Raw genomic sequence first — 72089 nt, forward strand, 5'->3', positions numbered from 1 at the left:
CTCTAAGCGTGCTAAAAGTGTATTATTCAACAAACATCGATGAACAAAACTGGGTCTTCTCTTATGTGCATCAATACTAAAAAGGAATCAAAAAGGTATAACTGGTTACTTTATTTTTTTTAAATATTTTTAACAAATAAGTTATGTTTTTCTTAACGAATTTCAGAAACATATAACACGTAAGGCTTCATTAAGACCCTACAACCACAAACTACTGGCCCTGTGGTCTCAAATTCATTAACAATGTATACCAGGACGTTGAAGAAAAAAGATGTACTTATTTGCCCATTATATGCTCAAGATCCGTCACAGTTGATGAAAAGTAAACTTTAACGTCCATCTGATCATATGTTATAACGTTTTAAATTCATTATAACAACTGTTTAAGAATACCTAATGTCACGTTTGACATAATTAAAACATTGTGGAAAGTTATGTATGTGGAGCAGAACAGATGCCATTAAGTGTTGGTAAACTATAAAAAAAGCTTCAATGCTTTGTAACAATGATTTGTTTTCTTGTCATTCAACAAAAAAATTATCATGACTTGAGCATAGCTGATATTTTTTGCTGGAAACCCCTTTAGGGGATTCGAAAATGGTTGTACGAGGATATAACAAAAAGACAACGAAGTCTGTCGAAAATGCTGTTCACAATGTGTTCTTGTTATAAATCGTGGTATAATGCAAAGTTATTAACCAGTGACTCATTAGTCTTCAGCAATAGTCGAAGGGTGTTCTTTGATTTCAGTCAAGTAAAGATTCAGTTGAAGGCATATAACATCAACTGGAAAAGAGACGCACCCAATGAATGCTAAGAATTAATTATTTATTTGCTTTGAAGATATCCTATTTAGTTGTAACGAGGGTAATTGGATATTGGAACGAGGCTGATTTAGAAATCAACCATACAAATATGCTAAAACTATGCTGTTTTACACAATTTGTATGACCAGTGAAACCAAAAAGCTTTCTGTATCGTAAGTTTTCGGAAGCTGACATAACATTCCGCTAATAATCATCTAAAATGTATTTTCTTTTTTATAAGATTATGTGTTTATTCAAGTTAATCAAATTGTTTTCCAGCCATTTAGAAAATTGTCGAAAAAGGTTATTGGACTGGGATTTCAACCCACAATAAGTAGGCTTCTACATTTTGTTATGATATCTATTACAGTTATAGACATTAACAACGATGACAAAAGTTACAAAACAATCATTTAGTATCGAATATTTATAAATAAGTATCGATTTTATACGGATTAGAGTTCCTGGTTAATAAATTCACATTATACAGAAAACAAATATCTATTTGTAACAAAGATTCCAATTCCATTTTGCGGGGACAAGCTTCTTAGATCTTCTCAAATTTTGCTGTCACAACTTCTGTTGATTTCAACAATTCTACGGTTAAAACTTGTAAATAAAAATCACGCGCTATCTTGGAAAATGACTTAATCGAAAAAATTAATTATATGGTGACCTGTCGGTTTCATATTGAATACAATATTATTTTAACGCTTAAATACGAATACTCACTCGGATCCTGGAAAAAATAAATAACCGTTTTTGCGTCCAATAAAGTTTGGTACAGCTTATAGTACAATTTTTTTACTTGTCCAAAAAGATTGGGTGCGAACGCACCCAACGCACCCCCCCCCCCTGGCTACGGGTATGACAAGTCTGTCAGGAATGATTGAATTAACGAAGAAAATCGTGTATTGATGTAAGTTTTTTGAAGAAATGTGCATAAAATATATTAAACAAGGGCTGTGTTTGTGAAACACAATGCCCCCTGCTGCGCAGCTTTGAAGCCATATATTTTACCTTTGACCTTGAAGGATGACCTTGACCTTTCACCACTCAAAATGTGCAGCTCCATGACATACACATGCATGCCGAATATGGAGTTGCTATCTTCAATATTGCAAAATTTGACCTTTGACCTTGACCTTGAAGGATGACCTTGACCTTTCACCAATCAATATGTGCAGCTCTATGAGATACGCATGCACGCCAATATTGAACAAGTTATGGCCAGTGTTAAAGTTTTCGGACAGACAGACAGACGCTTTATATTTGACATTTGACCTTGAAGTATGACCTTCACCTTCACCTTTCACAACTGAAAATGTGCAGCTCCATGAGATGCACATGTATGCCAAATATCAAGTTGCTATGTTCAATATTAAAAAAGTTATGGCCATTAAAGTTTTCGGACGGACGGACAGACTGACACACTGACTGACTGACTGACTGACTGACAGTTCAACTGATACAGGCCACCCTACCGGGGGCATAAAAAGCAATGGCGATATTTTTCTCAGCCTCATAATTGTTAATAGTTTGATATCACAAAATGAAAGTGAAAGTACAACTGTCAAAAATGACAACCTGTCAACGTGTTGTTGGCACGAGAGGGCGATTACACTCAATGTGTTCACATTTTGACCATAGCCTTTGTCAATGACCTTTATAGTATGGGTAGCTTTGATATTATTTATTGCTATCATGTAACTGCATGATTGTGTATATGTTTACAATACACAAAGCATAAATAATGATATAAATATACTGATTGAGCTTATAAAAATCTGAGAACTATAGCCAGGTCAATTAAGGACATAAAATACAATTTTGTGTCCTGATTTCATGAAGAAATGACCATGCATGTCCTAGATTTCAAATTCAAGGCCCTGGTGTGACACATTGGTAGCATTACCGTTAAACTGTTACCAGGCTTATGAAATTAGTTTTTATTGAACTATCTAACGAAATCTAAATCAGGCACTGATTTTTCTTGTTTTAATACAGTCATAGATCAGTTGTGGCCTCTGGGTAATGACCAATTTTTGCTTACTTGTAACACCCTTAAAACTTTCCACACGTCTATAATAGCAAATCTGGATTAGGTGATCTTCAATGGTACATTTAAACTTAAGCTCTGTTACAAGAGTGCTGGTAAAGTCCAGTCACATATTTAAATCTAGGCCATGTCAAAATCAAAGTGTCAAAGACAAATGATAGATGCGTTCATTAATTATTGTCCAGTTGTTTACTACTGCTATAAGTTTTTATATAATATGACTGATGAACATCATGTGAGAGAAAATTCACATTATCATTGTATATCAGGTTTAGCAGCCTTTTAGATAACAAAGTATGCTAGTTTTCAATGTCGCTTCTGGGGATCAAACCCGTAGGGCTTTTAGGAAGATTCTGAAATTTTCGATCCCTCGAGAGCAAACAAACCAAAAATTAAGTCAAATATTGCCGACTCGTTTTTTGTGAGTCGGTTCATGAGGGATAATGGAGCTTGATTGGTCATTGTCGGCTCTGGTACTACTTACATGTACCCCGGGTACTATTAAGTATACTAACATGTACCCTGGGTACTCTAAGTATACTTACATGTATCCCAGGTACGGTAAATAAACATAATTGTACTCGGTCCATATTAGACTGTACCCAATTTGAATTCGCGCCCAAAATCTGATGTCGTAAAACGCGCAACCGATTATCTTAAACACACTTCTCTTCAAAAAACACTGCATCAACATGTTTTTTGAGTATGTGTTCCGATAATATAGAGGCAATTCTACAGAAAATTGACATAAATGTGTATATATAATTATTACAAAAAAAAAGTTGACAACGACTGATTTAGGGTTAAATTTCCCGGGTACATTTTAGTATATTTACCGTACCCGGGACACATGTAAGTATACTTAAGAGTACCCGGGGTACATGTACGTAGTACCCGAGCCGACAATGGACAATCGAGTGATACTGGAAGGTGCAACATCTCTCACGCCCCCTAGCATCGCCTTTAGCAGTATTCAATTCTCAACAGGAAAGTGCTGGAGTAATTGATCCCGAGGGACAAGAAAAACAATTGATTAATGTTCGAAATAAATAATTTGATTAATGACAATTCTATTATTTGAGCCAGGTCACAGGAAAAGCGCAGTCAAATCAGTATCCAATTAAATTATTTGTTATTGTCAGACAAACGCTTTTAAGCAAGCAAACAGCTTTCAAGCGACTGCAGGCTGATCTAGATCCAAACTGGCTACAATCGCCTTAATGTCTCTTTTACTGTGACACAGTTCATTTAACTTTAAAATGATAAAAAGTACTAACACTAAGAAATAGTACAAACCAGTAAAGAGTTTGAAATCAATGTTGAATTTCAGGACAGCTTGGTGATCTGCAAATCCCCGATGAAATGTTGATATCGGGTATCATAGTCATTCAATAAGTCGCAAAATGCTCGAATACAATTTACAAAGCACAATGTGACTTATATTGATAACTAAAAATACCAGTATGCCAGTTTTGCCGTGTCAAGCTGTTACGATCCAGAAAGTCCTTCATTCACATCGAGTATATATCCTTCGAATTTCAACTATTGTTGTCATAAGCGGAGATTTAGTGAATAAATAATTCATATATCCTAAATGACAGCTTCTAAATAGCGAAACAAGCCAATTTATGCAGTAAGAAAGTTTTGAATCGAGACTCTCACGGGGGCGGCCATTGTTGAATGTTGAAACACGAACGACAAATCTGCTAGGAGAATGTTATCAATGACGAGCAATCTCCTACGCAGTGGCGAATGCAAAAGGGAAGTAACCTAAAAAATCGAGTTATCTCAATCGGACTGGCTCGGTCTTTTACATAGGTCGCCATTGTGATTTTTTTTAGGTGATTATCAAACCTTGGACGATGCTGTTCCAGCATCGTCAAAAACACGAAATGTATCGTGATATCTTCCGAGTAGCCTATTCAGTATGCATATTCTGACAAGACTGCGCGGATGCACAGGCTGCGCTGGAGCCACGCTGGCAGCATATTGCATAAGACCCATTTTCGCATTATGGGGATCTTTAAAAAAAATATTGCGTCTTGTAAATGGAACATCAAACCAACATACATTCCGATAGAAAAGTCACACTGTCTTATTTATAGCAAACTGGCCATTGTCGGTAGCTCTGGCTTTCATACGTTACACATGTGAGGCTAGATAATTAAACGATTTCCCTTTTATCATGGCACTAATATTTCGTTTTTTTTTCACAAAACAAGACACATGTCAATTACCGATAGGTTTTCACAATATAAAAGAACATGATACTACTTTTCAAAATAAAATACTAAAACAAAAACATAAACTAAAATCCTTCCAGATCTCAGCGTCGAAGCCACGCTGAGGCACGCAGAGGCAGTTGCCTCGGCTAACATTTGCAGAACAATGTTGAGATTACAAGGAAAAAAAGAAAACAAATATTTTAAAGAATAAAATCTATATAAGAAATTGATGCAATTTAATAAATTGTAGGCGCTAATATATTCACAACAGATATTATCATTAAGTATATTTGGTTCATGTTGAGGCAGATAATTATTTCAATTAAATAACTTCAATTGATGCCAAATTGGCTCAGCAAAATGATTTGGAAAATCCGTATATTAAACAAAGCGTAGAAATGTACGCTTCGATGCTAAAATCATGGTGGACATCGAAACGTACCGGGCTAGAATAGGGTGTTTTACGACAAGGTCTGTGTCTATTTGAGACTTAGACACATTTCGGGTGGTTGGCGTTTTCGGCTTTATTGGTATTCTCCTCTTTATGGCCGGCGTCGAGATAAATCCGGGACCGTTTCAGGTGGTCAGAATGTCTGTTGACATTAGAATTTTCAAATTATGATATCCCGCGTATTCAACTTTTTTTTTAAAGAAGTTCAAGTCTTTTTTTTAATAGTCAATGTAGTTGATGATAGAACTGATAGAAAATGATTATGTATTGCTAAAAAAATGTACACAAGAAAATTGAAAAAAAATGGCAAGAAACTTTACTGATTTAAGTTAAATATTTTGTACTCCTCATGATAATTAATATGTCCTTGTGACGCAATCCGTAACGCGTCCGATTCTGAATCCATTGACCACTATTATATTTTCACAGCCTTGGTTCAAACCCCAGAGGGTCCTGTTTTTGTTCAAATAACTTCCATCAATGATACTTTTTATATGTGCTTATGATTGAAAACGCTTTTGATTTAATGTATTATGTAGCGTCCATGATTCCAATAATTGAGGTATAAAATGTGGTTTAAATGACCTTAAAACGCACCAGAGACGTTCTAGGTATAAAGCAAAATCCGGGGGGGGGGGGGGGGGGCATGCCCGGACCCCCTTGAATGACCTAATATACTGCCTTGGCTAAAATTTGGGTCTGGCTACGCCACCGGAGCATCTATAGATATGGGTATTGAAATCAGAAATTTGCTTGTATATAAATGCATATAGATCTGAAAGTATCAGTATCAAAATGGGTATGACATTTCATTCTTGTGTATAAATGGGTATCAAAAATTTGCAAATAAACATATATTACGGGATATAATGGCAAATTCAATAATTATACTGTATTGATATTATAGAGATTAAATTCAAGTATGAAATGTGTCCACTTTATCAAATTCTAGAATTGAAATGGGTTTAGTTTATCAAAATTTTTGTATTGAAATGGGTCCACTTTCTCAATGGTATCGTATACAAATGTGTCTGCAATTTCAAAAATCTTGTATCAAAATGGGTCTACTTCACCAGAGTTCCGGCATAAAAATGGGTCATATTTCGGAAGTCTTAGTGGGACACCCCTACCCTAAAATTTGGGAAGTTACCCCCCCCCCCCCCCCCGGATCCGTTGTGACTTTTTGAATACTGCAGTAGCTATCTTATTTTAGATAGTTCGCCTATGTATAGATATTGACAATATCTATATACATAGTCGAACTATCTTTTTTGGTCAATATATTTATACATAGTCGAACTATCTTTTTTGGTCAATATATTAATACATAGTCGAACTATCTTTTTTTAAGAAAACGTTTTGTCGGAGGACTTTTATTGATTTAGTATGTGTATGCATTATAATAAACAGGTTTATAAAAATCACTGCTGCAGCTGCATTTTTCAAAAAGTCACAACGGATAGTCGATCACTGAGTCATTGCCATCAAGAGCTTGTGCTATGTTTGTGGGAATATCTGACAATAAACATACGGGGGAGTCAAAATTCATAAGCAGTTCATTTATTAAAATGGAATAAAAAGGTCGGATGATTTTATAACACATGTCAAAGATTAGTCTGTCCACAGACTGATAATTTATTTTATTTTCTAATTTCACAATTAATTCTTGCGATGTATTGCAATACAATATCAAAGCTCCTTTTCTCTTCTTTAAGCAGATAAGAAAACGTAACTCTGTTTAGTATAAGTACAGTACAAGAAGTAGGAGAGAGTTATCTCTATAAAAATGATAATGCAGGGCTGCAAACACTCTAGTCAAAGATCTGTAGATCTTATAATGGTTTGCGTGTGGTAAAGATAGTGGCTACTGACTACTTTGTAAATTACTCGTCGACCAGAATGAACAAACAACGTATTTGAAGAAAAAGAACAACTGCAACAACACCAGCAACTATTATGTCTAGAGAGGCCCCTCAGACTGACGTACAGGATGACACTGAATTATTAAGTCAACTGGTTGAAACAGAAGGGGGGCGTAACTTGAATTATTTGGGTACGCTGAGATCGGCCATTTTATTTCCGAAATGTCTCATTCCGTTCATATTCTTTTAGGGGCTGTCATATGAGAGAGTCTATGTGCACTCGATATAAACCCACTGCGCAGAGACGAACTTCGTAGCGGACATGTGTTTGAAGTAAAATCGCACTGACGTCACAATACAGACTATACAATTATAGATCTATGGAAACTATCAAAAATCTATAGAAAATGATGAAATCGTTATGTCGACATTGTTCAAGTATTGGGGCATAGCTTTTTCCTGGCTCTGGTTCGATTTCCCCAACGCGTAGCCAATAAAGTGTAAAACAGGAAACTTCCAAGGGTCGTCTATGCAGAGACGTAGATAACGTTATCTATGTCTCTGGTCTATGTAAGGGTTCGTCTCCCGAAACCTGCACCCTAACAAGTGATTTTAGGCGATGGCAATATTGGGTTAAACAAATTAGTTGCACGTGACAGCTAGATCAAGCCTGATCCCCTTGGTCAGCACTTTACTAGAGAACGTTGTAATTGGAATCACAGACACTATATGAAGTAAAATGTACACATATTTTTGCAGTGGACACTCATTAAAGCAGGGACATATACAAGTATAGGTCCCTGATGAAAGGTAACATGAAAAACAAGAGATGTGTTTTTCAGAAACACAATGCCCCCTAATGCGCCGCTTTTTTTTTTACCCTTGACCTTGAAGGATGACCTTGACCTTTCACCACTCAAAATGTGCAGCTCCATGAGATACGTTATAGTTTTGGTTAAAGTTTTTGAATATTTTTTTGACCTTTGACCTTGAAGGATGACCTTGACCTTTCACCACTCAAAATGTGCAGCTCCATGAGATACACATGCATGCCAAATTTCAAGTTGCTACGTTCAATATTGCAAAAGTTATGAAGATGATTAAAGTTTTGGTGTAAAGTTTTGGGACACACACACACATACAATGACAGACAGGCCAAAAACAATATACCCCAGATATTTCGATCCGGGGGCATAATACAATACAATAATTAAAATAACGACGAGTCTTTTTTTAAATTAATAATAATTTCTTGATAATTATTGAACGCACATTTGGCGCAGTATATCCTTTAACGATGACATGCCTCTCGCAGGCTTTGTTAAAATTAAGTAGCCAACGTATATGGAAAATTAAAAAGATATTGATGCAGCACACTTTGTATGTCGAAGTATTGGCTCTTGTGTGTTCACCTTAATTAGTACCGGTAATGGCACAAACAAAGCTGGCAACATTATGTATAATATGTGACTAGACGAACAACATTATACTATGTATTCCAGATTATCGATTGGTTACCGTGACAACCAAAATAACATGGTATTAAATGCAGTGGACAGGAGACTTAGTTGGTTTAAGAGCATGTCATTCCGGTGTGGACGTCGAACGCGTACATAATCTGCGAATATGATTGTTATCATGTGCTTTTAATGGTACTTAATTAGCAAGCCGGAATCAATCTGCGATATGAACGGTGAAACGGCCACTCGGGAAATCCGATTCGAAGCTTGTTCAACGTCGATGAACATATCTACAATTGAATGAGTGGATCAACATTCACCTGTGCGGATCTTTTATTTGTGAGACAAAAATTTATTGGAGATTGTATAATAGCGTTTTAAAGGTAAGAATACGGTTATAAATGTATTTTTTAAACTGGCATATCATACAAGTAGTGTATACTGAGATGTATCCATTTTACTCATAAATGAGCTGGTTCAATGAGCAATTTCTGAATAATTGGTTACGCAATAATAGTTGTATATAAAGGAGATAATTAAATAATCGTCAAATTTCAAACGAATAATGTAGTCCCTCAAAGGATTTGTCTTATATTTGATCAATCTTTATTTAATTCAGTTGCTTATCTTCAATATATTGTGAAGAGGATACGTTTTCAATACAGCGCATTTACATGCAATTTATGTGCAGATCTTGATACACTCTTTGTTTTATTCAAATCCACAAGGCATATTGATCTGTTAAAGCCGACACAGGGCCTATTAGTTATGAACGATCTCTTCAGTCTTATTGATATACATGTACACGACAACTTTTATATGTTTAATAATACAGCATACAAAATCAAGACCGATTCAAATGGAATGGCATTTTTTTAGTTCAACATTGTTTTAAATAAGGAAAAGTCAGACATTTCTTATGATATGTGTGCTTTTTTCCAACGTGCATCAGTGTTTCAGACCTTGAAATACCTGTAATCGCAATAAAGAAAAAAACACACACACTTCTGAGGTCAAATGAACGATTTTCGCCCTTTCGCCCTAATTATGGTTTAAGGTAATGATTTAAATGTTATGTTTTTTTTACACACGAGTGTGTTCATTAAAATGTAGGACAGAGCCTTTATATATTTTAAAGGGCACATTAACGGAAGAGCATTATGTTATCACTGGCAAAGTTTATCGGTCAATTGTACATTAATTAAATTTATTAAATTTCCATTACAAATAAACGAGCGTGTTAGTGTAGTGGTTTAAGTTACCTGAGCACATTTATACATAAAATAAATTAAAACTTCAAATAAGCACACGAAGAAACGAGTATTTCCCAATATAAGACAATAGTGACCACTTCGAGAGGATTTCTCAAGACGGGAAAACATGGGTTTTCCAGGCGGATTTTCCCAGAGACGGGCAAGGCGTTCCAACCCTGGCTTGAAAATGGCGCTAAATGGATCTGCTTAACTTCGAATATCTCAGAATAATGATACTTTTTTCCAAAATAAAAAATGGAATTAAAGGTTGCATTCACCGTCATTTGACCCCGGGATGTGTGGGAAAAGTTTCAAACTAACCGTTCAGACGTCTTTTAATTATATACGCTATACAAGTAATACACGTACTGTCCTAAATGTCCACGAAAAGCGTCACAAACGCTTATTTTTCCGATTGATTTTCCATATAAACGAAATTATATTATTAAGGCGTGTCTTACACTGCACAATTGCGGGAGGTCAACACCATGCAGAGATGTAGCTGTGTGTGGTGTTAATAATTAGGATATGCTAGTCAATGACCACCTCGATCATAATGACCACTCGGTATGTTTTGTTATCAGCGACGTCGTTTACCAAGGATGGCCAGAGTCGTGTACGTCACATAGACAAGAACATTCCTTCCAATGATCGCGTCATTGCCTCCGTCTCGACAATTCGGTCGTTTTGGAACAACGCGTATTTTCTATAAAAACAACAACAACATGTTATTGATATCCCTGCAAACACGTTCTTATTGAAGCGCATCATTGGCGATTTGCCGGTTTGTAGGTGTAAACGGAGCATTTACACTTCCTGGCTATATGAGCTAGCTTTTATAGCGACGCTGTGTCTGCCTTACAGACGTGAAGCATCGGGTTCAATCCTTATCGTGGTTTGAGATTTGTCTTGCTAGGTAACACGGGCGCCCAAAGTAAATACTCTATTATAAGTATATGTGTTTATTTGGCTCTACAGTGTCCCACATATGTCATGGAAGAAGGACATTTCATGGAAGAATTTCAAAACTGGAAGGGGTGTATGTAGTAGGGCGAGGTATAAGGAGCACTTATACTGCCTTGCAAAATGAGCTTACATTTTTAGCGACGCGCTAGTGTCTACCTTGGAATCGGGCATTCCATCGCGGTCTTCAATTTTTCCGGCTGCAATTCACACTTTTTTACATTTTAATTTTCGGAGTTTGTAATCTTATCGGAACTGTAATGTATCGCGCTGTAATTCTCTATTTTACCATACATTATTTTATTGCGTCTAGAGGAAAACAGATACAGTGTATATGCGCCCAGAAATCAATTTCCTAAGGAAATAGTGAACATACTCCTAATATTGTACTTGCATAAGATACGTTAGGTGTTTATTTCGATAGTTCGTACTTAAGTTTATAAGACTGATGTCGATCCGTCCGTCCGTCCTTCCGTCTCTCCGAAAGAGCACCATGTACCTATTTGCGTTTTTCAGACAATTGATTGGGAAAATGCTGAAGTGCATCATTCACCTGTCATTCACCACTTAAAGTGAAATCACACGTTTAGATTTACGCTCTAAAATTGCATTACACAATCGATTTCAGAAAGTGCAGAAATGACAGTAATACCGGTTATCGACTTTCAATAAGTCTGTAAAGCACGTTTTGTTCATAATTGGATTTTGTTGTGAGTCCATGTTACCTGACCAACGTAGATCGTATGATAATTGCAAAACAACAAATGCGTTCTGGATCAATCGATATACAAACGTCTCACCTGAGCCTCTACATGTACTTGCATATTGAAATCAATTGAGCCGCGTTCTGAGAAAACTGGGCATAATGCATGTGCGTAAAGTGTCGTCCCAGATTAGCCTGTGCAGTCCGCACAGGCTAATCAGGGACGACACTTACCGCTTTTATGGTATTTTTAGTTTCAAGGGAGTCCCTGATCCTTACCGAAAATCAAGTTTAGTCGGAAAGTGTCGTCCCTGATTAGCCTGTGCATACCAGTAACGCTGACCTGGCAGTGGGGTCACTCATTTATATAGCTTTAGCGTTATTATGCTTTCTATAGATGTATAGCATGTAGACAACATTGTAAAAGACAACAGGGAGGTAACCACATCAAATTGATACATAGTGACCAGATTTTCATCATCGAAGATTTTCATTTATAAACGAAGTTCAGATTTTGATTTGCTATAACTTACAGGACAAATCAAATTTACCATTGTTATACTCCTTATTGTTCATATCTTATACGAGAAACACGTGGAAATATTGATGTGTAAAATTGAATGCAAATTTTTATTCGGTGTATCTATTCAGATCACAGACGATCACGTCATTGCACCGTCTGTTGCTATGGTTACTGTTACGTGATGGGATGTTCGCCGTCCAAGAAAGTCGTCCGAGCAAAAAACGCCACAAAACGTAAAATAAAAAAAAAAACTAAAAAAACATTCAGACATACTTTGCAAAGGACTATTTTATTGAGTCATATTTTAAATGTTTTGAACAGACGTCAAGCTGTGTTAAGGTGGCTGATTTCTGTCAAGTCGTGTAAGCTTGATGGCGGCTTTGAAGAAGGGTCACCAACACATCAACATGTATTAACGACCTATACTTCCACTAAAACAACAGAAAGGGCGCTTATACGACAAAAATACATGTGTAGCTCTTTTTGTCGTTCTGGAGGGTATATTTGTCGTTCTTCTATGTTGGCGGCTTTTAAACCCGGCAACAAGACATAACGACAAATATACGCGCCAAAAGGAGAAAAGTGCTCCAATGTGACAATTATCATTTGTCTGTATGGCGGTTATCTTTGTCGTTCTGCCGTATTTAAAACGAGATAATTCAAATATACCCACCAGAACGACGAGAAGGCGCAATTACGACAACTATACCATGTGTCGCCCTTTTTGTCGTTCTGTAGTGTTCTCGACCTTCAAATCCATCAACAATACAGGTTGATATTGAAGAATTCAGCCATCATAGTAAATGCATCCATTTTTGAGTAAGTTTGAAAAAAAATTGATCAGTATTATGGCAAAATGGCATGATCAATATACATAATTTAAAATGGAATATATGCATAAATAAATATGTTATATAATCAATGTGCAAGGCGTTTATCAATCCATGGTGCACAAACGCTTTCAGATGAACCCTTATTTCAAGTGTATGCTTAAAATTACCAGATAAGAACAGTATTTATATAACGCATCAACATACGATAAGTACGCAAATAGCGATGGGCTTTTATTACCAATCAGACCAAATCATCGTTATACCTAGGTTTGCGTGCAGTCGTGCGTATTCAGACGTGGTACCGGCGATACCGAGCCAATCTCGAGGCCCGTCGGCGATGTACATGGAGCATCTTTCAGTCCTTGGAGTACGCCGGCGAACAGGATCAGCTTAAGGTAGTCAACAAATCGTTGTCAACAAACTACCAAGGGGAGTTTCGTTCTGGAAAACTATTCTTAATGCATGTGCAGTAAGTGTCGTCCCAGATTAACATGTGCAGTAAGTGTCGTCCCAGATTAACATGTGCAGTAAGTGTCGTCCCGGATTAACATGTGCAGTAAGTGTCGTCCCGGATTAACATGTGCAGTAAGTGTCGTCCCAGATTAACATGTGCAGTAAGTGTCGTCCCAGATTAACATGTGCAGTAAGTGTCGTCCCAGATTAACATGTGCAGTCAGTGTCGTCCCAGATTAACATGTGCAGTAAGTGTCGTCCCAGATTAACATGTGCGGTAAGTGTCGTCCCAGATTAACATGTGCAGTAAGTGTCGTCTCAGATTAACATGTGCAGTAAGTGTCGTCCCAGATAAACATGTGCAGTAAGTGTCGTCCCAGATAAACATGTGCAGTAAGTGTCGTCCCAGATTAACATATGCAGTAAGTGTCGTCCCAGATAAACATGTGCAGTAAGTGTCGTCCCAGATTAAAATGTGCAGTAAGTGTCGTCCCAGATTAACATGTGCAGGCTAATCAGGTACGACACTTTCCGATTTTATTACATTTTTTGTTTAAAGGATGTCTCTTCTAAACGAAATTTCAAGTGCAAGTGGGGAGTGTTGTTCCTGATTAGCATGTTGCGGACAGCACTTGCTAATGTGGGACGATACTTTGTGCACAGGCATTAAGTCTAGTTTGCCAGAACGAGACTTTAAAGGAATCTTTACTTACACTGAAGAGTCCAATCAAAACAGGAATATTCCGATGAGCCCTTCAGTGCAGTATTTACTAAAGTTGTTATAAAGGCGTAAAAAGTTGTTTTACCAACCCGTACAAGCCTTTATCTGTGCTCAACCCAAAACTTGTTTTTTGTAATCCAGGTTGAGTTGCCAGTCACTTTTGCTAAATTCGCCCATACTCACTAAATTTACTAATGAGTTTGCAATAATTAATGCATCATCCGATCATACTCGCTAAATTTTATTTCATTTGAAAAATTCAATACAGATAAGGAAGATTTCTGCATGTTATTTCATATGTTTATTTAAAAAAATGTAAGTGGCTATCACAAAAAATAAGGGTCGTCTGGTAAGTAGTTCCAAACAACTTTTTCCGACTTAAGAATGGTATTCCCAGTGCCCTTTGAATATTCGACAACGGACACAATGTTTCGGATATTATATGATTTAACAGTAGTGTATTACGTGTATCATGTTTAGGTATTAATCTGTTAACCATGTTTCGCTCGGCGATTGTAACGATCTGTCCGCTATCAACAATACAATTAATTGTTTGCATGCAAAAACTTAATTGGCACGTGCATAATTTTCTGAACTCGATCGTGTCTTATATAAGCCTATAGACTCGGCCATACAATAAAATATCCTGTCCACACTCAGCCAGTCTCGGATCAAGCTAATTCACGACAATCTTTTCTGTTTGTAAACCCCCTTCTGTTGGAATGGAGAAGATCGAAACATTACGTTCGTTTCGTTCTGATTGAATATGCTTATAGGGACCGTTTCACAGATTTTGGCAGATATTGAAGTTTGTCATTCAATTCTTTATATTGATAAATGTAAACATTGGATCTAAAAAGCTCCAGTAAAAAAGCAAGAACAAAATTAAAGAAAGAAAAAAAAGTAACCCTCAGCTGGGCTCGACCCACTGACCCCTGGAGTAAAAGTCTAACGCTTAAACCACTCGGCCATCCGTGCCCATACGTTCACTGACGTATTTTATACTTTATATAAGCAACCATCGTAGTGTCACAATAATAACGACAACAACAAAACTCTCCAAATTATTCTATCGTTTCGCTTTGCAACGCTTTATAATTTTCATGTTTTTAAATCGTCAAAAGATGAATATAATTGATATTTTAGAGAATGGTTAATGTTCAGTACAATTGTTCCCTCACAAATATCATAACTGTAACGAAAATTTGCGAACATTATTTTTATTTTGTCAATTAACCAAAACTTAAAAAGGTCCAGTAAAGGGAGCTTGGCTAGTATTGGTCAAAACACAACGTTCACAGTGAAAATGTTTTTTTTTTCTATAGGGAATTGCAAATTTGCTTCCATCGATTCCAAATGTAACTCCAATGTCTTGCTTCTTTATGTTAATAAATCGAATTTTGACGTCATTATAGGTGTCTTGTTCTGTTTCAGCTTCACAATTTCTTCAACAACATGCTGGATAGCCTCGTTTCGGACGGGAATAGTCCTGCACCACTCATCCGGGCTTTTAACGTGAACAAACGAGCCTCGATATACGGTAAGTCAGATGCTTTTCATCAGAAAACTTGGATCCCTACATTGCTTTCCATGTTACTCTGTCGTATTAAAACATGAAGATGCCTTTTCGTGTAAACCAATCGTGACTGATGTCATATTTCATGGTGTGGAAACGAAAATGTGCCCGTGGATTCGTAGGGATCAGGTTTGCATTATTCCATGCGACTCGAACTCGAGAAGAAAATCCATCTACGCCGAGGCGCATGCAACTTTACCCAACAATAACGGGATTACTGATAAGCCTTTTAAGCGGCTTTGTTAAATCACTCGGTAAGACACTCGTTCTGATAGCAGGATGTACCGGGTTCTAGTCCCATTTTATGGAGGTTTCATTCACAAACGGCCAACAGTTCACATGATCATGTATACAATACTTGTATGCGGTGTCTTTTACGAATGTCAAAAACTGACTCATTAACATAACCAACATGTAAAAAAGCAGTTTTCTTTTATTTGCGTAAATTTCATCATACATGGGTGAAAAAGTTTTAGCAGTTTCACTGTTTTTGCATTTATATGAAAATTCTTTATATTTCAACGTTAATGTTAATGTGCATCCCCAACAACTATACAACGCATATACAATTCACTTCATTTATCCGGTCAAACATAATTCCAATCAATCAAGTTTGAAAAACGCGGTGATGAGAAGAAAATAGCATATCGGTGCCTTTAACGTGCTTCATATTGTCGATTTTATGGCATTAATGACATCAGTATTATGGCCAAGGAAACATGGTGATCTGCGGAAGATTTGTAGCAACTATCAGTATCCAAACCATGTTTATGTATCTTGATGATTAGAGAAACCGCGTGGTTCGCTTTGAAAATACGTATTTTATTTAACAATCGCGTATGTATTAATGAAAGACATGGGCGCAGTTACGGTCTGCTGAAACACAGAATAAGCACAGAATAAAAATATATTATGTCAAAATTCCTATAAATGTCCTGCAACAAATTGCCTACAATCATCTGGCTCCTTTTGTTAAAGGTAATATAGAAACAATTGAGCAAAACATCATAATTCAAAAGTAATCTGCTCTAAACATTAAACTTATGTCTAATGTCATAACAACATAGCGTAGCTCACATCGCCGTTGTATTGGAAAGTTTAAAAAGTTGGCTTGAAATATATTAAGCGATTTCGATTGGCAACATAATTTCAAAATGTTTTTATAGTTAATTATAAGTGTTTTGAGAATTGTGTTCACGATACGCAGATTCCGCGTGACGAGAGAATTTGCTGAAAATTTTGAACGTGTATTCATTGACGAAAGCAATTGACGGTAAAACTTAACACGTTGATAGAAGGACGCACACGTGTTAAGTTAACTGCAATTTTAACATGATACTTTCAGATTTATATATATACAAAAAGCATCAACTGAATTATCCGTTGTCGTTACACGACCAAATAAACAACAAACAAATAAGTCGGTGTGTATAAAATGTATATATTTAAGTCGAAATAAATCCTAAAATCGTTTGTATGTGGCTTTATTTAAAACGAGTACGTTTAACGGCATGTTGATGAAATCAATATTAATATTAGTCATAATCGCGTTCTGTTTGTAGCACTAATTGATTTTTTTTAATTGAAAACACGCCAGCCGCAAATCATAAGTATGCACCGATTAAGTTTTTGAATAAGTGACATGGGATCTTTTCACGCTTTGGTAAATTGACAAAATTGAAAAAAGTTGTTTCAGATTCGCACATTTTCGTTTTAGTTATGATATTTGTGAGGTAACAGTAATACTGAACATTTACCATGGTGTAATATAGCCATTATATGCATCTTTTGACGATTTTAAAACCTAAAAATTATAAAGCGTTGCAACGCGAAACGATTGAATAATTTGGAGAGTTCTGTTTTTGTCGTTAAATTTTGTGAAACTACGAAGATTGCTTATATAAGGTATAAAATACGTCCAGTATGTGTACTCGGCGGAATAGCTCAGTAGGCTAAAGCGTTTTTACTTCAGGACTCTGGCAGGACTCCAGTGGCCACTGGTTCGAAACCTGCTCCGGGCAATGTTCTTTTCCTTTTTTTAATTTTATTCTTGATTTTTTACTGGAGCTTTTACGATCCAATGTTTACATTTATAAATATAAAGCATTTAATGAATAAGTTAAAAAATGACAAAATCTGTGAAAAGGCCCCTTTAATGTTACTATCCATAACACTATTCCAATGTCTCCGTTATTCTGTGATCTGTTTTATTACCATTCCTTTATGCTGATTATATTCTCTATTCTTTTTATCCTTGAACTATGAATTATAAGTTCATTGAAAGGTCCATAGACGTGTATCAGAACATCGATAATGCCACAATAAATTGATGATTGCTCGATGCGAAAAAAATGGAGCATGGGATAATATGATACCTTATTCGCTATTTTGATTTAATAATAGGGGATAGGATAGCGCAGATTAACAAATAAGTGCAGTCCGTATTAGTTGAACATTTCCGCAAAACGCATTCAACGATTTATGTATTGCCAAAAATGTACTCTTTATACAATCATATTTTCACCGACTAGGTGTCCTTGATCGTTGTCAGAAACTACCCACTACGCTTGTGGATTCTTAACGGCCATAATGTGTAGTTTTTGAGTTCTGTCATTCTGTTGGTTAGAATAACTGGAGGCATGTCCTCAGAATCTTAGGCAACAATTTCAGGCGACAAACCATAGCCCATATCATAAGCCAATTATATAAAAGCACATTAGTTTTGAATATGAATCAATAATATTTTTACTTTTTCGTGGGTGTCCGCTTGCTGTTTTTATTTGCTCTATCCCACCAACCAAATGCCAATTTTTACCATTTTAAACCACTCGGGCGACGTTTCAAAATCAGCAGCAGTGGCCGCTAAGCGCAACAGATCTGCAACAATTCTTGTAATCAACTCATATCGAGCAACTGGACGAAAAATGATTTTTTTTCGTTAAGTTTTAAACAGGACCAACAGCTTTTTTTCGGGTTGAAGTTGATTGCTGTGGTAGCCCTAACATATTGGAAAAAACAATAAAATACATACTCTTTCTATGCACAACTTTGTTGACGCCATCGTGAATTTTCCAGTTTTCAACAAAATTTGAATGGCCAACATGTATTTTCAAAAATTGCATACTCTTCTTAATACTTTGATCTATAGAAATCTATAGAAACCGTTGTAAGCTGTATTGGCACTAAGGTGTACACAAATCTTTACAATTCATTAAGCGTATACAAGATAGAATAGAAGAAACACAGCGTTTTTTCCAGACATTGGTTACTGGTAACGTACGGTAGTTTAGTTTAGTCTGTAAATAATACATTTAATTAAACGCATTCTCTTTATAAAAAGACCTATATAAGTTGCAAACAAAGGCCAAAACGGGTGTCAGTGGTCATTTCATTAGTTTCAATAAGACCAGAACTCTCTAATTGGCTTTACTAATGTCTAGAAAAAAATATAACAAAGCGCTGTGATGACTATTTTCTGTAGCGTTTGCGAACGTTTGTGCGTAGGTGAATGCATGATTATAGAATATTACGGAAGGACCACGACCTATGAAGCACCTATAATTAACAGTTTGAACACGTTTGGGTTCACAGTTTGCATGAGAATAGAATAATGGGCATGTCATTTATAGCTATTATGACGCACACAGTACGAGTCAAAGTTCTAACAAAGTAAAGTTAAGGCATTTTCACCTGCTTGCTATTTTAAATATCTGGGTAAAGCCATTCAGTTTTATCAACAATTGATAAGCTTTCGTCTATTTTTACCATTGGAATTTATTATTTTAAGAAACATTAATAGCTGACATGTTAATTAAACCTTTTAAATAAGGTTTTGCAGAAAACTCGTTCACATCGGCTGTCATTGAACCACGATTGTATGAAAATGCATCCTAATTGACCTTTTGCAACTACACAACATGACAATATTTTCGTATATACATAAACTTACAAGTTGAAAATATGTCATATACTGAGCATTTTCTGATTGAACCTATTGCATACCTTAAGATCTGCCAGCCATAACGATATTGTTAAAACCAAAGCGAATACAAGTTATAAGAAACAAGCTTTTTCATAACATAGCATGGTTATTTGGAACAGTATACCAATTGGAATAAGAATGGCATGCTCTATTTATTTTATAATCAATGATATGTCATGTTATTTTTTAATCAATGTTATGTCATGTGTGTCTGTCTAAAAGGCAAATGTGTTGTATGTATGGGTGTAAAACAATATTGTTTGAATGTTTTACTTGTTATAGACCTATATATGTTTGTTATTTTAAGAAGGCCACATTGTAAAAAAGCATTGATTTATCTACATAATATGTATAATATGTCATTATCGTTATGTGTAACATTCTGTAAATAAAGCTTTTATTATTATTTTATTATTATTATTATTATTATTATTATTATTATTATTATTATTATTATTATTATTAATAGACAGTTGCATAAATCAGCATTAGAAGGTTGAACAATAGTAGTTACTCATCATATACCGGTTGAACTCATTGTAGATACTCAGTCGATGCGCGATTCCGGGGGCGAGATGCTGCAGAATCTGCTGGAGGGGATGGAGGTGGAGCCCTCCTACAAGGGCCCTCATCTCACTTTCCCTCTTACTATGAACCAGCTTCACAAGATTGTGCAGTCTTTCAGACGAAAACTGGTACTAGTCACCCATCATGTCTTATGGGGTATACACTAAGTTTGCTTCGGGTAGTAAGAGAAACATGTATTTAGTTTGGTAGACTTATTTTTATTTCTTATATCAAATATGTTCAGTTGTGTTTCGTAAGCGTTTAGTTTCGTTATAATTCACATCAAAACCACGACATAACTTTAAAAGAGTGTACAGTTTTAAAGACGCAAGATGTCATCAAGTGGTAACATGATAGTGTTTGTATTATGTTTCATTTGGGTTGCCACAGAACAGTGAATTTGAATTGATGAATTTGTTTGGGTAATGTCTGTAATTCATGCAATTTTGTCCGAATTTTAGTGTTTTATTTATGTCTTCTTAATTTTTATTTACTTTTTCTTTAATAACAGCGTTCTTTTTTTCTTCAATATGTGGTAGTTTCGAGAGCATTTATATCAAAACATGCTGGAAGATAATATCCACAAGTTTGAAATTGTTCGGCAATCGCCATCTAATGCCATCAATACATTTTCTCGGAGTGGTGGTGATAATGATGACGATGATGCTAAGATTTATCTCCTGCAGTTACAACCGGAGTTTCACTTGGTGTACATCTGAATCTCAAACTTAAATTGATCATTTACTTACTAAGAAAACAATATAAACGTCTACATGCCTTCCATTTTTCTCTGGTCATGTCAACTGTGTACCCTAAGTATTATGTCTGTTTGTCTACACGTTTGCTATTTCGGACAAATTGCAGAGGGTCATCTGCGATACCATTCTTTAAAATCTAAGGGTGTTTTAATGTCGATAGGGTATCTGAGTTGTAAAAGCTATTTCCGACTTGTCGAACGAGATGTAATTTACTGGCGGAAATTTTAGTGTTATGTAACTATTTATTTTTATATTAATACAAACGTGTATGCACAATTTAATCTATGGATATATTATGTACGAATCGTGCCAAGTAAATACATTTTCTATACTACAGACAACGTACTTTTGCGAGCAATCACAAGCTTATTTTGTTAAACGAACTTGTAGGTGAAATAAGGTCTCAACTTTTCAATGACCAAAGCTGTTCGCTAAACGACACTTAAAACAACGGGTCAATGTGATATGTGCAATTTACCGCCAAGCATTATGAGTACTGTTACGGACTATTTTTAAATTACCAAGATGAAATCTGGCGACGACCTTTATTTCTCATTTGAAGCATAACAACATGGAAATATTGAACACGTCTATTAATATGGAATAAATCAATATGCCAGTAGGTGGAGTGAGAAGCTAATATTCCAGGGGTCATTGGCCCATAAGCACTTGTATCAATACACCGGGCTTATTTTTTCGTGTAGTTCAATTAGTTGAAGTATAAAGATGAAAATAATGTAATGACGTCACGAATTGTTTACAGTGCTAAACGACCACTTACACTAATTTTGACCAATATAATTAGGCAAAAGACACAAACACTATACATCCTTTTTTATAAATTCTCTGAAAGACGCTACACGCGAAGTACACCATTCAGCTACTGCTGGAGGTGCGTCGCATCCTAAAGACCCAAGGAAACATCCGGTACGCCAGCACGTCCCTCTCCAAGCAAGTGACTGTCTGCGGAGACATCCACGGCAAACTGTCCGATCTGTACACGATCTTCCATAAGGTGCCTTACATTTTTGCTCATAACAAACCTTACAGTTTTTGCACTTCAAAATACTTTCACTTACATTATTAACACGACATAAACTTACCTAATATTATGTCAACTACATTTTAAATTCTTTGCTCTGCAATTAACTGTAATTTATGAACGCTTTATCACTTCAATTCTTGGCGCTACTAAATAATATTCGTAAACGTATTCTATTCTTATGTTACCAATCGCGTTAATTTGATATTCGAACTTCCCTTGACACGAGGACCGTTCATGCAGAATCATCATACCCATCGATTAAAATTGTGTTTCTTACAACTTGCAGAATGGGCTACCGTCAGTCAACAATCCATACATTTTCAACGGCGATTTTGTTGACAGAGGGCAGTTCTCAACGGAGGTCGTCATTGTTTTGTTTTCGTGTTTTGTTATGAATCCGAATGAGGTTTACTTAAATCGCGGGAACCACGAAGATCACGTGATGAATCTCAGGTAGGTTACACGCAACTTTTGCGCATATACGTACGTTTTTGAACCGTGTATTGATAATATCATCCTTATAAATTATATATAATTGTCTTCACATACAGTCATACATAATGCGGTTATCAATTTTAATTTTAACTGACATTCTTTCAGGTACGGCTTTGTCAAAGAACTTCAAATGAAATACAAAGTAAGTAGACAAAAATATTGCACCTTTAATATTCTACTTAATTTCGCATAAACGTGAATAAATAATTTTATGGGCAAACAAGACATTAGTTAATACTATATTGCACAAGTAAAAGCATATCAAATGGAAAGTGATTTTTAAGTAATAATTTTATATGCGCCTTTCTCCTATGTCCACTCATTAAATAATATAAATAACATAAATATAGTAATTACATAATAAAAATCAGCAAGTTGACATCCATAAATATGAAGAAACAAATTTCAAGGCGTTATAAATATTAAGTTACGAGCATGTAACGCACAAGTATAGCTTTATTGTACAAACGGATTAATTCTGAAAACAAAACGACACTGTTAAAAGAATTGTAGGTGTAGACAATCAACAATGACTTCCCCTTGAAAAGCTACATTGATATATCAATTGCTAATAACGTCTTCTCACGGCAAGAAGGATGATTGCCAGCAAACACACAACCAATTGCGCGCACGCTATCTGGCAAATACGTCATCGCCTAATAATCACTTATATTCGTGGGTATATATTTTCGTGGTTTAAACAAAATCATGGACGCGTATATATGTGAATTTATGATTTGAAAAAAAAGGAATTTGTATTGGTCATTTTCCGTTGCGTTGGTGTTAAATTCGCTGAACAATCATTCCACAACATCAACACAAAATTGATGTCCCACGATTAATTTTCCAGTATTTATATATATATTTCGAATCAGACATGCCAGTACACGTGATCTTTATTTATGCGTATTTGTTAGAACATCGATTTTAACATCAAAACACTAACACTATTTATATTATTTCAGCAACATTCCAGAAAGGTCATTCACATGTTTAAGGACGTGTTCAGCTGGTTGCCCCTAGCAACGGTGGTTGACGACCAAATTATCGTCTGCCACGGTGGCATCTCAGACACGACAAATCTTAAAACGCTTGCTAAAATAGACCGACACAGAGTAAGTATTGTCTATAAATGGTGCTCTGTGCCATCATGAATCATTGGTTAACCGTTCATAACATGATCCTTTCAGAGCCTTTAAACATACTGAACGACCTATACTGCTTTGAATGCTTGACGTGTGCATTTTCTGCATGCTTTCGTAGTAATTGTTATTGTAGAAGTTTATCTAAAAACATATACTCTTTTTCGCATATACGTTTTAATAGTTTTGTCACGTGTTTATAACCACGTGTACATGTGATCTAACTTTTTGAACGAGGATAAACTTCATACGTTATGCACGGAGGGAGGTTCATTCACTCCTACGATTTTCTCTTTTTTCTCATTCCCTCGAGTTAGTAAACCGTTCCTACACCACAGCTTACTCGTTCCCACGAGTTAGTAAGTAGTTTCTCGAGTAAGTATGCCATGGGAACGAGATACATAAAATAAATAAATAAAAGAGGAGTGTAAATCACCTCTATACCACCGTATGTCCTTACATATCTACTCGTAATGCAACGAACGAAGCTTGCTTATTTCTTTAAAGCTAAATGTTTAGTTCTTTGCATACGCCGTATTTATATTTGGCTATGATTTATAATTGATTTATGCTGTATGAGATTCCTTGCGAAGTTTCATTTGCATTGGATGCTCTGAAAACATTTATGCTGATTTTGCTGCCTCTCTATGCCAGAACGTATATGCCGCATTAGCCGCGTAATGTAAAAAATGGTACAAAACGATTTGTGGCATGTGTAGCTCAAGGCCAGCTTAAGTAGGCGCGCAGTCTTGCCAGAAGCAACCCTGTCCGCTAACGAAACCACAAAACGTTACGTGACTTTATAACGGAAAGGGTAGCTCTTGCCTAGACTACGCGATTTCGCAGGCTGGTTATAAGACCAATCTTCGCATAATATTTTTAATATCTCCCTGGGCTCCGATAAACAGAGGCATCATGTGTTGTAAATGCGTGTAATGCAGTTAAAAAGTTTAACCTCTATATGAGAATAAAGTATTTCTTTGAAGAAACTGTTGTTAAGCTGTTTGATACCGAGCATTCAAGTTCACGGATATGGTGACCACAAACCACAAACCAAACTCACATGCACCTGAAATGGGAATCGAAACCGGGTCGCCTGAGAGAGAACAACTAAGCAGACATTTCTAACCACTTGACAAAGAGTCTTAGACAAGTTTCCATCTGGTCCATTTCAGTACATGTCGACCCTGCAGCCCCCGGGGGAATGCGAGGACATAAGCACCATGGACACCCAGGACTTGATAGAGTGGAAACAGGTCGGGCTTACTCTTTTATACCAGGACTTAATAGAGTGGAAACAGGTCGGGTGTACACTTTTATACCAGGACTTGATAGAGTGGAAAAAGGTCGGGGTTACACTTGTAAACATAGATATTGATAGTATAAAAAAGAGTTACAGAGCACCATGGACCCTAGGACTTGATCGAGTTGAAACAGAACGGGGTTACACTTTTATAAATAGACATTGATCTTGTCAAAAAGAGTTTCAAAGCACAATGGGCAAACGGGATTTGATAGAGTGGAAACATGTCAGTGACACTCTATACGCCCTACACATTGGTATGGTCAAATAGTGTTACATAGTACAATGATTGGATAGAATGGGAACGGGTTGGTAACAAAAACGTTCTCTTTGTAATAACCGACCCATATTACGGCTATATTAGCACTTCCCCTTCCACTTCCACTCCATTAAAGCCCGTCTAAAAATACATCTAGCTATCGCTTATTGATCGGACGTCATTCGAATTAGGTAAATGTAAGTTTATTATAGCAACAAAAAGTATTCCGTTGAAATTATATGTAAATAATTTGCAAATGTAATTTCCAATGTCAATCTAAGACAAAAGATTCGAAAAACGTAGACTTTCAAGAATGCAAATACCATTTTGTGTATCAGGTGTTAGACTTGCTTTGGAGCGATCCCAAGCCCATTGACGGCTGTCAACCGAACACTTTCCGGGGCGGAGGGAGCTACTTCGGGCCCGATATCACAACGAGTTTCCTGCAACAGAACAAGTTTAAGCTGCTGATCCGCTCCCACGAGTGCAAACCCGAGGGGTTCGAGTACACGCATAATGGCCAGGTATGGGGACGGACGTACCAACATTTTGATAGTTGGTGTTTTCGAGTTCACACATATTGGAAAAGTAGGAACACATACCAAAATGAATTCACGTTTCGTGGAGAAAATAGCAAGTATACATACTGATTGCCGTTCAAGTTATAACAATAGGATTACAAAAATTTGTTTGGGAATAAACATGGCCAAGTCGGCCAGTCGATCGATCAGTCCATTTGTCTGCCTTAACGTCAAAATTTAAAAATACGCTAAGCAAAACGTCAAGAATCACAGAACATGACGTTCAAACAGTTTTATTCAATCGTAAATGAGAGCCCTTGCGAATTTAGTACCTTTAACTGGCAGGTGCTCACCGTGTTCTCGGCGTCCAACTATTACGAGATGGGAAGCAATCTGGGGGCGTTTGTTCGCATACAGGGGGCGGAGCTTGAGTGCCGCGTGGTACAGTATATGTCAACTCATAGCCCCACCCACCGCAAAGTGTCGTTCACTCAGAGGTATGTGTTTCTGATCGGTATGTTGTCTTTTTCTGATGTCTGTCGTCTACATGTCCTCCCCCAACTGATTATTTTTCACGATTTTTTTTTAAATAAAACATATTATTTTGTGCAGCTTCAGATTTTACGTTCCAGAGGTATAGCGTTTTTAATATTCATATTACTTTGTCATGTCGTTTTATTATAAAGACCGAAAGAATTTCACATTAGATTATCGGTATAAATATTAATCTTATTATACTACTGACTCTTTAAATAAATTACCAATATAATACCAGTTCTCGTGTACGGGGGATATGAGTAAAACGTTCCGAATACTAGTATAGTCAAGCACAACTACATTCTATTTGGACGTATATCACATTTGAACTTGATTACAACCAATTTACTATTCGTCACGGCTATGGACTGTATTTCCATGAACATCTAATATTACCCACGTCTCGTATTACTATGGTTAATGGCGCGACGTGTCAAAACCGTTAACATTGTCATAATATGCGGGAATATGAAACATAATGATTTCAGTTCCTAGCACGTCCGTATTTATATGGAAATCCGCATGGTTCATAGAACTTCCGAGCAGCGCAATTTGTAATTCGATGTAGTTATATGAATATTCTCCGGGATTTTCAGGATCAATACAGTGGAAAAATCCGCAATCCAAGACCTCAAAGAGAAGATATTAGCTTCCAAGCATAAACTGCTCAGCGAGTTTAAAAAGTGCGACCTGGACAATTCTGGTACGACCACAAAATGTAAATTCATTTCTGCCTGTTCATGTGCATAGTAAACGAATATGTTGATGCGGTTACATTCTGTCGGCTGACATACATTAGTATTGGTTAAATATCAGTGAATATTATATATATATATATATATATATATATATATATATATATATATATATATATATATATATATATATATATATTGGTTGCGTGTTCACATCTCTAAACAGACCTCGACCACCTTCAAAAAATTACCATCATAATCTTTTCACCCCATCATCTCAAACAATTTGTTGCATACTATTAAACCATTCAACAACGTTAAAAATCAAACGACCTGTATATATTAATGGGTATTCTGTTATCATGAGTCAATCTAGTTCATTCGTTTCTTCTCATGTTATCGTCTTCCTTAAAATATTTACCGTTCATTATGGCGCATACATGGTCCGCATAACGTTGGGTTAAATAATGTCATAATACCCAGTAACAGCGATAATAATAACTGCCATTAGTGAGCGATACAATGCCATGTTACGATTATATGTGAACTCATTCGCGGAAACATAGACGTTTGACACTTAATCAATTTGTAAACAGCGCAACAGAAACTAAACAAAGTAAAAGTTGCACTTTGTAAAAAAAGTCACCATTTCTAGCATTTATTACAATTGGCGGTGTCGGATTACCTTTAAACGATCACTTTTTATGTCATCTTTATTACAGGCAGTATAAGTAGCAGCGACTGGTGCTGTGCTTTGGAGACCGTCTTGGAAATTGAGTTACCATGGCGAACGTTGAAATCTAAGATAGCGAAATGTGATAATAATGGCGATGTGCAGTACGAGACGACATTTGACGAGCTGGAAGTCAGGCACAGATACAGTGGGGTATGATGAAGTCTTCGCACAGTTTATAACAGTTTAACCCTTTGCATGCTGGGAAATTTGTCGTCTGTTAAAATGTCGTCTGATGAATTTCTTAAATTAGCATTTTCTTTGATTATTTTCAAAGAATACTATCAGAATAGCAAACTGTTTGGATCCTGATGATACGCCACGTTCTGTGGCGTCTCATCTGGATCTAAACTGTTTGCAAAGGCCTTCAAAATTCGGTTCCAGCGCTCAAAGGGTTAAGCAGATGCTTCTTTTAAAACGCGTGTCAATTAGTAAATGTCGTATACCGGTATTATTTTATATATTCATGTAATACACCGTTTATCACTGCAAATTCCTCTTTGAAAGATGCCCTGAAAAAAAGGGTTCGAAATCTCACGATGTATCTTTGTTTAGTTATTTTCAATCTAAGAAAATAACCATTTTATTGCTATGAATGTCACGCCATGTTCATTACATTATATCAGATGTCGATATCTACGAGCATCTGAGAACGAATATAATCGATGCTCATTTAAAGTGTCACACTCAATAAAAAAAAGTGCTCAATGGTGTTTGTATGCTGTTAGATAGATTTATGAACAGTTTTAGTGGAAATCTTTCAATAAGCTTTTCAAAGCTTAAACACAATAAGACGGCGAAATTCTTAAATTTACGAGTTGGAGAAAAATTGTATATATTTTCACACGAAGAAATGCTTTGGCAATATTTAAATACACATTTTCAATCGATATATAATCATTTGGATTTTTTAATGAATCTGCACTGACTGATAGTTTTTCCAGGAAACTAACGTGAAACCGTACGTAACTCTTCAGTATTTCAAAATGTACTATCTGGTAAATTATACAATACCATTATTTATACTTTATTTTTTTTTAAAGATTTTTTATAACATTTGCAAGTATAAATTTTACAAAATAATATTTTCAAGCCAATCCTGTTTATGAAATACGTTTTATTGTTTCCCGCGCATCCCGCACGCTGAATGACCCACAGGTGGTCAGCGTGTGGCTATGATATTAATTAGTAAAAACATCATTTTGTCATTAAACAGCCTTTACTTTATCAATTGTGCAGCGATTTCCATGAACTCGGTCTTATTCAACGCAAAAATGAATATTCTTTCTGGAAATGTACATATCATGTAATATTATTACTAATGATGTGTCAAATTTTAAGGAATAACACGATACACAAATCGCGTGAACTACCCGTCATCGATCAGACCCGATTCAAGCATGAACTTTTCAGGAGTAAAGACACACCTTCGCGTTGGACCAATCAAATCACTCGTGTGTTTAAAATGTCGGCCAGTTGAAATGTATGTAAACAAAGGTTTCAAACGGCGCTGGACAGTTAGTTTTTATGCATAATGTAACGGCAAGAACGGTAAGATTTTTTTTCATACGTTTTCTTGAATTTTCGTACCGAGGTCTGTAAACTTTGAAGAGAAAATGCCATGTAATCCGTGAAGATTTCAGTCTTAGATTGGGTCTGATCGATGACGAGTAGGTCACGCGAGTTGTGTATCGTGTTATTTCTTAAAATTTGACCCAGCATTTGTAAAAAGATATCAAGATATGTACATTTCCAGAAAATATATTTCGGAGTTGAATAAGACAGAGTTCATGGAAATCGCTGCACAATTGATGAAGTAATGGCTGTTCAAAGCGATGCACCCTGTTTTTCGGGTGATTTTAAGTTGAATTCCTTGACATTTATATGTTTGATAGTGATTTTATTTCAGAGAAGTTTATTTTTCGTGATAATTTGATTATTTTTCATTCAAAATGGTGTTTTTAATAATTAATATCATAGCCACGCGCTAACTACCTGTAGAATGTCGAGTGAAAAAACTATATATATAAAGTTCTTTAAGATTAAAAGTACAGATGCATGTTTTCACCTTCATTGGTTTATGTTTTAGAATGGTCCGTCCATCACAGAGACGCTGTACAGGCATAGGGAGAACTTAGAGACAATATTTCGCCTTATTGATACAGATCATTCTGGTGTGTAAGCTTTAACGTTGAAAAATAAACAGTATATTTCACATAAACATAACATCGTTTGATTTAAGGCATTTGTTTAATGAAGCGTATCAATGGACATTTCTTTATATATACAGGAGCGTAGCTGCTATTAGGCACAGCAGGCCCGGGCCTACAATTTTGTTTGAAACATGGAAAAAATTAAAATGCTTCAACTTCGAAAAACACATTAAATTGTTGACCCTGAGGGGGTGAGGTGTTAGAAATCTGCATTTCATATTGACATAATCCTCAGACAATAGATTCTGGTCTTGTTCAAAGTACATATCTTCCAATTATCAACTCTACTTCTTTCTATGTGCATAGATTGTAGCTCGCGATTTTCACGTGACTGTAACAAGTTTACATATATCTACATGTAGATCTACTTGTCTCGTTTCCAACACAATAGTAAGTTGTAATCCAGTATCGTTGGATTTTTAAGAAACATTCTGAATGATGTTTATGACCGCGGAAAATAGAGCACTTGCCCCCGTATCCCGATCCATTGACTGAATCAGGGTCGGTTCGGTCCCTTGATGCCGAACAAAAACGTGCTGTTATAGACATGCAGTCAGTATTATTGGAAATAATTCCCATGGTTTGACTAGTGAATAAGTGGAGTGTTACACTATTAAATGTTTCTTTGTTCCATATTGTTTTTAAATTTAGTTCTCTGGCATAAAGATAATACAGTCAAATTTAGTTCTCTGACATTAAGATAAAACAGTCTTATCTTATTATTTGTCTAGATATTCTTCAAATCTATATAAATCAATATATATATATATAAACAATATGTATTCTCCGTTTTTCGGTAGACGATTCGAAAAATGTTATATTGAATATTGATGAAATCATTAACCAAAAATCTATACGAAACAAAAACATTTTTTTGATCGGCCATCTGGTGATATTCGAGCTAACGCCTTCAAAAATCGCATATTAGTATGATACTTTGTCAACATCAAGCCTGTGATCGTTTAAGTGAGCGCTTGTATGTCGGTACTTCATGTTAATTTAATTAAAACGATTTACGACAACTGCGGATTTTCCCGTAGCTAAAAGTGTCTCCGGGGACAACTTTAAATTATGATAAAAATACAAGTTTTGTGCATTTATATAAAACATCTGGAAATTATAATTAAACGATTATTTTAATTTTTAAAAGTATTATACAGTATTCACCATTAAATGCCCCTGTAATTCAACTCCAACTCGGTACGAACGGGTACGAATTATTAACAAAGCACGCTTAAAAAATAAGTATGGTATATTACCCGAACACACTACGCAGACTATATCACATGGATTATCTAGTAAAACATATATGTACCCACAACGGACTTGTATTTGTAGATATGGTAAACAAGAAATTCATAAGTATATGTTGATAATATTTTAGAAAGAATTCGTCTTCGTAAATGACAAAAGATCCCAACTTACAGCGCTTTCAAATTGCCATTTTCCCTTGTTTCCGTCTTGACAAAAATATTCAGCGCTTACTAATTGCTCAACCACTTTCTCGAGTAATTTTAATGTTATACAAAGTTGAGTGCACTTCTAAGTTGGTCATACAAACTAAACCGTGTATCGTCGCGTCTAGGCTTCATCTCGATGCAAGAGTTCGAAGACGCTTTGATGCTCCTGATCAAGCAGGTCGACATCCGGATCAATGAACGCGACATCCGGGACATTGCCTACAGCCTTGATATCAACAAGGACGGCAGCATAGACTTCAACGAGTTTCTGGAAGCTTTCAGGTACATTCAGCATTTTCATTTGCTCTGAACGGTTGCCTATTAGAGAAGGGAAATTAAGTAATAATAGATTCCTATGTATACATGAGACATAGATGACATAAACAGCAGTGACCGATTTTATTACCCTTTACAGTGGGTAAAACACAGTCGCGCTCCGGGCCGTCTAAATCTTTTAAAAGGATAGAAAACGGTATCATAAACTTCCACTCACCGCGACCATGACACTCAAGACTGTATCATGATGATTGGCATTGGTGGGGGTTTGGGGTGGGGTTAGGGGGTGCGGGGGAGGGGGGAGGTGGTCTCCTTTTGATAACGTTACCAGTCCGCCTACCCACGTTTGGTCCAAGATTACTTTTAAATCAAGACCTTTGTTCACGACTTTTGTTTTTACTATATCGTTTAAGTGCACGGAGCAGCTTCCAGCTTCTAACTTCATGCGAGGGACTAAGTTACAGTTGTTAATTGAAAATTGCAATCTATTATTACTACAGGCTTTTTGTATTCTCAGTCGCCTGGAGTAGAAGAAAAACTGTGAAAGAAAAAAAGGGAATAAAAGTGCCTTTAAATACCATACTTGTATGCATATCGCTTCATTCATAAGTAACCTGCTGAATGAAATGAAACAAGTAGCATTTAATGGAATAAGAAGATAAGAATTGTCATTTACACATGTTGTTGAAAATAATACTCGATCAAATCTATAATGTAGAACATGTTATCTATACCCCTGCATTTTTCATTTATAAATCAGAAACAGTCATTTACATGAGTATATATTTTATTAAATTCAGTTCAATTGTTTTATGTTTTTGATGCAACCAAATAGTAATATTATATTTTTTATTTAAACTGTGCTATAAGCTTTTTATGGTGATAGTAGTAGTAGTAGTAGTAGAAGTAGTAGTAGTAGTAGTAGTAGTAGTAGTAGTAGTAGTAGTAGTAGAAGTAGTAGTAGTACTAGTAGTAGTAGTGGTGGTAGTAGTAGAAGTAGTAGTAGTAGTAGTAGTAGTAGTAGTAGTAGTAGTAGTAGTAGTAGTAGTAGTAGTAGTAGAAGTAATAGTAGTAGTAGTAGTAGTAGTAGTAGTAGTAGTAGCAGTAGTAGTAGTAGTAGTAGTAGTAGTAGTAGTGGTAGTAGTAGTAGTAGAAGTAGTAGCAGCAACAGTAGTAGTAATGGTAGTAGAAGTAGTGGTAGTAGTTGTTGTTGTTTTTGTTTTAGTAATGGAAGTTGGTGTGGTAGTATTGCAATACTTGTTAAAGAATTACTTGTTCCATCCAGTAGTAGTTTGTGTTGTTGCAGAAGTACTAGTAGTAGCTGTAGTAGTAGCCTTTGTTGAAGTAGAAGAAGAAAGAGAGGAGTACTGTTATAAGTTGTTATTAATGTTGTTATTGTAGACCTACTCAGTTGTTGTATGTTTATACTATTAATGTAACTCTTACTTTTACGTTTCAGAATTGTTGACAATTTCGGGAAAGATCATACAAAAAGAGTTAGCCGAGATCATTCCATTGACAGTGCGCATGTGCCTTCAATAGCCTCTGAACTAGATGAGAAGGAATGAGTAGTCTCTGAACTAGATGAGAAGGAATGAGTAGTCTCTGAACTAGATGAGAAGGAATGAGTAGTCTCTGAACTAGATGAGAAGGAATGAGTAGTCTCTGAACTAGATGAGAAGGAATGAGTAGTCTCTGAACCTGCTGAGAAAGAGAGACGACGAAACCAAACCGGCATCTTAAGTTTAGCCACTCGAGATTATTTTAACGACAAACTTGTGTTTGTCAAAACATAAGAAGTTTTAATCGATAATATTTTACATTTGTTTCTGTTACTTTTTTATTGTTTCAATATCCAGACCTCACTTAACGTACACTGAAGTTGTTTCGCATACGATTTCTATACATTTTAGTTGTACATTCTGTTATTTGATGTATTGTTAGATATCTGTTTATACAAATCGTTGTCTATCAACATGTTTATCTATCTTACTATTAGACCATCGGTATTTGTTTAAGTTTTATTTTAATTTTATACGAATGCATACGATTAAAATACTGTGGGATGAATGCGATAAGTTAATGAACGATGTGTTTAACATTACAACCACATAATTGATGTTCAGCTGCAAATAAAGAAGAGAAATACTTACATGAAGTCGATGTCTTGTATTCTATCAGATTAAAATGCTCATAACTGTTCACTACTTGTAAAGAAAGAGTCGTAAAGAACTGACTAAACAACAATTGTTGGAAACGGTAAAACATGAAGTAATAAAATCGTAACAAAATGATTTTAAATTCTTCTTACAATAAAATAAAACACGTGCAGTGGAGTAAAGCAATCAGTTCGTTATGTCGATGTTCTCATGCAAGCAACAATTCTTATATTTGTATTTTTTTGGCGTTATACATTGAAGTGTGTACTAATATGCCTAGGGCATATCAATAGCATTACATAATTTTAGAAATCATTTTTTATCAACTTTGAAAATATGTGAATTGACGTGTGCAAATTGCAATGTTCTTAATCTAGTATATGTCGTTCGTATAGTTTAAAAAGCATACATTTAAAATAGCAATTCGAAAAATACGTACATGTCAAATTGTGCCGTTTTTTTCACAAGCTTATATTGGAATTTGAATTTTTGATAGGTTATCTCCGTTCGTGTGTACTGTGTACAATTCCATAAGCAATCAAACACACTCGACTTAGCAACTGAGGTGCATATGAACGAAGTATATAGTACAGCAAACATGCATTCAGAAAACGGATGGGCGTTCGCTAGTTACCAATATTGATTATTGACTGAGGTCCATGAACTATAAATTAAAGGGTTATAAAGCTTGAAGTGGAAAACACATGTGTGCAATTACATATTCATACACATCTACTCGTACACGTAAACATTAAATATGTAACAGATTTATGCGATGTCAATTAAACTTAAAAAAGTGAATATCGTTTCAGTAGTCAGTATTAGTAACTCGTTTGAACGCTTTACTTAAAATGAGAACTATCAAATTTTAAGTTGACACAATATTTAATATCGATTGGAAAATATACTAATCAGATAAATCACTTTTTAAACATTTTTTTAAACGAAGGTAGAACGGTCAACGACCAATAAAAACGAAATTTTGACGTCTATCCTTACTTTAATCTAACAATGAATAGATTTGTACGTGTGCATAAGTTGAAAATATTAGAGCAGAAGTACTAAAAAAGCCTTGATTTGCATGTGTGCAGATGTCGATAATATTTGACCAAAAGTACTTAAAAAGCGTCACATTCCAACAGCCACGGGCGTGTTAAGCGACATTAATTTCCATTGCAGCATGATGACGAACGTTAAATGTTGAAATGCAAATTTATGCTATTTAAACGTTTATCCATGCACATAAATCAACGTAAAAAGATGCACAGCTGTCTACGGTAGTCATTTGTTTTGCTGCAGATGCGTTTAGATTGCTAAAGCATCCAGAGAAATAGTTCATAGACTACCTGAGTGTGGCGCAACGATACACATTAACTTGAAAACACAAGCGATGGTTATTACAAGAAAATGAAATATTGGAGAAGCTTGTGTTTATGTTTATGTTTGTTATGTATCGTGTATGTGTTCCTCTGGACTCGGTTTTATCGACATGCTGCCAACAGGTGTTCTTTTTTATTTAAGGCTATATTGCTTATATTTAATATTCTCCTTAAATTATATGTTGTTTCAAACATTACTAAAAAATCGTGAATTAAATCTTAATTCTTTGAAAACTTATGCGATAAACCTTAACATATTTTTTTCTGAACTTCTTGATATGCATTGCAATTAAAAAGTGTAGTTATGCATTCTGTAGCCAAATCAATACGAAATAAAAATAAATACGAGTAAATTGTAAATGAAGGAAAAAAATATTTACGTCGTACAGAGCAGTATATTTTATTTAAATCTTTTATGAGGAGGATTGTTCGTAGTGTCATAAAGGAACAGTGATGAGCTAAATATTTTTTTCGAAGACAGGCAACATATGCGCATATTCAGAAACTATTAACGATACATAAAACAACACCATAGAAATGTAAATATAATTATTGCAATTACATTTGGTTACGTTCGTGTAATTGTGAAAATAGTGCTAAGGATAGCTCTTTGACGTGTTTACCAATACCCATCATGGGAATGACCAATGCGTTCATCATCGCATGAACGCCGACAAAAACAAAATGTTATTAATAATGATTTTCAAAAGAAAACATTAAATTGAGATTTAGCTGATGATATATTTTTATGTCTCTGGGGATGCTTGAGAAATATAATATTACATCCAGGAGTTGGTGGTCTATTTGTTTTTTAATTTGTTATCGAATATCAATATTCGATTTATAAATTTAAAACCACCAGTGTGAAGAAGAGGGTCCGCGGTGATAAACCAACACTTGCCGTTGACAGGTATGGGGAAATAATGAGTGAAGAGGATGCACTGAAGTTTCCACCGACCACTAGCATAGACCTCATTTCCGATGCAACAAAATCCAGTATGGAATTAATAGGTACTACTGCATACTTATTCTGTTTCTTTCTCATATTATAATTGATCGCGCTGTTTAAAAACCGGTCATAATGCATGTGCGTAAAGTGTCGTCCGAGATTAGCCTGTGCGGACTGCAAGGCTTATCAGGGAAGACACTTTTCGCAAATACTTGATTTTCCTTAAGAGGAGACGTCTTACCAACAAACAATTATAAATTATTGATTTGTCACATGAAACTAGTAACTTGAATTGTTGATACAAATATACGGCTAACATTTTTTTCTTTACTCCGTGTAACAGCAGCATATACATACAAAGCCATTTATTTATTAATGGTATACATCTTTTAAATTAAAGTAGTTTTAACATATACAATAACATTCATTTCATGGATTGTTATTTTGAGCGTATCTGCCAGTTTGAATTTCCAACAGGTGTGTATATAGAGACTCTTAATCTTACAAATAATAAGCGCAGTCTTTTAGGAAGTAGGTCTAAACATTTTTCATATCCCAAAGAGGTTTTGAAAATTTCATTTATATCTAATGCAGAATCATGTTACCTTACCATAGTTGTATAAAGTTGTCAAGACTCTTGACTAGATCTAAAAAAAGAAAATAAAAAAGTAGAAAAAACAAGCAAAGTCTACCCATTTCTTAACAAAAGTTTACGATATTCTGGGCCATTTCCACGATCAACATGTTTGTTGCATCTACCAGATCCGTAGGCAACCATTTAGTATTAAAGGAGTCCAGCCCAAGTTCAACTAACTTAAACATCGGATTCATTTTAATTGTGAATCTCGGTGCAGGCCGTTTATTTTATGGGCTTCAATATTTTACGATCTCGAAAGTTACTGAATTTATCTTATAAGTTAGAATAGTTTGTGGATTTGTTAATTTGCAGAATAAAATATAAATGAAAACTTTATCGGACTTGTGTATGCGTTGTCATCCCATCGAATTATGTTACAGCATTATGATATTTTCATTTAAGAATTTAAAACCAATATTTTATAACTTACAATAAACCTGTTTACATACAATGAATATCTACCTAACCCACCATTAATAGCAAACTTGCATGTATTTATTATGAACCTGTAACAATTGTTTGCAAATTTTTTAATGACTGCGTTCAATATCATCTGACTTTGTGAAACCCCAATATTTCTTAAGCCTAATTTTATAGAACCAACAAAAGAGTGAAAAATTGACAAAATGTTTTTGGTTTAATGTCAAAGTCAATTCATTTAACAAATATGTATCAACACACTGTCATCTACATGTATACTCAAACCAGCGTAAATGTTATATTGTAGGTAAAGTTCAAGGTCTTCAACAAATAAATAAAACAAAATCGGCGACAGTATCTCCCCTTGCATCAGTCCAACCGAATAACTAACTAATCTGAAGATTAACACGATTTGATATTGGACTTAGCTTTTGCTTACACATCCTTTACCATAATAAGCACTTTGCTTTGTATGCAAGACAAAACATTTTCATTCACAATGCATTGCGATATATACTATCAAAACATGTTAACATATCGACTTCTTTAACATAAAACGTTTTTTTCATTTTGCCAATAGACATTAATACCTAAATAGCATCAACAGTTGATTAACCTATCCTAAATCTGAATTCGCATTCGAAATAATAGCGTTTTAATGGCAAAACGTTTCAATGCGCTTGTTAAAAATCGTGATAATCATTTTAAAAAGCAAATATCTTAAGTTATCCCTATATACTTATTAACATCGTTGACAGCACCATTTCTATTCAAAGGAATTATAAACACTTCTGTCCATTTATTGGGAAAATGTCCGATACAAAAATGCCGTTTAACAAGTCACACAAATGGGCTGATAAAATATCGATGCATTCAATTAAATATTAGCTCAAAATGCAATATTAGTTTTCAATGATACTAGTGATAAAGGCTATGGCCAAAACATGTTCAGTATTTAAAAAAGTAACTTTTGTACGGATTATTTTATTTCTTTTTTACACGTTAAAAGGACCGGCTGAGTGTTTGGTAAATTGACAACATTGAAAAAAAATCAGATTAGCAAAGTTGCGTTGTAGCTGTGCTCTTTACGAGTAAACAATAATACTGAACACTTACCGTGCTCTAAAATATCAATTATTTGCATCTTTTTATGATTTAGAGTCTTGAAAATTATCAAGCGTTACAGATGCGAAACGATTAAACAATTTGGAGAGTTTTGTTGTTATCGTTTTATTGTGTGTCCGTGCGTGGATTGGTCATATAACGTATAAAACTAATAGCGGCACGAATGGCCGAGTGTTTTGAGCGCTACACCTTTACTCCAAAGGTCGGTGGTTGAATCCAGGTGAGGATACAACTTTTTTTTCATTTCTTTAATTTTATTCTTATTTTTACTGGAGCTCCTTAGTTCCGATGTTTACTTTTACTAAATTAAAGCATTTAATGAAAAAAATTCAAAGTATGCCACACTTTGTGAACAAGTCCTTTTAAGATGAAAATCATTAAACGCTAAATATTAAGCCACATTATCCAGATTAGTTTCTACAATTATTGCAAGCAATCCATTTATTTATATAACCCGTTTCAACAGCGTTTGAGTGTGTGTGTGTGTGTGTGTGGGGGGGGGGGATTTATTAAGCACCGGTTCTAGCTTTGCGAGTGGTCGCTGGGTAACAACTTTGGTCCATGAAATAATGATAACGCGAAATTTATCTTTAAAGTAAAGTAGCTCTTTTTTGTTATTCTCAGTACATGTGTTACATATTTGTATTAATTAACCGTGGCTCATTTCAAGCATGTGAAAAACATTGGTATTAGTAAAAATAATATAAACATTGTGTCGTTTGCTACTTCGAACACACACAAGGACTACATGCCTCTCGTTTGTTTACTGAAAGCCCTGCTTAAGTTCAAGGGCACATAACTCGCTTATAAATAATTTGGCGTTCACGACAATGATGTCTTGCACTTTAACATAGTATAAACAACGCCCATATAAAGTTTATTTTTGAAAACTTGAAGACTGGTTCGCGACAAAAGGACACATGTCCGGTGATAACATTTTTCAAACACCAAATTTTCCTAAATTCAAGAGGACATAACTCTAAAAGAGATCTTGTAACATGCACAAAAATAACTGCCTGCACTCCTACGCATGAAAAACACATATATTAAGGTTAATGTTCATAGGCAGAAAACTCAGAGACTGGTTTATCGTAGTTACTTTAACAATGATGTTAGTAAGTGTCCAAAACGTTTCTTAATTCAAGGCATAACAAAAATTATTATAAAGTTTTATGTTGAAAAAAAAAACAACAGACACCTGAGAGACGAATCGACGACATAACGCACTCATATAAAATGATGTAAGTATCCACAATTAACCTTACTTCAAGGTCAAATAACTCGGCAAATAATATCACGTCGTTCACAAAAAATATGTATATGGAAAAACACCATATCTAAAAAGTTCTGCCGATAGATATAACACTGAGAGACAAGTTGTTCGCTGTCCGCTTTACATACCAGCATTTTTAGCGTGACAGACCGACATGTTCAATTTAACAGACCAACCAACCGACAGGTTTTTTTTCAGTATACCCCTACACACTTTGGTGTCTCGGGTATAATAACCAATGGTAAAAATACTTTGCAGCCGCTTCTGGAGAAACCAAAGTAGGTGATATGATTCGAGTTTGTATAACGATGTACGACCACACCGGGCACAGAAAGACAACTGGCGGAGACATCTTAAAGCTGTATATGTGTAACCAAAGTCAATGGTCAACAAGGCGTGGTACAGTGGTCGACCACAACAACGGAACATACACAGGTGAGGTCGAGGCAGCGTGGAGCGGGCAGTCAGAACTAGTCGCCAGGCTGGAATATACCCGAGAGGCTATTAGTGCGATGTATCGTGTAAGACATGAGGTAAAATATGTTTATCTAAATCAGATACACGTTGAATGTGAATATGCACGTCCTGTCCATATGTTTGTACAGTTATGCCTCTTATAAATTTTTACGTTTGTAGTGACAAGTAGTTAGTGACAAGTAGTGCACAATAAAAACAAAACAACATTGACATCATTCGTTTACTTTCAGATGGCATCCTTGGAAATATTCCATGCCGTATTTCAAGAGGGCAATGTCAGCGAAACTACAGTTTGCCATCCAGATTTGCATACTCTACGTAAATATTTCAATTACACACGGGTATGTGACATGACGTATGAAAACTCAGGGATGCATTGGTATTGTGGTAACCCAACAAACAAAAATCTTATTTGTGAAGATTGGCACTTGACGTTTTCAAGCAACAGATTACCTCTGAGAATGACAGATGTGGAACAAGAATTATTGACCAGGTAAACATTTGGGAAAACACTCTTTTCCATTTTGTGCACACCACAGGCTGTTTCGGCTATGTAAGGTTTAGTTTAATGGCCATAGCCGAGAAAAATCGGCTATGGAAGATTTAATTTTATGGCCAAATCCGAGAAAGATGTCCGAGGACTAAAAGATAGAAAGTAAATAGTAATAACATTAATTTCATTCTAAAAATACGAATGAAATGATATTCACTGTTACTGGTCTTCTATCTGCAATGATCGATGTGTAGGGTGTACTTAATAAACTACACGTTTGGTTAATACGTTTAATTCACGTCCATAATAAATATATAATCAGGCAACTTGATAGTGCGCGTGCATGTGATGAGCGCTAGCAATGGACTGAGTAGACTGAGGCATGTATGTATATACTAACCTAGTGGCACTGGGTATTATTCATGTATTCAAATAAAGGCCTATACTGTTACAATGGACTTATTATTAAAATTAAACGCTAGCATCTAGATCTAGTTTTTAATCGTTTTTCTTAAATCTTCAATAATGGTTGGCTATCAAAATGCCACCAGAAGTCGTCCATGGCCACACTTACTAGCAATTGGAGTAAGTTATTATTTCTTTCTAACTTGTCGTCCATAGCCGCATGGCTGACTATAATGAAATTATTTACATTTGATATAACACCAAAATTCATTTAAACATCTCGTCTATGGCCACCGTGATTGACCTTTAAACAAAACCAATGATCATAGAGCAAGTAACCTATGACGACAGTAATTGACTTATGCAATATCATTTATGTTCATAATTAAAAGTCATGCATGGTCATAGTAATTAACCTGTGGAATATTATCAAATTTATTCATTGTTTGTCGACTTCGGTCACAGCAATTCTCCGTTGAAATGTTACAGATGTTCTTTATTGCAAGTCGAATATGGCAACAGTAATGGACCTTTGTAATATCATCAATGTTATTCAATGCTAGTCGACTATGGCCACATTAATTAACCATTGAAATATTACCAATGTTCTTTATTGTAAAGCGACTATGGCCACAATAATTGGCCTTTGAAATATCCCCAATGTTTATCATTGTAAGTCAGCTATGGCCAAAGTCATTGACCTTTGAAATAGCATCACTGTTATTAAATGCTAGTCGACTATTGCCAGAGTAATTGACCATTGAAATATCAAAAATGTTCTTTATTGCTTGTCGACTTTGGCCCCAGTAATTGTCCTTTGAAATACAACCAATTTCGCTATTGCAAGTCGACTATTGCCACAGTAATTGACCTTTGAAATACAACCAATGTTCATCACTGCAAGTCGTCTATGTCCACTGTAATTGACCTTTGAAATACTATCAATGTTATTCATCGCTAGTCGACTATTGCCATAGGTATTGCCCTTGAAATAAACTAAATATCTTTAGTCTAAGTCGACTTTGGCCACAGTAATTGACCATTGAAATATCACCAATCTTCTTTATTGCAAGTCGACTATTGCCACATTAATTGGCCTTTGAAATATCCCCAATGTTCATCAGTGCAAGTCGTCTCTGGCCACATTAATTGACCTTTGAAATATCATCAATGTTATTCATTTGTTGTCGACTATGGCTACATTAATTTTCCTTTGAAATACAACGTATGTTTTTTTTGCAAATCGAATGTGGCGACAGTAATTGAATTTTGAAACACAACCAATGTTCATTATTGCAAGTCGTCTATGGCAACAGTAATTGACCTTTGAAATATCATCAATATAATTCATTGGTAGTCGACAATGGCCACAGTAATTGGTCTTTGAAATACAACCAATGTTCTTTATTGCAAGTCGACAATTGCACAGTAATTGACCTTTGAAAAATATCATCAAATTTATTCATTGCTTGTCGACTATGGCCACAGTAATTGTCATTTCAAATACAACCAATGTTCTTTATTGCAAGTCGACTATGGCGACAGTAATTGACTCTTAAAATACAACCAATGTTTATCACTGCAAGTCGTCTATGGAAACAGTAATTGGCCTTTGCAATATTATCAATGTCATTCATTGGTAGTCGACTATGACCACAATAATTGACCTTTGAAATTCAATCAATGTTCTTTATTGCTAGTCAACTATGGCCACAGTAATTGATCTTTGATATATCACAAATGTTCATCATTGCAAGTCGTCTATCGCCACAGTAATTAACGTTTGAAATATCATCAAAGTTATTCATTGCTAGTCGACTATGGTTTAAGTAATATCCCTTCGAAATACAACAAATGTTCGCTATTGCAAGTCGACTATGGCCATATTAATTGACCTTTGAAATACAACAAATGTGTATCATAGCAAGTCGTCTATGGTCGCAGTAATTAATCTTTAAAATGTTATCATTGTTTTTCATTGCTAGTCGACTATGGGCACAGTAACTGCCATTTGAAAAACAACAAATGTTCTTTATTGCAAGTCGATTATGGCCACAGTAATTGACCTTTGGTATATCACCTATGTTCATCATTGTAAATCACCAATATTATTAATTGCAAGTCGCCCATGGACACAGTAATATCCCTTTGAAATACAACTAACGTTTTTTTTTATTGCAAGTCGACTATGGCCACATTAATTGACCTTTCAAAAATAACCAATGTTCATCATGGCAAGTTAGTATGGTCACAGTAATTTGCCTCTGAAATATCATCAATGTAATTATTTGCTTGTCGACTATTGATTGCCATAGTGATTGAACTTTGAAATATTACAGATGTTCTTTATTTCAAGTGGACTATGGCTATAGTATTTGACCTTTAAATATCACTAACGTTCATAATTGCAAGTTGTCCATGGCCACAGTAATTGCCCTTTGAAATACAACCAACGTTCTTGAGTGAAAGTTGACTATGACCACGGTAAATCACCTTTAAAATATCATCTATGTTCATCATTGCAAGTTGTCTATGGCAACAGTAATTGACCTTTGAAATATCGTCAAATTTAGTCATTGCTTGTCGACTATGACAACATTAATTGTCCTTTGAAATACAACAAATGTTCGTAATTGCAATTCGACTAAGGCCATAGCAATTGAACTTTGAAATACAACAAATGTTCATCATTGAAAGCCGTCTATAGCCACAGTAATTAACCTTTGAAATATCCTCAATGTTATTAATTGCTAGTCGACTATGGTCACAGTAATTGCTCTTTGAAATATTAAAGATGTTCTTTACTGCAAAATGACTATGGCTATAGTGCTTGACCTTTAAAATATCATAAACCTTCATAATTGCTTGACGACTATGGCCACAGTAATTGCCCTTTAAAATGCAACCAATGTTCTTAAGTGCAAGTTGAATATGGCCACAGTAATTCACCTTTGAAATATCACCAATGTTCATCATTGCAAGTTGTCTATGGCCACAGTGATTGACCTTTGAAATATCATCAAATCTATTAATTTGTTGTCGATTATGGCCACATTAATTGTCCCTTGAAAAGCAACCAATGTTCTCTATTGCAAGACGACTACGGCCGTAGCAATTGACCTTTAAAATACAACAAATGTTTTTCATAGCAAGTCGTCGATAGTCACATTAATTAACTTTTGAAATATCATCAATGTTATTCATTGCTAGTCGACTATTGCCACAGTAATAAACCATTGAAATACAACCAATGTTAGCTATTGCAAGACGACTATGGCCACAGTAATTGACCGTAAAAATATCATCATGTTATTCAATGCTAGTCGACTATGGTCACAGTAATTGACCATCGAAATATCACCAAAGTTCTGTATTGGAAGTCTACTATGGCTATAACCATGGTCCTTTGAAATCTTACAGATGTTCTTTATTGCAAGTCGAATATTGCCACAGTAATTGACCTTTGAAAAATCATGAATGTTATTCATTGCTCGTCAACTGTGGTCACAGTAATTGCCCTTTTAAATACAACCAATGTTTGTTTTATTGCAAGTCATTATTTTAAGAGCCATTTAATGTGGCCATAGTCGACTTGCTGTAAGTAACGATGGTGTCATTTAAAGAGTCATTTACTTGGCCATAGTCGACTTGCAGAAATGAACAATGATGTCATTTTAAGAGTCATTTACTGTGGCCATAGTCGACTTGAAGTAATCAAAAATGGTGTCATTTTAAGAGTCATTTACTGTGGCCATAATCGACTAGCAGTAATAAACAATAGTGTCATTTTAAGTGTAATTTAATGTGGCAATAGTCGAGCGAATAATGGTGTCATTTTAAAGGTCATTTACTGTGGCCATAGTTGACTGTAAGTAATGAAATATGGTGTCATTTTAATAGTCATTCACTGTGGCCATAGTCGACTTGCAGTAATGAACAATGGTATCATCTTAAGAGTCATTTAATGTGGCCATAGTCGTCCTGCAGTAATGAACACTTGTGCCATTATAAGAGTCATTTACTGTGGCAATAGTCGACTTGCAGTAATGATCAATGGTGTCATTTTGTGATTCGTTTACTGTGGCCATAGTGGGTTTATCGTAATGAACAATGGTGTCATTTTCAGCCATTTACTTTGGCCATAATCGACTTGCAGTATTGAACAATGGTGTCATTTCAAGAGTCATTTACCGTGGTTATAGTTGACTTGGTGTCATTATAAGTCATTTACTGTGTGGCCTTAGTCGACTTGCCGTAATGAACGATGTTGTCATTTTAAGAGTCATTCACTGTGGCCAAATTCGACTTGCAGTAATGAAAAATGTAGTCATTTTAAGAGCCATTTACTATGGCCATAGTCAACTTGCAGTAATGAACAATGGTGTCATTTTTAAGAGTCATTTACTGTGGCCACAGTCAAACAGCAGTAATGAACAATAGTGTAATTTTTAGTGTAATTTACTGTGGCCATAATCGACTAGCCGTAATGAACGATGGTGTCATTTTAAGAGTCATTTACTTTGGCCATAGTCGACTTGCAATTATGAGCAATGGTGGAATTGTACGGGCCATTCACTGTGGCCATAGTCCACTTGCAGTAAGGAACAATGGTGTCATTCTTAAGAGTTTTGATGTCACCTTATTTCAGGGAATGATTAAATTTATCCATTTTGTACTGCGGATAGTTTATTGGTTTGTATTATACATCAAGTGGATGTACCATCTACAACATTTCCGTAAACATCACGAGCGACAATGTTTATTTTATAATATAATGGTTATAATCTCCCTTCGCGTTGAGTTATAAGATAATACGAAACAAAATCAGAATTTAACGAATATTAGATTTTAAATTTAAATTGTTTAAGCTTCCGAATATATATACTGTTTAGTAAGAAGCCTTTTATATTACATTTATCGATATAATGAATAGTATGTGTTAATGCGAATCGTGCCAAGCAAAATATAAATTTGATTTCTAATCGTAATAAACGGTCAGAATGTTTGTTTACATGTGCATTTGTTCGTCAAACAGTATAAATCTTGCTTCCCAGACAATTTTGGACACCAGTGAACAAAAAGGAAAATCCAGAGTAAATACATATGTCGCCCATTACTTTTTTAGAATAAGTTGCAGCTATATCGTGTTATTTGTTTTAAATATATAAGAATGATTTTGTATCAGTACTGTGTAAATTTTTGTTTGTTGTACAAAGATTTTCGTTTTCAATAATTACACCTAGTTTTTGTGCGATTTAAAACAATGCTGAGTAGAACTACATATTGATCACACGCCATCTTGTAAACGTGATACGTATAAAATAGTTTTGTCATACCAAGTATTGAAAAGTACGGAAGGCTGAGTCTTTATTTTATCATGTGTTTAAACGCAGTTACGATTTATTTGTTCTGCATAATAAATTAAATATAACAGCACATAGAGGGCGGGTCGTTATGACACAATGTGAAGTCAACCCTGGACGTGTTTATGTCAACCTCGGCGTCACATTTCATCCTCGGGTTCACAATACGTTGTTTCCCCATCTATGGTATGGGATCAGTATATAAAGTAAAATATAAGCCTCTCGCGTTCCTTTTGTGTGGTCGGTATTTATGGTCCATATTTTTGCAGGATTATTTTACAATATTTATATTTTGTGATATGTGTCATTTTAATTTTTGGTTGGTCGAATAATTCGCAAACGTTTTGTTTTGAGCTGTACCTGCTTTTCGCGACCAATTAATTATTATCTAGAATATGGCATAGACAACATATTATAATTTAGACAGAAACTTGTTAATAATAAAAAACGGCGCATACCACAGATGTATCCGTTAGAATACGGCGTCCAACCAACACACCAGACAAAGTTTATGCGAGTGTACGTTTTTTGTGTGCTACTTTAACAATTCTACTAAGGTAACGAAAGCTTCGTTTCACTAAAGGACCACGTAACACGTGTTTTCAAAAGGAATCTTTTCAGACGCCCGGGGCAAATGAGGTGGGGAGGACTGTCCACTCCTTATTTTTTTTACATTTTTAGATACCAATTACGTTATTTGGTTATGACTCTTGAAAACAACATGCTGCATAATTTTCGCGCACTTTCTATTAAGAAAAAGAATATACATGATAAAAATTAGTACGGTTTATTTCAAGCTAATATTTGTCAAAGTCGCGTTAATATTTTTTCATTCGGGAGTGTGTTTCGTATTACAATCGAGTTAACATTAATTGGAGATTTCAACAAAACATCAAACGCAGCTTAATGAATTCATTTAAAATTTGTTCAGCCGCTTTACAAGTCGAAACAATGTTTTGACAGTATAATGCATGCAATGCTCAATTTCCACGAGGATTAAAGCCGGTTGCCATCATCATTCTGCTAATTAACTGGCCAATATTTCTGTGGCAATTGCATGTACATACAGGTATTGCATGTCCGCAAGCGCTGTAGCTCATAAAGCGTGCGCTCTCATTGGTCAATATTGATTGTCATTGGTCAATATTGATTGTCTGACACAATGACGCTCCGCCTTTAGGTGGGCTCTATTTATGTTAAGTAATACATGTTAGTAACAGAGGATTGTAAATCGGATTTCAAAAGTTTTGGCGTTGATCTTTAGAACGGCTAGTTGCAAAAACTGCATAAAACACGATCAGAAAACTTAAAGTGCTTCGCGGACTCTGATTTCTAAATTCAAGCTCCCCGGTGAGGGACCGTTAAATGCCATGAGGAAAGCTTGTGTATATACGTATAAAAACGGCCTGCATAGATATGTAGACGTACATTGATCCATTAAAACGTAAATATATAAAAATCCTATATGCATTGAATGTTAAGCTTGTCGTGTTTTTATTAAGTGCAAATGTGAATCCAACATTAATTTGTTTTTCTTCGATTTAAACATAACAAAGATGTGTTATTATTTTGTGTAGCGGCAAAGTGAATATAACACAGCGTATTGTAATACACGTAGCACCTGATTCTTTTGGAAGAGACATCATACGGACACCCAAGCAGCCCTGCTTTCATCCGGAACGTCAAAAATCATGGAATCTTAGAAAATCATCGGGCTTTGTTTACCACAACAAATGGTCGTCATCAGTATGCAACCGTACGTTTTTCCAAAGTTGGTATTAATAAACATGAACACACAACTTGAACATACACATGCTATTGAAAATAAAGCTTTGTCAATTAGCATCAAAGGCCCAGTAATTAAATGCGAAAGAAATGTTATTGTGTTTAAATGATAATGCCATACGTATCAGTCATAACCAAATTATGTTCTAACACTGTTTAGAACACGTTTTCATTGATTTATATTTATTTTATATTTCAGTTCTTCTACTCGAACAAATCAACCAGGTCATCGCTAACAAATCCATTTATTTCATCGGTGACTCTAATGCAAGAGCAATCTACCGTTACGCAGTGTTTGCCTTAAACTGCACGGACGCTGCGGATGAAGCGCCTATTAAAAACCTGGCATGGCATAGGCCCACAAAGTGCTCGAACAGTGCCTGGAATTTCACGGCTAAATGCACGCCGGGTATGCGAATACTTCGTTTACGGATGGCACTTCACTTACAGAGAACAACAAACGCCACGCGCGAGAGGTGAGTTCTTCAGCTTTTTTGTATTTATGTTCTGTTTATTTGGTTTTTAGACACAGAATATTGTTTGGGTGATTAATGGAATAGCACCTCGTATTGCGAAGAAAGAAATTCGCGGAAAAACGGTGAATTATTTAAAAAAAACGATAAAATTTCATCGATAATCAGCATGAATTGAATGATCAGTACATATTTAAACAAAATAAACATACTTGGAAATAAATCAAGAACGTGCTTACTATTCGAAATAAAAGCTCAATATATCCAGTAATGTTACAACATGTTACATTTTAGTTTACTAATGTATTTGAGAAAATTCAAATGTTTTAAGAGTCGCATGCACATTTTTCATCTGCACTTCGTTTACCGATCATCTAAAAAACAATGGCACTTCGTTTCCTGACATCTAGACACTTTTTTTCCAGATATAACACACTCGTATTTTTTTAATCAAAAATGCAGAATTCGCTGTGGAATACTGTTAAAGTAAGCAGGCAATAAATAAAAATGTATGTACTTAGTACGCAAATAAAAAACGAATAACCGAAGCATGTTCTTATCCCTTTGAAATATGATTATGATTTGGTATAAATGTGAAAGATAAATGTCAAACAAATTGGATATGTCTAATGAGTAAAATCTATATGACCATATATTTTAAATTACGTTCTAAGCAGTTGATCTAAAGCATTTATCTTTATGTCTAAATGAAGGTACTAAGGCTATTTTCTTTTATATTAGATAGCATGTCATGAATAATCACTCTGCTTAAACTGCCTCTCAGAGATTAATATCAGCAGCGATGCAGGTTCGAAATTCTATTGGAACTTTTTGGCTCAATGCCAATAAACGAAAATAGCAATAAAAGAACGGGCGGGGTTGATTTAATCACACGATAGTGGTGTAAAAATTATGCATATCCGTCTTTTTTTTAATATAAACACAACACATGCTGCATATGAAGTTCTATCCAATATAGCACCCTAAACTTCTTTTGTGTGGGTATACTAAGTACTGACTCCATAATATGACATTTAAACATTTTATGTACGCATTTCTTTTTTTCCAGAATCAGTTGATTTTACGATTTAATTTTAACCGTGATTCTTAAAACTCAACCAATACAGTGATTTAGGGTCAGGTGAATCGCACTTCGAGCAAACGTTAGCGTTGCGTAAAGGGAAGTGCTCCCTATAAGCAGGGCTCAAAATACAGGGAGTTTTACCATTCTCTTTTTTTTTAATTTTGTTGCTACGCATAAGTATCGTCTTGATGATGCGATTCAAATAAGCACAACCGACATAGGATTTTATGAAGAACAAATGTGTATTTGCGTCATAAAGACCCCTTCACTACCGTTATCTAGAGCCCTGCTATAAGTAAAATTAAACACGATTGTGTTGATTCGCATTATCCGTACACATTTATTTAATAATAAATATTATCTTATTTGAAAATTGCAATTATAATAAACATAGTATAAATTAATAGTCATGTGATTTTTGAAAAATATATTTTAAAAATGTTTCGTATGAATAGCCATAATATAAATAAATGCATTCGAGGTAGAAGATAAAACTCAGTTATTAGAGTGCCCGCTTTGTTGAAAGTCTCCGTAATCTGAAGTGCCCTTTATCGGTAAACAAAGTGGCTGCAACTTTATGTATGCCACCTATTACAAAATGTACTATCTTTGTTTATATTTCATTGAATGCTATCAAAATTTCAGTATTTGAAGCACAGTGATTACTCTACATGCTGGAATAGCAAAAAATTTCTTGCAATAATTCTAAGTAGTTTTATTTTGTTAAAATGTTTACTGTTCATCCAGTTTATGCTGTTTTCCGATCACATTTTCTATTTTTTGGGCAAAACTGTTCCATTCTTCCGTGAAATTGTGTATTCCCAATACAAAAGGATACACCATTTATCAACTCGACCATGTGTCTTGTCTTAAAAACTAATCTTTAGGATATAACTTTAAATAAAACAGAGGAACTTACCTCTAGCGCGTGGCGTTTGTTGTTCTCTGTTAGTGAAGTGCCATCCGTAAACGAAGTATTCGCATACCCGGCGTGAAATGGTTTCCACACGCTCAACCGTTCATCACAAGTATCGTCCCAGACACGAAGGCGTACACAACGGTTTCGGTTGCTCGTCGTCTGGATAACATTAAGGATGACGAGGATGCCGTTGTAGTCATTCATATTTACATTCATTTGTTACTATATCATCACAGCATTTTTGAACGTAAGATGAGAATGATACGCACAAGTGTTGCAAGCCTGCTTCAACGAAACAAACTGGCACAAGTTGTGATACTTGGACCGCATACGTTTGATTCGTATGCTAAATTCCCTGACCTGTACGGTTACATTTATTCATATATCATTTATGAAGTGTTTACTGGTTTACACGATAAGGTGCTTTTTCTTAATGCAATGGAGGTAACAGATACGTTTTTTAATAAGTTGTCACATCCATCATATGATATAGTTATGACCTGGTTAAGAATGGTAGTTTCCTTTCTATAAGTTTTAAAGATATGTGTATTGTACGAGGCACGAAATATTCACTTACACGTTTGTTGAGATTTGTATATATTGATATTGCACAACCACATTGAACTTGTACTGTCTACCAGTACATTCTTCAAGACCGAAGGTTTGTTCGTGAAATTGTGCATGTATTACCGTAGTGACCGCGACTTAATAACCACCACCATCAAGCTGAAGTTAAAAACAAGCGCGTCACCCTAAACCCACGCATATGATTGACTTTCAAGAAACTGAAACATCCAGGGCTAGATCTTTTGATGACAGATTTGAAGTAATATTAAAACGGATAAGTGGTTGAATGAATTTTAGCCTTGTCTGACGAAACGTTTGTTTGTTTGAAGTTCGCTGGTATCCCGAATGCTGGATGAATGCCAGAAGCTTCGAAACTCTCTGTGTCCCTCTTTGAGCTCTCTGCGCATCTTTCCATACGGAAAAATAAAAAAGTAACTTAATTGCGTAAATCAACAGGAGGACAAGACGGTCACCTACTATCGTGAAGACGTTTCATGTCCATTGTATCCGTGTTATACTCAATTTCCCTTTTTCATAAGTAGAATTTGCAGAACATATGGTCATTATTGTTATTTAAGAGTGTGGTAATATAGCGAATTTTGTACAGCAGTTACTTCCAAATAAACAAACGAATTAGAATCGACCGGCAACGGTGCTACGTGTCGTGTTGACTTTACGTGAGATTAAAATGGAGGCATAAATCAAGTTAATACTTGTATAAACTGTAAGTTATGCAGCTGGCTGACATACATTAACATTAATTATCATTGGGAAACAAACAGATCTGGTCTAAACGAATTTGATTTATAAGCGATCGAGTGTGGGTAGGCTTTAGGTTGCCTGAACGAAACAGCAAACATGTCTGACAATGACGAACCTCTATTTACATATATTAAATGAACTCATTTGTCGACGAATCCCATTGCATTGAATTTCAAGAAAGTATATTCACTGTATTCATTCATTTTTCTTTATATACAAAATATCAGTATATATAACAATTTAAAAATCCTCACTACTTGAGTAATTTCAACTGATGTAACAATCAATATACTTAAGCATATTGGTAAACTCATACTCTACATGACTGTGCAGTGTAATAAAACACCAACGTATATACTCTCAAAAACACTGGATTCTACGAAAATGACATAAGATTTATGTTTAAAAGTTAGCAAGAATATATAAACCTAATACCAATATCATGAAATGATGACAATCATCAATATAACACAACCTGATAAACTTAACATGTTCTGTCAAAAGGCATGCCGTTTTTCAATAAGTAAAGTGACGAAAATGCAGAAAATACACTCAGAATAAGACCGGGGAAAGGTCTGACAGCACAATAAGACGAGCAGCAAAAGGCCGATCAGAATGTTGAAAAACGTCGTCGATATGACCTTCAAAATTACGGATGCATTATGTTTAAAATGTGTGATGTTGTAGTTCAAAGGTATATTTATTTTGGCAAACACCAAATTATGATTTTTTGACATAAAATGTCTATTTGAAACTAGGCTATATAACATGTGACATTAATCATTATGCTAATTTCTTTTATAGTCAGCTGACTCTCACAACGGTTTTAGATTAACAATCTGCGTATGTTATTTAGAAATCTAGGAATGATTTGGTTGATAGATTTTAATGATTGTTTATTTCATTATTTCGCTGTAAACATGCGTTTGTATAAAAAAACTTTTTAAGTAAAGAAATGTGTTGTCAACTAAAGAATGTATGTCATCAATTACTGCATGACTTTAATCAGGAATGTTCTGACCCGTAAAAAACAGCAGGGCGAGACCCATCGCCTTAAACACCGCACCAATGAGGAAATGTCAAACATTCCGCACAGAAATGATAAGACATGAATTCAAATTTAATCCGTATTTTTTATTATCGTTGAGTGTTCCTTCTGTAGTAGTACCAAACATTACCGGATATCACACATGTGCAATCTTAACGTTGTGTAAACTGGTATCCTAAATTAAGAGAACAAGCGGTTCCAATGTTTGTATTACATTTTTGCGGTGTAACGCCGAAAAATGCAATTGTAAGCCTGCGAGAACAATACCTTCTCCACTTCTGAACACAAATTTAACGTTTGCAACAAATAGGCCGGCGAAAAAAGACCGCTTTTACCTTTTTTGAAATGAGCCACAATCATTGAGAACGTCTTAATTTGAGTTTTATACAGAAAATAACTTTAACTTTATTCATTTTATTTGTAGTATTAAAAAGCTTACTTGTCCTATTTGTTATTCAATGATATTATTCAAACTGACCGGTCTCCTTCGTTAAGGATTGTTTTAAGACGATAATTAATCGATAGCGGTTCGCTTTAGATGATTCATTAGTTAAAGTGAGCAGGTGTCATTGCATACCTAATGAGAGCATTGTGTGTTCTAATCGTTGAGCACACCAAATGGGTGGCATAAACAGGGCAAGTACAAGAACTTTATTAATTTTCATAGCGTTAACTTTACGAATCGTAAGCAATGAATTGTTTATTTATAAAATGTTTATGCTGATTATTTATTAAAACACTGTCGAAGGGAAAAAATTCAATTATCGATTTCTGAGTCTGCTGGTAAAAAAGATCACCGATAAAGATCGGGCACTTTATATTAGACCAATACACTGAGTGGAGGACATTGACTAGCCGTTGAAGATGTTTGAGTGACATATTTGTGTCGCTATAAAACAACAACAATAACACCTCAACATCAGTATGAGTTGAAATCTACCCAATAATAAACCAATGAGAAAAAATAAATTGCAAAAATAATAATACACGAATGTGGCGATAATATTAGCTTTAATTTATTCAATAGAGTGTTTGTTTAGGATATTAATTATTTTGCAGCTATTACTGATCCGGTGCATACACAGTAAACTAAGTTCTCTATTACCCACACTTATTTATAAAATATATTAACCTCTATATTTTTCAAAACGTAAAAAAGACGATCTAAACGAAACGACAAAATATCAAGCTGTAAAGGAAATATGATCGATTAATATTCCCGTTCAATTTTGATGTTTATATCACTTCAGAAATTATTAATTTGAACGACAAATTGCTTAAATTGTCTATTCAATTCAATGCATATCATCGATTTTGATAGAAAGCGGTTGCTGAGCTGAATCAACATTCGATATGGAAATGGCGATACATATGCATACAAAGTAAAACAAGATAATTTGATTAAGCAATAAAGAGTAGCAAACATAATCGTGCTTTGTAGTTATGCATTATTTATGCACTAAATACACAATATAACAATACTGATACATTATCAAACACATCAAATAAGGCACATCAAAAATAACCACACAAGCATGTTAACAAATTAAAAAAATATAGCGCATGCACTTAAATGAAGATATTTGCTAAAAATATGTACGAAAAATACGAAAATTTAAACAGATTTTAATAAACAGATCATCTACATAAATGCACATATAATACAAAACTTTTCACCGCAGTTATTGCACAAAAGATTATATGGATTTCGCTGTTTTCAAAACAACACTAACATCATGTCTCGTTTGTCATTTTAATCCAATGAAACAAACAAAACCCAATCACATAATCTTTTAATAATATTTTATGGTTCCAATATACACAATTTTCACCAACTGTGTAAGGGTTAGGTTTCAGTACACACAATTTCAAAAAACTGCCATTTCGGGGGGATTTCGCAACAACCAATCACACTTATGGTTAGACAACCATTAAAAGTCTGTGTAAAATTACACCCATACAAAAAATGTTATCTACATGACAGCCCATGTCTCTTTACAACGAAATACACTAACGTAAACAAAATGCCATGCTTGTTTTTGCACTTACATGTATATCAAAAATGGGAACGAAATGTAAATGTTGTTGTACATTTATAAACTAGTAACAGACATGTTAAGAATGTCATTTTTGTGTGAAAGTGTGTCCCTATTTTCAGTGTTATGCAGAATAAAGGCATACTATTGTGGTAATCCATAAGAAAATTATTAATACAACACAATAGTATACTAGGCATTCCATATTGTGGCGTAGCATTAACAATTTAGACAACAATGAACAAAACCGAGAATTTTTATTTAAAGGTGTATTAAGTAAGCACCGTGTATTGGTACATACTATAATTAAAGTACTAAAGTTTGAGTTAAATGTTGAGATTCCTACAATACTTATAATCGAAAGGAGTTAACAAGTTTAATGAGCGTCACATACGCCTGATTATTGCATTCAGAAGGCTACAGATCAAGATCAAATACTATATTAGCTGATCAAGAACTAAGACTTTACATGCAGATGAAACCCTAAGGCTATAAAAATCAAGGCCCAAGACTGTGACTGCAGAAAAAGATATATGAATATACCTACTGAACAAGAACTAGGAATTGACAAACACATAAGAACCTTAAACTTTACATGTAGATAAATTCCTGTAAGTCATCAAGGAGATACAAACATAATACTATTATAACTGATTTTGATATATGCCTTAACCTGTAGATAAAGATTTAAGATTAACATTGAAGATAAAGACCTAAGTATGGAGATCAAGACCTATTCATATATGATCTTGATTAACTTATAAACCAATACAAGCATAACATATTTAATATCAATAGTACACACTTTAAAAAAAAATTAAATCTTGATTAAATACTACAGTAATCCTTAAATTGTGCGGTTATTAAAACAACTAAATACTGGTAATTGACTCTTAACAAAACAGCAACATTTGGTTATTTTTTGCTGCTAGTTGTGGACTCTCAGTGGCTGTCCATAGCATGAAGGTACTTCTGTTGAACTATCATCGGAATCACCTTTTGTCTGTAAAGTTCAAGAGGTTAATTGCGAAATAGAATTCAACAATACATGAAAAGTAAATCCAAGTTTTTTTATGACAATGCACACATTGCCATATCTAAGTATCACATATAAATGATAACAGTGCGGAAGAAATGGCCTTTAATTGCATCGCAAAGCATAGCAATTAGTCCGATACAAGGTGATCTAATGAAAGGCTATTATGTCTAATTGCGCAAAACGTTATTATATTGTTAACCGATCCATGTACTCCATTTTTTCTCCTAAACGAACATCATATTATATGAAAGATAAAACCGGGTACAGGCGGCCAATAATAGTGAAATTGTTTTTATTTTGATAATTATCAATTATTTATTGAACATATTATATAACAGTCATATCGCAAAGATCTATCAGTAGTCATGATTAGTGATACATCGTTAATATATCTACAAAACAATTATATAAGTGTCAATATCTATAAAAAAAATAGGATTACTGTCCATTCAACGCTTTTAACGATTATTGTGTTTAAGTCTTGATGTCTTGAACGTTTGTGCTCTCTATTGAAAGTATGGATAGTTAATTTATATTGTATTAACATTTTGCATAGAATTGTGTTAATTTGTGTATACAAATTTCATGTGTTGAATTAAATCGATTAACGAACTGTTTAACTATTTAAGACCTGACTAAGATTTATTAGGAGTTTCCGCCTAAAAGTGCTGAGGGATTATGAGAATGCCTTTCGTTCTGTCAGTCCTTTACTTCACCGAAATCCTACATACGGAAAGAAGCTTTTTTCGCGATTCAGACATGTCCAGGAAAAACTGGCTCTATCAAAACTGGTTGATATGCTTTCACAATTGACCTCATTCTGCCCTTTTGAAAGTTCCTCATTCTGCCATTTTGAAAGTTAGCAACTGGGTTATAAATACAATATTGCCCCAAAGAAATACACTTTTGGATACAGTTATTGTGACAAACATGGTAATGCAAAATACTTAAGGATGGTAGCCTTCTTTAGGATAAACAAATTAAGGACATTTTTATTGGCAGCTCATAAACCAAACATGTAATTATATGTAAACTTGACTAATAACACATAGGGCCTTTTACTTGAAACATTAAAGAGGCTATTACATAAAGATGTACATACAGACTCACCTGATTGGTATAAGTATAAAAATGATCACAGGAAAGAACATCTTCAGATACGGGTATGGAGCAAAGCCGAATCCACACAACACAAGCAGCTGGACAAGTTGAAGCAGGGTGAAGAAGTGCATCATACGCTGTGGTACTCGCCGGATGTAGTGGTTGGGCGGGTATGCTGACTGTTATATAGCAGATTTACAGATGTATGTTAATGTATTTTTCTAAATTTTGCGTATTTGGAACATACACAGTTGGAGTTTTAGAATGTTTGTTATGTCTATTAGTATACCATTTATATGACTATGCTACTCAACGTGACAACAAATAAGTAATGTACAAGTTGGTCTTATTATATGTTAGGCCAGAGTAGCTCCAGACCAGTAGTCGCTCACTATGGTCAGGAGCTTAACTGTCCGCTTAAAATTCACGCAAGGTTTAATTAGAGGACATGATAGCCCCTGCGCAAGCTTGTCTGAAGTTATACTGATCGCATAAAACGAAAGACACATTTTCGTATGTGGCTGCTCAAAGTGTTATATATTACTACCTGTTCTGTGATTAGAAGCAGAAGCCGCTCAAACATCTGATTGCCTGTCAGAGCAGTGACAGCGATGTAGAGGAACATGCCGTATAAGACAGGGGTGGGAATATACGACAGCACGGACAAAAACAACAAAGAAAGGCCAATCAGAATGCTGGAAAATATCGCCGTCAAGCGCGTCTCACGCACTTTAACGATTCTGAAATTAACAGAATATGCTGTTATATAAACATGCAATCACACATTTGTGTTTTCAAAATTCAATATTCATTCAACAAATTACAAATTGATATAGGTACTGCTTTAAAGGGGCCTTTTCACAGATTTTGGCATTTTTTAACTTATTCATTATTATAAATGTAAACATTGGATCGTAAAAGCTCCAGTAAAAAATCAAGAATAAAATTTAAAAAAGGAAAAGAACATTGCTCGGAGCAGGTTTTGAACCAGTAACCCCTGGAGTCCTGCCAGAGTCCTGAAGTAAAAACGCTTTAGCCTACTGAGCTTTTCCGCCGAGTACACATACTTCACGTATTTTATACCTTATATAAGCAATCTTCGTAGTTATACAAAATTTAACGACAAAAACAGAACTATCCAAATTATTCAATCGTTTCGCGTTGCAACGCTTTATAATTTTTAGGTTTTATAATCGTCAAAAGATGCATATAATGGCTATATTAAAGCATGGTAAATGTTCAGTATTACTGTTTCCTCACAAATATCATAACTAACACGAAAATTTGCGAATCTGAAACAACTTTTTTCAATTTTGTCAATTTACCAAAGCGTGAAAAGATCCCTTTAACAATGATAATTTGACAAAGTGTAATTTAAATCTCACAGAATTTAAAATCAACTATGAGTAAAAAGTTAAAAAAAATTACAGCTACATGTGAACATTCACATGTTTGAAACATTTCCTAAAATTGCATAAAATGATGTTCATTTTTTACCGGGCAATACTGCACAGGCACACATAATAGTCCTGTGTAAAAGCATTACAGACATCAAGAATACGTTTAAATACAATTAAATAACATCAGACATAGACAATAATTTTCTGGACGATTAAGATAAGCAACAAAATAGTGTTCAAGTGTAATAAAGATCTTCAATGCGAGAAATTCGCCTTGCTATTTTGACCTCAACACGAAGCTTCTTCTGAAAGCGTAAAAAATTATTTCAATAATCTACCTATAGAAATCATTGGCATTTGAAAGAAGTATTAATATACCAACATGGAGTATATATGTCCCTGGTCAACTCGTTCCTCAACGTCAGCCAGCGCTCGCACGTGAAGCGGTGAGTGTGGAAGTGCTGCGTGGACCCAAGGGAAGGCAAACATCGATAGGACACCGTTGATGAGGCCGATGACAACCAGGTCCAAGTGGTACGCACTACCTTTCTTCATCCTTGAAACATGCATACACCAGCATTTAATAAAGTCGTTTGTGTTGGTGTCAGTGGCCTTATTATTCCACCCAAATTACATTTCTTCCTCTTTAGATTATTTTAATAATGCAATGATTGTTTCTGTTAAGAAAAAGAGGAACGAAAGCACAGTTATGAATGCCGTAAGCTTTAAGATTAACATTAAATCAGCATATATTTCTGGTCAGTCAAAGATTTTTATCAGGTCACAGTGCTTGTTATGATGTTTATTCTGTACTGATAAGGAGATCTACGGTTTGATGTCTACTTGGTGCACATTCACGAATATTTCTCTCACCCAAAACTGCGTTAATATTCAAAAGGCTGAAACGAAGAAAAAAGGAAATACATTTTCATATCTGTAAAACAAACACACAAGTAAACTACCACGTTACTTGTTTTGCGGTGCATTCACCAAGGCCGCTGATATGTTTTGATCCATGAAAAAGAGCAGGGAAAGACAGAACCCCAGTCCCATGGCTCCGAACGCAGCACCAACGGAGAGAGATCCGAGCTCAACCAATGAAAACAGGTCTTCATTGCGCTTGCTGTCAAAACTTTTGGACACTGAAAAGGCAGGACAAGTGTGTTTTTTTGGAAACAAAATGAAGCACGAATTGAAAAATCTGAATCTATTTTATGTTAAGAATTAATAAAAAATATAGTAAAAAACTATACAACTGATCCTTGTGTTCACACAAAAATACATCAACTGCAATAATTATTTTCTCATTTTTTACCAACAAACCAAAACTCGACAAAGAAGAACGAATTTTAATGTAACAAGAGCTGTCACCATATGATGACTTATGCCCCCTATAAACGCTTGATAGAAGTTATGAGCTTTTTTCGAAACCTAAACGCAGATTTCGAAACCTAAACGCGGACCCTAAGTTAAAGATCAATGTCACAGGGGTCAAAATTTGTTTGCGTATGGAAAGGCTTTGTCCAAATACACATGCATGCCAAATATGAAATTGCTATCTGAAGCGACATAGAAGTTATGAGCATTTTTCGAAACTTAAACGCACAGTGTGACGGACAGACGGACGGACGGACGATCAATATATGCCCTCCTTCGGGGGCATACAAATACACAAATACATACGGGCTAATGCTGTTAATTGTTCTAAGAGTACGCACGAGTAGATTCGTTGGAATAATGACTCATCCCACGAGGTTTGAGAGTTATAATTACTAAATACATACACTTGTTGTTGTCGTGTGGCACTAGCATATCAAAACGAACAATAAAATGTCGTTGCTTTAAAGAGTGGTAAAACACTCGATTGTTTGGTATTCATTTTAGCTTATATTCAAATTCAATTTTGTGTAGGCATTTTAAGTGAAATTGACATTGAGCACCAAATGTCTATATAGATTATTTGTTGTTTACTTTACTCTATAATGACATTATCAAAATGGTCTAACTAAAATGATTATGTGGAATCGGAGATTAATTGAGAAAGATAATACATAATATATTGATAGATAAATCATGTATTTCGAAGACAGTCCCAGATCAGCCGGAACGTAGAGAATTTCAGAAATTGACTGTTTATTCCATAAAGAGATTATTTATATAAGTGACCATGTCCCACTTACTCTTAACATCCTTGAAGGCAAACACACCGATGAGGCTCATGCAGATGACGGCACACGGCAGTGCATAGTCGGCTAAAAGTTCCCGCTTCCCAGGATTTAAGTATGGTCTGGAAAACACAGGATATGCTCAACCACAGGGCGTTATAGGTTGCAAAAGGTATGGCTAAATCAACTGGCTTAAAATAAGACAGAATCACTCGATCCGTAACAAAAACATGGCTAAATGAACTGACCCATAACAAAAAAATGTGCAATAATGTAATCCGTTACACGAACATTGCTTAATAAACAGCTCTATGACAACACCATTGTTTAATCAAATATCCCGTTGCACGAAACCGGCTAAATGAACTTAACAATTACGAAACATTGCTAAATTTAATAACCGTTATAACATGGCAAAATGAAATAACCCATAACAAAACAATTGCTGAATCAAATAACCCGTGACACGAACATGGCTAAATCAACTGACCGATTACAAATATAGCGCTATATAAAATAACCCGTTACACGAACATGGCTAAATAAAATGGCTCATTTGAAATAATTTCTGAATTAAATTTCTTTACCTTAGCAGAAATAGCTAAATGAAAGTTTTCCATAAACAAATAAATTATAAATCAAATAATGAGATATTGAGATTAAAACAATAACAAGTATCAAATTAATCGTATTATTTTATAAAATTAAAGTGAACCTGAGTAAAACTGATCCTCATAACCTTTTAAATTTCATTATTTGATCAAATTTGAATGGAATCCCAAACTTTAGAGTTTACACGTTATAGATAATAACGATACCAATGCTCACGTTTTGGTAAAGTTGAACAGGAAGACACCAAGCCACAGTGTGCCTAGTAGCAACAGCAAGTAAAGCAGACTGATGTCTCGTTCGCACACCACGTCAATGGAGGACGTAAGATTTGTGTTAAAGAGAGCAGCAGTGGCGTTGAAGTCGCTGCTACATTGAGGGGACGAGTAGTAGGTATCAAAACCTGGAATGAAATTAAACTTCCCTGCATTTACGCTGCTTTTGATTGCATTTATAAAATACTACACTACAATGTTATTTAAAGAATTTTCAACGATACCGGTATATTATTTTTAATAGCCACTTCCTTATAATCAGCTTCCCTTATTTTGAATTGTAAGAAATATTTTACTCAATATAGTATAGATATGATTATTTTATTTTATGCACTTCCATTTTTGACTGAATTATTTAAGAATTACACTGAAACACAATAGTTTACGTTTGGCAAAATAACCTTGGTTCCAAAGTAGGCCAGCATATCCTAATTAAAGTACAAAAGAAACTAGATAGAATAACGCTTCAATATATACAATTAATACTACTGCAGTTCCTAATAGTAATATAATTTCCCTTACTAAGCACTGTATTCTTTATGGCATCAATCGTGAAAGCAATTGATATGAACACCGCAAAAATCTCTTCTGAAGATCTGAAATTCACAGCAATAGGCATACGGTTAACCCAGCTTGTAAAACGAAATTCTTGTAAAACATGCAAGCCCCGATCTGCAGTAAAGTCGTCAGCGTGGTTTTGACATTTGATCTCTTTATTTGAAAATCATAACTGCACATCATTTGTAAAGAACAACTAACATGCTTATTTTTATGATAGTAAGCATTTTCCTAATAGGTTGTTGTTACAATTTTCATGTGAATTCGATTATATTTATTATAATTATGAATTCACAAAGTCACCAATGCTCAATGGGGCCTAAGAGAGCGAGTTAATGATTTTATAATTGAAAAACACACACACAATTACCTTGTTGACCACCTCATAACCTAGTTGAGGTCACATAATGCATAGAGAAACAGGAAGAATGTGTTCCATCAAAATATTGACATCCAAATCAATAGACATCTTTCTTTTTTGCAGCGTAACACGCAAACACATTTAATTAATAATAGGGCAAAGACCTCTGAAGATAAGTTGCAGAAACAAGTGTCATTATACAAGTCACAGTTACCTTGAATTTGACATGATGACCTGACATTAAAAGTTGTTATTTTTTTCACTGTGAAACCACTAAACCAATAATTATTATCATGATATTATGACGAAGCGTCCTCGTTATGTCATATTTAATAGTGTTTCAATTCATACATATACACGTGCGAACCTGATGTTTGATTGAATTCAGAACCTTTGACATGTTTTTGTAGAAACCAATACTATTGCTTAAATATTGCATATAAGTATGTTATATATAATTCAACTAAACTCATCGATACCATTGGTCGCATATGGTAATGGTATGGTATGTGAAACAATATCAACAACATTTTATTATGATATTATGTAATTATTTCCTAGATGCCACTCAATCACTTTACTTATCTAGTCTATTCTGATCAATACAAAACATCCACTAAACAAACCGAAACACATGGCAATTAATTTGCAAAAATCTATTAAAGGATGGCTTTTACCGTGCTTATACAATCAAGGTTGTTGTTTTCATTGATAATTCTGTATTTTTTATGGAAAGATGAGTCACACACATTTATTTTGTTCATGTCACAGTCATGTTGATTTAATTGGTTTGCTATATGTTTGAACGTTCTAGTTCATGTTTTCAATGTCCTGAGCTAAATACAAATTTTCAGGAGGTTGACAGTTCTATCTAAAACCAAATATCATGGTATTTAGGATAGTGTCATATCAGTTTTTGAAGACGCCAATACTAAATGGGGCTTAAGAGTCATTCTATAATTGAAAACAACAAACAACATTACCTTGTTGACCACTTCATAACTTTGCTCAGGTCAAAGAATGCATAGAGAAACAGGAAGAATGTGTTCCAGAGGCCAACACAGCAATACATAGCTGTGAAATCTAGGTCAAAGTCCTCACATATGCTGAATATAACTGCAAAATATACGGAATATACCTGAAAAACACACAAGGTAATCCAATATTGTTATCCTATTGTAATATCCTTTATGATTTAAGTATAAGCAAACCTACATGATACACAGTTCATGAGTTCTTACAAAGATCCTGATGCCTAAAAGGCTTATTATTATTGCAACATTTTATGAAATCGATTAGTTATTCATAGAAAAAAATAATTTGTGCTAGTCAATTAAGTTTCAACTCACATTTGACACCGCTAAATATGCCACAGTGGGGAATCTTACATTGATCACTTACTCTTTGTATACAGAGCCAGAGGTGCTGTCGTCAGTAGCACAATCTGGGGTGTACCGCCAAATATTGCAAATGCAAGTCCTCCGATTGACTGTGAGTACAATACCTTTTCCACATCTAAAAATTAGGCAGAATATGAAATGTTAACACACAGTTAGAGAAGGTGTTATGGAGATTGACTTGCCAAATCTTATGACCGAATATTATATTGCTCTTTTTATTAAATAATTTATAGTAATGGCAATGGTAATGGTTCGGCACTGTTCCATAATCATACACGTAAAATCCAAGTATGCTGCATCAATGCACTGTCGGAACAATGAAAACAATATCAAAATAAGTATTCCCTGCAGAAATAATATGGTCTATTACTAAATAATAGACCTGTTTATTGTTGGGCCACTGCTGGGCTGGTTTTTCAGTTTTCTTATTGTTGGTGTTTTTTAACCGAAGTAGCTAATTTTACAGATTTAAAATTTCTTTCTCATTGTTATCTACACAAACAAAAGGTTGTAAATTTTCTCCTTTAATTATTTCTAATCTATTCTAGTAAAAGTTTATTAAATATGTAAAATAAAGTTAGAAGCCGGTAGTTAAAAGGTGTTTCTTAGCAATTCTTGTGATATTTATGATGGATGCTGAGTTTACGGGCTGTAGTTTACGGATTTCTGTACAGTGGTGGGGAAAAAGTGGATCGGTCACATGGCGTCTGATCTAAGCAATTGTAGTAAGAGCAAAATCAATTTCAAGCTTTATGAGAAAACGTAGTTGATATGCATTCGTGTATTCAGTGAAATAACCATGTTATACTTATTTTCTGAAAATAGGCTAATATCTCACTGGCAGTAAGAGGGTAAATTTCAATCGAAATAAAGGAATTCCCGTGGCGTGTTAAACAAACATATTACTTTTGGTCAGCACAAAAATGTCAAAATATATTTAGCGTTATTATTCAATTTCTGGAGAGTGGGTTGCTTCAGATTCAATTAGGGCGGGCACTATGTTCAGGTTTATCATAAACACGTTAAATGAATGTTGGTTTTTATGTAGCAATAGTAAAAGGAACTTAATTGTGGCAATGCGGCAATAGTCGGTACTTACTGCAGTTAAGAGGTGGTCTTATGGCGCATTTATTTATAATTACCAAGACAGTTTGTTGAGTCACGTTTTAGTTCATATGCAATAAATCTCTAAAAGGTTTGTTAATTATTATAGTGGGTTAGCTATAAGCCAAATATGGCTTTTTTCGGTATTTACTTATTATCTTTATTGTTTATTTTATTGCACACATGGAAACGCGAAACCGGAAAAGGCGCCGTCCGTCGGTCAAACTACACCAGCATCCCAGCCAAAACCTACCTGGCACCAGCCAACAACCCCGTCAGCTGCCTTCCACCCAAATGCCCGATCAGCTGCCTCCCAACCAACAGCCTGTCCAGCTGCCTCCCAACCAACAGCCTGTCCAGCTGCCTCTCACCCCCAGCCATCGACTCGGCCAATGGTCTTCAAACCAACAGTCCGGCCATCAACCCGACCAGCTGCCTCTCAGTCAACAACTGGGCGACCAGATGCAGCCTGCAGCAAGCCAGCCAGATCCGGCTGTTCAATCGGGTAATGGTTTTAGTGAGGATATTTTTTTACCATGCATGATTCCTAGTTTTCAGTCTGTTTTAGGTGATCATGTTCCTCAGTCAATTAAAGACAAAATAATATCAGGCCAATATGTAGATCTGGCATGTTTGTTGGAGGCCCCGGTAGTTCCTGAAGATTTAGGAAAACATTTGGTTTTGAATAATTCGGGTGAATTAGTGGTAAAGCCCAACATGAAACAAAGCATTGTTGATATAGCTAAATGGACTGACGCATTCCTCATTTTCTCAAGCATTTATTTAAGTGCTCATCCGGTTAAAATGCAAGATCTCTTAAAGTATATGCACACTATAAGGCTGGGGGCAGCAAGACACACTGAGGGTTGGAGATCTTATGATCAACAGTTTAGGTTGAGAATGGGTAATAACCCAGCGAATTCGTGGGCAATGATTGATATGGAGCTTTGGCTGTTGTGTATGGGGCCTCCAAGGCAGCCAGTTCATGATACAGGGAATTTTGTAAGAAAATGTTATGATTTCAATTATACCAGATGCTTACGGTCAGTTTGCAATTACAAACATGCTTGTATGATTTGTGGTTCCGACCATCCTTCCAGGGTATGTCATCTCAAGCCTCGCAACACCAGTTCCTTGGGAGGAGGGTCTGTCAGGGGGGCTGTCACCCAGACCTCGTACAGGCCTAGAGCTTACACGTTCCGACCTAGAGGCCCAATTCAGGGGCTCCGGGGCCCGTTTAGCAGATACTAATACCTCAGTTTGGTCTCTTGGCAAGTCGCCAATCAATGTTGTTACGATTTCTAAATATCTTCAGTTATATCCAAATAAAGAAGTAGCTTCTGTGCTCAGTAATGGCTTTAAGCAAGGTTTTAAGCTGGGTTATAAGGGTTCACATCTCGGTTCTTCAGCGAATAATTTGGTTTCAACAAAAGTGCATTTTTCAGAAGTCCAAAAGAAACTTGACAAAGAGATTTCCTTAGGTAGAATTTCAGGTCCTTTCAAAGTCCCACCAATTTCCAATTTAAAAGTAAGTCCATTAGGAATTTTAGAGAAGCCAGACGGGGGTTGGCGGTTAATTACACACCTGTCGTATCCCAATGGGTCAAGTGTCAATGATGGTTTTAGTGTGGAAGACATTTCTGTTAAATATACATCATTTGACAAAGTGGCTGACATGTTATTTAGTTTAGGTACGTCAGCAATGATGGCAAAAAGAGATATTAAATCGGCTTTTCGTTTAATGCCTATTTACCCAGGGGACTTTCACTTGATGGGGCTTCAGTTCAACAACCAGTATTATGTTGACAAATGCTTACCAATGGGTTTATCTATTGCTCCGGCTTTATTCGAATCATTCTCCACTTTTATACATTGGCTAGTAAGTTTCAAAACTGGGATTCAAACTTTAGATCATTATTTGGACGACTTTATTTTTGGAAGTGCAGCTGGGTCAAATAATTGTAACATGCTAGTTTCTACTTTCGAGGAAGTATGCACCGAAATGGGAGTCCCAGTTGCGGTGGAAAAGTCGGTCGGCCCAACAACAGTACTGACATTTTTAGGCCTGGAATTAGATACTGTGCAAATGACTGTTAGAGTACCTGCTAAAAAAGTGGAAGAACTTTTGAAGCTTTTGCAAAATTGTCTAGTAAAAAAGAGACTTACGTTAAAAGAATTGCAGTCTTTGACTGGGAAGTTGAGTTTTTGTAGTCAAGCAGTAAGAGCAAGTAGGGCATTCTTGCGCCGATTTTATGATGCTATGTGTGGCTTAAAAAAGTCCTATTATAAGATAAGAGTTAATGGTGAAATGAGAGAAGACATCCTGATGTGGATTCAATTTATTGAAGATTTTAATGGCGTTGTACATATTCCAAATAAAGTATGGTTGGATAACTCTGTCATTCATCTTTACACTGATAGTGCAGGCGGTGCTACTCTTGGCTGTGGTTGTTATTTTGGAGGTAATTGGGCCTATTGCCCATGGCCTGTTCAATGGCAAGGCCAACCTATTTTATCAGATATAACATTTTTAGAGATGGTCCCTGTTTTGTTGGCAATATGGCTCTGGGGGGTCTTTTTGAGGGACAGGAAGATTAAGTTTCATATTGATAATTTAGGTTTGGTAGAAGTGATAAACAAACAGTCTTCCAAGTCGAAACGTTTGATGTTTCTGGTTAGAACATTTGTGTTGTTAGTTATGAAATACTCGGTGGTGTTTAAAGCAGTACATATTTCATCAAAGTCCAATTACATTGCTGATGCAATTTCTCGTAAACAGTTTCACAGGTTACAACAGTTAGCACCAGAGGCACAAGCGAGTCCAGAATCCGTCCCGCCGGAGTTTTTACTGATGATCTGCAACAAGAGGCTAATAGATTGCTAGACAATTCCCTTGCTGCTAATACAAAAAAGGCATACATCGTTGGGTTAGAGAGATTCTCTGAGTTTAAAAGGCAATACGGCTTGTCAGATGCCTGGCCGCCTACAGTTGAACAGGTGGTTCGATTTGTAGCATGGCTATCCCTACAGAAACTTACCCACAAATAAGCAAAATCATACTTAAGCTCTATAGCTTTTCATTGCAAGCTGCTTGATGTTGTTGACCCTACCAAAAAGTTCATTGTTTCAAAAATGGTTGAAGGAATGCAAAAAGATAAGAAAACACACGATAATAGGCTTCCAATTACCCTCTCGTTACTGCAAGGGATAGTAAGCAAACTTAATATTGTGTGTTCCAGTGTCTACGAAGCAAAACTGTTCACTGCAGCTTTTATGCTAGCGTTTTTCGGTTTTCTGAGAGTTGGCGAAATAGCTGTTCCTAAAAAAGGTGATAGTATTTTACAGGCAGCGGTGTTGGCAATAGAAGATTTACAATTTGATCACAATGGGGTAATCATTTCAATCCGGCATTCAAAAACTGATCAGTTGGGCAAAGGGGTAGCGCTCAAAATTACTAGGTCAAACAGTGAATTTTGCCCAGTTGTGTGTCTTAACCAGTATCTTCATGTTCGTCCTCAAGGGCCTGGTCCCTTGTTTTTGCACTTTAACAAACAACCAATTACTCGTTACCAATTTTCTGCTATTCTTAAGAAAACGGTTTCTCTTTTGGGTCTAAATTATGGGTCTTACAAATCCCACTCCTTCAGAATTGGAGCAGCAACTGCAGCTTCCCAACTAGGCTATTCAGTGGAGATCATTAAACAGGCAGGCAGATGGGCTTCCAATGCCTACCAAACATATGTTCGTCCTGTTCCTGTTGTCATGCCCAGCCTAATAAATAACCCCCATTAAAAAGGTATGGTTCATATAGTTAGATTCACGTGACTAACAAAAACCAAGTTGTATTAAGGAAAACCATCTGGATACTGGGTTCATCAATAATCAAGCAAGCCTTCATAGCAGCAAGATTACGACCTGAAGGGGCCAACCTCTGCCTTGAACCCAACATCATCTGGTGGCAAGGGTACAGTGGGTTAACACTTGCAGAATCAAAGAAAAAATTTCTTTCGCTTGCCAATGTGGGTAATTCTCCAGACTATATTGTGTTACATTTAGGTGGTAATGATCTTGGTCGTCGGTCACTGGTGGACCTTCGAAAATTGATTGTCGAGCTATTCAGGACTATACTGTCTATATTTCCAAGTGTTAAGATTGTATGGTCTGCAGTGCTTCCAAGGTCAAATTGGAGATATTCTGATAATAAAGTTGCTATGGAAAGCAAGAAAGCGCCTTAATAGTCATGGTTCATCTAGGGCTTTGGCATGTGGAGGGCATTACTTGGCCAACTCTGACTTTGGAAAATTTGAGGAACATTTGTTTGAGAAGGACGGAGTCCACTTGTCAACTCTGGGTACAGATATTTTTCTTTCTAATATGTCTGCAGGGCTTGAAAAACTTATAAAGCATAATACACCAATCCATTACTGAAGTTCTAGATGCACAAATTTGGGGGTTCTTACAATTTTAAATCCCAAACATTATGTATGTTGGTGTTGCTATTGAGTCCAAAAATAGATATTTGCAGTTAGTTTGTATGCATATTTTTCTTACTCATATGTATGAAAAAAGAAAAAAGAAAGTTTTTTGCTGCTAATTTTTATGCAATTTTTTGCTGCTAGTTTTTATGCATTTTTTTTCTGCTGGGTTTTATGCATTTTTGCTGCTAGTTTTTATTCATATCTTTGCCTTGTGTTTACAGTTTACTGCTTCCGACTCCAAGCATGCGTCCATCCGCCCTGCAGCCAAAGTTCTTTGGCAGTGGCCACCCGTCATCTCTGGCCCAGCTGGTTTCGAGGTTGGGGCATTTGGGCCGCTGGGTCAGCGTTGTTGGGTGGCCATATGGCAATCAGTGCCGGATGGACGCTTTTTACCTGGCACATTTTTTGGGGAAAATATATATGATTTTGTTGGGAGTGCTGATGGCCGTCACCCGGAGTCAGCACTCATATACAATTTATTTGTGCAGTTAGTTATTTGCAGTTAGTTTGGGCTTGCCATGTTCGCAGGTGGCCCTTGCTGCTTGGAGTCGAGACATTATATGCCAGAACCATTTTTTATGTTTTTATGTTATAAGGTCCTTTAATAAAAAGTAAAAATTTAGTTGAGTTTATATTTACTGTGTGAAAAGGGTTATTCATCGGAGTTTTCATATAGGCTTGCCCATGTAATGCTAGGTGGCAGTTTGGGTTTAGTTATTGGCCTCTACAATAATATGGTCTATTACTAAATAATAGACCTGTTTATTGTTGGGCCACTGCTGGGCTGGTTTTTCAGTTTTCTTATTGTTGGTGTTTTTTAACCGAAGTAGCTAATTTTACAGATTTAAAATTTCTTTCTCATTGTTATCTACACAAACAAAAGGTTGTAAATTTTCTCCCCTCCCACCCAACCCATGTAGTTTGTTTTTACACAGTGTTGTTCTGTCACACTTTACTGCGTCCGTTATATATTTAAAAATTTGGTCAGGCTTAGGGTAAATATAGATTTATTTTAAGTTTTATTTGCCTGTCCACATTAATTTTAATAACATAAGGGGAAACTGATTGTTTTCCGTACTAGATTTGGTTTTAGTATATTACATATTCTGCTGGTTTGAGTTGCGTTTTTCAGTTTGCCGTGTAGACGCAGAGTACCAAACGTCGGATACAGGTCGGTCACGACTCCACTTCCGATGGGGCAGTTCGGACACCTCGGGTTTGTCGACAGTCGCTTGAAGTTAACGGTTCCTTGGCAATCAGTGCCGGATGGACGCTTTTTACCTGGCACATTTTTTGGGGAAAATATATATGATTTTGTTGGGAGTGCTGATGGCCGTCACCCGGAGTCAGCACTCATATACAATTTATTTGTGCAGTTAGTTATTTGCAGTTAGTTTGGGCTTGCCATGTTCGCAGGTGGCCCTTGCTGCTTGGAGTCGAGACATTATATGCCAGAACCATTTTTTATGTTTTTATGTTATAAGGTCCTTTAATAAAAAGTAAAAATTTAGTTGAGTTTATATTTACTGTGTGAAAAGGGTTATTCATCGGAGTTTTCATATAGGCTTGCCCATGTAATGCTAGGTGGCAGTTTGGGTTTAGTTATTGGCCTCTACAATAATTTAATTATTATCTTAGCTTTCTTTTAATATGCTCTTACATTAGTAAGAATAAATAACAAGGATTAGTTCGTTTTAAATGGAATAAAAATATACTCTTATACAGGGAAAACTAGCAACTTAGCTGATGCTATTATGTCCATGTGCGTGAACACATACAGTAAATTAGTCCACACAATCTGAACAAAACAAGTCTTTGGAATATGCTTCTATAAAATGTAATTCTGTTAACGGCAATACAATCGCGGTGCAGATCATTATCAAAGGTTATATTTTACATCAGGCATTTCTATTTCTTTTCCTATATTTCTATATAATACAAATTGTATTATACAATGATAAAATAAATTACAAATCCTTGTACACACAAAGCTAGGCTAAAAGAAATGCAATACGTTCGATGTTTGTCCACCTGCAAATAGCAAGTTTAATGTGTTCTTATTTTCTAAACTGACCAAACTGAATACTTACTCAGGGCATTCTGAGTATTTTCGGAATTGAGGACCCCGAATGCAATAGAGGGCATGAGGCAGGCAAAGTATAGGAAGAAAGTTGTAGAAATAGTTTTCTGTACAGCTTTTGGGCCCACTACACCTGCAATCATAAGTAAATGGTAAATGGCAACTTAAGTGTCTGGTAAACACTTCTATGTCAATGTTTTAAATTCACCTTAAAACGTTTACATGCAGTGGACCTGATGCCATATGCGAATCATTTAAAAAATGTAGTTAACTAGTGTTGTTAATCATTTC

At 35.4% G+C, this 72089-nt stretch overlaps 3 protein-coding genes across 3 annotated transcripts in view; 2 read left to right on the forward strand and 1 right to left on the reverse strand.

Annotated features, from left to right (window-relative positions):
- Positions 1-8986: 8986 nt before the first annotated feature.
- Positions 8987-34021, forward strand: LOC127877840 (serine/threonine-protein phosphatase with EF-hands 2-like). The gene is made up of 17 exons (XM_052424118.1): positions 8987-9246; positions 12434-12538; positions 13406-13533; positions 15747-15852; positions 20414-20565; positions 22049-22210; positions 22527-22693; positions 22841-22877; positions 23701-23850; positions 25053-25133; positions 25778-25963; positions 26306-26457; positions 27094-27200; positions 27915-28078; positions 30015-30099; positions 31724-31880; positions 33334-34021. Exons 2-17 carry the CDS (start codon positions 12487-12489, stop codon positions 33440-33442), a joined length of 1995 nt encoding a protein of 664 aa, XP_052280078.1. The 5' UTR covers positions 8987-9246; positions 12434-12486; the 3' UTR covers positions 33443-34021.
- A 2314-nt stretch (positions 34022-36335) lies between these two features.
- Positions 36336-51571, forward strand: LOC127878765 (NXPE family member 3-like). Its single transcript, XM_052425293.1, has 5 exons — positions 36336-36423; positions 40075-40337; positions 40524-40680; positions 50937-51177; positions 51511-51571. Exons 1-5 carry the CDS (start codon positions 36336-36338, stop codon positions 51569-51571), a joined length of 810 nt encoding a protein of 269 aa, XP_052281253.1.
- A 3360-nt stretch (positions 51572-54931) lies between these two features.
- The window catches only part of LOC127876422 (solute carrier family 4 member 11-like), a 40069-nt gene continuing 22911 nt past the window's right edge, over positions 54932-72089 (reverse strand). Inside the window, exons 9-19 of the mRNA XM_052421698.1 lie at positions 71809-71931; positions 64138-64251; positions 63720-63852; positions 62340-62413; positions 61762-61945; positions 60949-61055; positions 59739-59910; positions 59151-59324; positions 57916-58108; positions 57378-57547; positions 54932-56231 (exon numbers count right to left, since the gene is read on the reverse strand). Of these exons, the coding sequence (XP_052277658.1) occupies positions 56171-56231; positions 57378-57547; positions 57916-58108; positions 59151-59324; positions 59739-59910; positions 60949-61055; positions 61762-61945; positions 62340-62413; positions 63720-63852; positions 64138-64251; positions 71809-71931 (1505 nt within the window). The 3' untranslated portion in view covers positions 54932-56170. The remainder of the gene's footprint in view (positions 56232-57377; positions 57548-57915; positions 58109-59150; positions 59325-59738; positions 59911-60948; positions 61056-61761; positions 61946-62339; positions 62414-63719; positions 63853-64137; positions 64252-71808; positions 71932-72089) is intronic.

This window comes from Dreissena polymorpha, chromosome 4 (assembly GCF_020536995.1).
Source record: "Dreissena polymorpha isolate Duluth1 chromosome 4, UMN_Dpol_1.0, whole genome shotgun sequence".
Lineage (NCBI taxonomy): Eukaryota > Metazoa > Mollusca > Bivalvia > Myida > Dreissenidae > Dreissena > Dreissena polymorpha.

Excerpts from the sequence above, each read along its gene's own strand:
- LOC127877840 (XM_052424118.1), top strand. The coding sequence starts at position 12,487 with ATGGGATGTTCGCCGTCCAAGAAAGTCGTCCGAGCAAAAAACGCCACA. Across the intron at positions 15,853-20,413 it reads CAAACGAGCCTCGATATACG|ATACTCAGTCGATGCGCGAT; the intron begins GTAAGTCAGATG and ends AACTCATTGTAG. Across the intron at positions 27,201-27,914 it reads GTGCGACCTGGACAATTCTG|GCAGTATAAGTAGCAGCGAC; the intron begins GTACGACCACAA and ends TCTTTATTACAG.
- LOC127878765 (XM_052425293.1), top strand. The coding sequence starts at position 36,336 with ATGAGTGAAGAGGATGCACTGAAGTTTCCACCGACCACTAGCATAGAC. Across the intron at positions 40,338-40,523 it reads CTATTAGTGCGATGTATCGT|ATGGCATCCTTGGAAATATT; the intron begins GTAAGACATGAG and ends GTTTACTTTCAG. Across the intron at positions 40,681-50,936 it reads AGGGATGCATTGGTATTGTG|ACACGAAGGCGTACACAACG; the intron begins GTAACCCAACAA and ends GTATCGTCCCAG.